Source organism: Amaranthus tricolor, chromosome 9, assembly GCF_026212465.1.
Source record: "Amaranthus tricolor cultivar Red isolate AtriRed21 chromosome 9, ASM2621246v1, whole genome shotgun sequence".
Taxonomy (NCBI): Eukaryota; Viridiplantae; Streptophyta; class Magnoliopsida; order Caryophyllales; family Amaranthaceae; genus Amaranthus; species Amaranthus tricolor.
This window is the reverse complement of record NC_080055.1, coordinates 8,844,310-8,911,809: the sequence shown is the minus strand read 5'-3', so window position 1 is coordinate 8,911,809 and position 67,500 is coordinate 8,844,310. Positions and strand designations below refer to the sequence as shown.

The following is a 67,500-nucleotide window of genomic DNA, read 5'->3' as shown; positions in this document are numbered from 1 at the left end:
TATCTTCTTTGATAGAATTAACCACATCAAGAATTGCAGGATATAAATGAAACACACTCAAAATTGTTACGAAATGAGAACTCCATCTAATAGTAGAAGGCCTACTTAAGTTACACTCTTGATTCAATTTTGTTCCAGACTCAATTTCACCATCATTTAAAGCTTCTAATATATGTTGGGCTTACTTATCTCGAAGAAGAGCCTTACGCTTACAAGAAGCCCCCAACAAATTCAATAAATTACTAAGTGTTTCAAAAAACCAAGCACAATCATTGTTCTTAGTAGCAACAACAACGAGTGTTAGTTGAAGTTGGTGCAAAACAATGAATGTAATATGCACAAGGAGATTCATTCAAAATTAAAGTTCTTTAACCATTAATTGCACCTCGCATGTTGTTTGCACCATCATAAATTTTTCCCTCGAACCAATGACAAAGTCAAAGAGTGTTTCATAAGCAAAGATTCAATAGCACTCTTAAGAGTTAAAGATGTAGTGTTACCCACATTAACCATACCAAGTAATCATTCTTTCAACATTTCTTTCAAATCAACATATCTCAAAAGAACACTCAACTTCTCTTTATCACTAATATCACCAGATTCATTAGCAAGAATAGAAAAAAACTACCATTAAGTTCCTCAATAATCTTCTTGGTCGTCTCTGTTGTACAAGCATTAATAATGTCTTTTTGTATTTTAGGAGATGTCAATTGACAATTTTTTGGAGCATTATCCAACATAACTTTACTTGCATCAGAGTCCCTCTTTCCTATTAATTTTAGAAGCTGGATACAATTGCCTTTCTTCATAGATTTTTCATATTCATCATGTCCACGAAAAACCAATCCTTGAAGCAAAAGAAACCTAACAAATTCTATATGAGCTTCTAATCTAGTATCATAGTCTTTTTTTAACTTGAATTGATTTCTTTTTTAAGATATGTATAATCGAGCTCTTTTTATTCTAAAAATTCATTATAGACTTTAATGCATAATTATGAGCACTCAAATGACCACCAACATGTTTTTGAAATGTATCCCCTTTACACCAAGTTTTAAATCCATGACTAACAAAAGCATTTCCCCCACAATAAACACCGTAATTTCCAAATAAATAGCAAGGAAAACAAAATGCCGCATCCTTTGATTTACTATATTCAAGCCAATGTACAAACTTATCAAACCAATAAGGAACAAACCTTCGTTTTATCTTTCTATAGTATGTGTACGAGAAATTATGATATTTTGGTTGATAAGGACCTCTGAGAATATGCTCACAAATCACTCTCTCCCTATCATCTACATGAAAGTCAGAAATTCGTCTCCTCAATCCTGAATCGTGTTCAAGAGAAAGAATATCACTTTCATTTAGTATCTCCAATGACCTAGAAATTGTGTAAATGTTGGTTCTTTAATAGGTGTGGGAATTGGGGCAGAAGTTGGAATGAATTCTTGATATGAATTTGGTATTTAAGAAGGAGTTCCTGTAGATTCTTCACGCTTCTCTTTGTAAAAAAAAGTTTATAATAACTGAATCTTTTAATAACTTCATCCTAAAATCAATACAACAAAATTATAAAAAAAAACTTGATACTTTATAGGTTAATTAAAGTTATAATTAAAATGATGCTTTTTAATTTTATTCATGAATAACAATTAATACAATCATAAACAAACACAAATACAAATTCTAATTCTAAATTGAATTATCATAAATAATAATTGAAAGTAAATAAAATTTAAATTATCATAATTTAAAGAAAATTGAAATTCTAATTCATAAACAATTACATCAAATAATACCCAAATCATACCTAAATAAAATTGTTTTTATCATTATTAAAAAAAAATTCCAAAACCAAATCAAAGTTACTTTATCATAGTATTATACTCAAAGGCAAAAGCAAATTGAAATTCTAATTCACAGAGCAATTACAACAAACAATACCCAAATGGCCAAATCATAAATTGTTATTTACAGAAAAAAAATTGATTAGTTCATAGAATTATATCCAAAGGATGAAAGGAAGCAGACGTCAGACTCGGGAGTCGGCAAGCGACAGCCAGTCACTGACTCACTGAGTCAGCCACGGTCAGAAACAACAGGCAGCAGTGTCAGCTGTTGGAATTAATATGCGAAAGTTGTAGTGGATTATTGATTTTGATTAATAAATATTGAAGATGCTAGTATGAAAAATAAAGAGGAAAGTTGATGGCTTTTGTGAAAAAAGGTTTTTTGTATTATGTGGCTTGGTTACAAATGAGAGCATGCAACACATATATATAGTGCTTCTATGTTGGTGCTTTCACCATCATTATGTTTCTAGTCTTTTCTACAACTTGTAGATAGTTCTAGACTATTAGCTTTAGGGTGTTAGTCTAGATAGTTTTAGGATATCATAGAATTTTTTTTTTACTTACTTCTTGATACATTACTCCCTAGATTTTTCTAGATTACATTATTTAACACTCCCCCTTAATCTGAAAAATCTTGGACTCCTAGCTGTCTTCTGAATTTGATGAACTTTTCTGTTGGAAGTGCCTTGGTAAATATGTCTGCGAGTTGCTCCTCTGTCTTGCAGAATTTTAGCTTGATCTCTTGTTTCTCGACCAATTCACGAATGAAGTGGTGTCGTATCTCAATATGCTTTGTGCGACTATGGAAGACTGGATTCTTTGTCATGGCTATTGCTGACATATTGTCACAATAGATGGTAGTTGCATCTTCTGTCTTTTGTTGTAGATCTTTTAGGATTCTTCTTAGCCATACTGCTTCACATGCCGCGCTTGTCGCTGATACGTATTCTGCTTCTGATGATGATAGTGCTACCATAGCTTGTTTCTTTGATGACCAAGAGATAGACTTGGACCCTAGCTGGAACACGTATCCACTCGTACTTCTTCGATCGTCGATGCTTCCTCCCCAGTCACTATCTGTGTAGCCTATGAGCTTGTAGTCTGCTTCGGACTCGTACATTATCCCATAGCTTTTTGTTCCTTTGATATACCTGAGTATCCTCTTGGCTGCTGCTAAGTGAGCTTTGCTTGGCTCACTCATAAACCTTGAGATGATGCTGACTGAATGAACGATGTCTGGTCTTGTATTTGTAAGATATATGAGAGATCCGACTAAACTTCAGTAGATTGATGCATCCACCTTTTCTTTTCCATCATTCTTTGAGAGCTTCTCATTTGTAGCCATTGGTGTAGCCATTGGCTTACAATCGCTCATGTTGAATTTTTTGAGCATATCCTCGACATATTTTTCTTGTGAGGGAAATATTTTAGCTGGACTTTGCTTGACTTGCATGCCAAGGAAGTACTTCATAGCTCCGAGGTCTATCATTTCATATTCTGACATCATTGTCTTTTTGAAGTCTTCTATCATCCTCAGATCGGTGCCTGTGTAGATTAGATCATCTACGTATAGGAATAAGATGAGAAACTTTGGCCCTTGGGTCTTGATATAGAGTGATGGCTCATTTGGGCTTTTTACAAAGCCATTTTGGAGAAGATATCCATCGATTTTGCTGTTCCAGGCCCGAGGGGCTTGCTTGAGCCCATAGAGGGCTTTTCGTAGGCGATACACCTTATCTTCTTTTCCTTTGATTATATATCCTTGAGGTTGTTCGACATATACCTCTTCTTCTAGCTCCCCATTGAGAAATGTTGATTTGACATCTAATTGATAAACTTGCAATTTAAATTGAGCTGCTAGAGCTAGGACTGACCTGATTGTCTCCATACGGACAACTGGAGCATATGTCTCATTGAAGTCAATTCCAGGTTGTTGTGAGTATCCTTTTGCAACTAGACGAGCTTTGTACTTTTGAATGGAGCCATCTTCATTGTGCTTGATCTTGTAAACCCATCTGAGACCGATCACGTCCTTGTCTTGAGGTTTGTCAACAAGCTCCCATGTGTCGTTCTTTTCTATCATCTTAATCTCCTCCTTCATGGCTTCGATCCATCTTTCTTCTTGAGCTGCTTCTTCAAAGTTTTGTGGTTCTCCTGCAAAGAGTGCCATGATGGTGTGATTGCATTGATAATCTTCCAAGTAGCTTGGTGGACATCGATCTCGTTGTGATCTTCGAACTTGTTGAGCTGGACTTGAGTGACTTGGCTCCAACCTTGAGCTTTGTGATGTAGATGGACTTCTTGGGCTCCTTGATGGTGTTCTGGATTGGTTGATGGTGATGGACTTGCAGATGATTAAGTTGGTGACTGAATTGGATCTTCTCCTTCATCTGGGCTTGGTGGTGGAATGACTTCTACTGGAACTTCAACATCGTTCTCGTTCCATTGCCATTGCGCCTTTTCATCAAATATGACATCTCTGGAGATGATCAACTTCTTGGATTCGGGCTGATAGAGACGATATCCTTTAGGCTCGTCACTGTATCCAATGAAGATATATTTTTCTCCTTTTCCGTCTAGCTTATCCTTATTCTCCTTCGGGACGTGGGCATATGCAATGCACTCGAAAACTTTGAGGTGCTCAACCCTTGGCTTTCTTTTGTGCCAAGCTTCATATGGCGTCATGCTTCTTACCGCTTTTGTGGGAGACCTGTTAAGTATGTAAATAGCTGTGTGGACAGCTTCTGCCCAAAAATGTTTAGGCAGATTTTTTCCTTGCATCATACTCCGAGCCATTTCAGCAATTGTCCTGTTTCTCCTTTCTGCAACACCATTTTGTTGTGGTGTGCGTCTGACTGTGAGCTCCTTTTTGATGCCGTGCTGTTTACAAAATTTGTTGAATTCATTGCTTGTGAATTCTCCCCTACGATCGGTTCTTAGAACCTTTATTGAATGCCCACTTTGTTTTTCTGTTAGGGCTTTAAATTGCATGAAGTGGGATAATGCTTCTGATTTTTTCTCCAAGAAATACACCCACATCATGCGTGAAAAATCATCCACAATCAACATAAAATATCTTTTTCCGCCAAGAGACGGATTCCTGGTAGGACCCCATATACCAGCATGGACAAGCTCTAATGGAGCTCTAGCCCTCCATGATGAGGTTGGGAATGGTGATCTATGCATTTTGCCATAGATACAACCCTCACAAATTTTCTTTTCATTAGTGATTGGTGGTAGCCCAATCACCATTTCTCTATTTTTTTTAACAGTTTTAAACTGTCAAAATTTAAATGTCCGAATCTCAAATGCCACAATTCGGATTCATTCACCATTGTACTTAGGGCAGTATTAAACTCCAATTGTATTTTAAGTGGAAAAATTTTATTTGCAGCCATTTTAGTGGTAGTGATTAATTGCCCCTTTTTCTTATCATATATGTGGCATTGATTATTATCAAATTTTACCATATAGCCTTTTTGGACTAACTGACCCACACTTAACAAATTTTGTGCTAGCCCAGGGACATAAAAGACATCGGGGATGAATTTAGAGGAGCCGTTTTTTGTTTTAACAACAATTGTTCCTTTTCCGGCAACTACTTGGTTACTCCCATCACCAAGTGTTATTTGTGATTTTATATTTTCATTAACATTAGCAAATGAATTTTTTTTTCCGGTCATGTGGTTGGAGCAACCACTATCGATGTACTATGTGTCAGTTTGCTCTTCTTGAGCATTCAGACATGTGTAAAATAATTGATCATTATTTTCTATGAAATTAGCCTCTTCCTTTTGCCGGAAATAACAATCTTTTTCAAAATGAGAGTGTCAAGTACATCTTTTGCATTTGTACCGACAATCTCTTGTATTATGATTGTTTTTCTTGCATAATATGCAATAAGAGTTGTTATCTCGGCTCCCTTGATTTTTATGATTTCCTCTTCCCCTACTACGGTTGTTAAAATTGCCCTTTTCTGGTTGAAAATACGTGGCCATTTATATTTTTTCCATTATTAGAAAATTTTAATTTAGCCTAAAAAGCTTGTTCAATTGGTTGCTCTTCAAATTTACGCATTCTTTCTTCATGTGCTAATAAAGAGCCCATTAATTCAGTCATGGTGAGTGAACTTAAATCTTTATTAGATTCTTCTATAGCAGCCACAATATGATCAAATTTTTTTGTTAAAGTTCTTAATATTTTTCGAATTATTTTAACATCTTCAATGGTGTCTCCATTGGATCGAATTTGGTTAACAATATTTGAGACTCGGTCGGTATATGATTGAATTGACTCATTATCGGTCATTTGCATACTATCAAATTGACCCCATAAAGATTGTAGTTTGAAGAGTATTACCTTTTCCGAGCCTCGATATTTTGTCTCCAAAGTGCTCCATGCCTCCTTTGCAGTTGTGGCGGTCATGATTGTTGGTAGGATCGTCTCATCTACTCTATGATATATTATAGAGAGGGCATAATGATCCCTTCTTTTGTTTTGCTTGTAATGACACTTTTTAGTGTCATCCCAAGAAGCCTCTTCATTGGCATCTTTGGGTTGTTCATAACCATCTTGAATAATTTCCCATATATCTTGGGTAATGAAAATTGATTTCATTTGCGTACTCCATTGATTAAATTTCTCCCCTTTAAATATAGGTACCCAATTAACTTGGGGATTAAATATGTTTGTGTTTGTGTTTGAATTGGGGTTAGGGGAGGCCATTTATATATATGTGGAGTTGGTATTGATATGAAATTTGGATGATATATGATTGAAAAAAAAAAGCTTTGGATTAGTGGCTCTTGATACCAAATGTTGGAATTAATATGCGGAAGTTGTAGTGGATTATTGATTTTGATTAATAAATATTGAAGATGCTGGTATGAAAAATAAAGAGGAGAGTTGATGGCTTTTGTGAAAAAAGGTTTTTTGTATTATGTGGCTTGGTTACAAATGAAAGCATGCAACACATATATATAGTGCTTCTATGTTGGTGCTTTCACCATCATTATGTTTCTAGTCTTTTCTACAACTTGTAGATAGTTCTAGACTATTAGCTTTAGAGTGTTAGTCTAAATAGTTCTAGGATATCATAGAATTTTTTTTTACTTACTTCTTGATACATTACTCCCTAGATTTTTCTAGATTACATTATTTAACATCAGCCACGGTCTGAAACAACAGGCCGGCAGTGGGTACTGAACAGGCAAACAGAGAGGAAGTCGGAATGTCATCTGTCGAAGGAGGAAGAACAGAATTAGGCAAGATTCAAGAAATAGAAATTAGAGAGCAAAATTTTTTTTCCTTTTAATAGTCATTAAATACTCTCATTAAGTATTAATAAAGTTAAAATTATAAATTATCACATGGTAATGCTATAGCCTAGTGGTATTGAAATATATATATATATATAAACTATGTAATTATTTTACGTGAGTAATCAATATCTTTCTAAACACTTTTTATTTTGAGTCAATATATTTTGTTTAAAGATATATTTATAGTTTATTGTAAGATTTTTAAAACAAAAAGAAATTATTTCTTAAGGAAAAAAATGTAATTATAAGAAATTTTTTTTTTTTTAAAAAGGTTTGACCCATCTAGTTGACATAAACCTTAAAATTGTAAATAACTCAAAATATTTTAATTCAAAGTATTCAACTAAAAATTCGGCAACCCAACCATTTTGACATGTCCAATCACTATATATCAAATGTTGACATGCCATTATTTACAAGAAATTAAATCTATCTAGATATATTTTCTCTACTCATTACTTTTAATTTAAATATTTTTACTTGGTAGATTTCCGTTTATGAAAAGTGACGTTACGAGAATTACTACTTATATATAGTAAAATTCTTATACAATTCTTTTTTGACAATGAATAATGTTGATTTTCATAAAACGTAATAATGTATATAATTTTTAAAGGGTAATGTATGCTTAATTTGTCACTGAAATTTGTAAAGCTCTTAATTATGTAAAATATAAACGTGTAATTTACTAAATAATTTGAAGTATCGCTAATGACGCCAATATAATTATACTATTCTCTTCTATTGTAATTAAACGTCACATTAAATTTCATATTAATTAATTTTAAGGAAAAGAAAAGAGAGACCACATATGAGTGAGTAATTAAAGTGATTTAATTTAATGGCAATTGTGTAAATAGTTGATCTTATAAGGTTATAAGGGAAAAAATAGGCATACGTGCGATATCACGTGTCAATTTCAAGGGCTTTCGTATTTCAAGGGAAAAAAAGAGAGACCACATGAATTTGTTTCTTTTTCTTATGTAGTGCGCGCGATAACAAATTGTCCTTGATTGTGGCTATTACGCGATAAGATTTAACGATGTATCATCTATTCATCTCCTGTCACGGAAATCAGTGATGAGGATGTTGAAAAGATAAATCTAATTTTTATATTTTATTTATTGTGTGATATCTCAGATAGAGCTTTATAAAGGATTGATAGATTATCCATATCAACAAGGTGTATCTTCTTTAAAGGGAGCACATTTGTTAAGAACTCCACAATTAAGCGTGCTTGGTGGAGAGCAATCTTAGGATAGATGACCTCCTAGGAAGTTTTCTTAGGTGCACACGAGCAAGACCAAAGTATACTGAAAGAACTTATGTTGGTTTGTGGGGCCAATTTACACTCTTTATGGGTGGTTACCAGCGGTCCGATAGCCGAGGTGCTTATATTATATGTAATATTATGTAAGGAAATCTAATGTGTTTTGAATTATATGTATGTTTTAGACATACCGAGAAAAGAGTGTCCTTTCACCGAAGGCCATATTGAAGACAAAAAGGATAAAATTACATGGTTTCTTTCCGGTCGCAGCACATGGTAGCTAGTTTTGTACATTATTGTATATATCTTGTAATAATCCGTAATAAAAGACATTAAATTGAAGTTTAGTTAAATTATTATAGATAATTAATAAAACTATAAATTGAGTTGCTATTCGCCTAAAGTATTTATCGTGCGACGTGTTTTATCACGTAATGTTTAATCGTCACGTTGTTATACTGAACAACTAATTAAATTAATTAACTAATTAGAAAAAACATTAATATTGATGGGGGAGTGATGGGTGGCCGGTTGAAGAGGTGAGGAAGTGGAAGGGAATGACCTTGTCATAAACCTTGTGACTTCTAGGATTTATGAACTTGATGAATGCCCTTTATTCCTCTAGCCTTTCGTTTCATCCCTGAATGTTATTGTTTATGTCATTTTTCATGATTATGGTAAAAAATATATAAATGCTTGATGTACGAAGAATTTACATAAGAATTATATGTTAAGATATGGTTCTTGTATAGTAATTTTGAGTCTACTAAAACAAAATAAATCAAATAGACATACCGACAAGACACAAATATACAAACTTTACCTGAAAATCATCATCATCATCATATCTAATAACTCGCTTGAAAGTAGGATTTAGGTGAGGGAATGTGACGAAAAATTCGTAGAGAGGATATGAGTGACAACGTTGTCTCAAGAGTACAACTACTTGCAGAAAAAAAAAACTGCACAAGAAAAACCAGGTCTAAAAAAACGATGAGTATATAAATAAAAAAAACAGAGCGGGTAAGAAACAACTATACACTAGAGCATGAAGGCAACTACAGAAACTATAAGTAGTCTAAAATATGGTTCTGGCTTCTCCAACTATTGATATCCCTAATCAGGTCCGCCGAAAGGCGCAGGTCACTCAAGTCATGCTCTATTTGCTCAACCCACGCTTTCTTAGATCTTCCTCGACTTCTGTTACCTTCCACTATGATGCTTTCTATCCTTCTAACGGGAGAGTCGACTATCTTTCTTTGCACATTTTATAACTACCTATTTTTACTCATTTTAGCAGACAATGGGGCAACACATAACTTCGTTCTAAACTCCTTGTTCTTGATTCTATCTATTATTGTGTTACCGCACATCCACCTCAATATCGCATCTCTGTAATTTCCATCTTTTGTTCAGGAATCTTTTTAACGGGCCAACACTCGGTTCCATGCAACAAAGCTGGTCTAATGGCAACTCTATAGATTTTACCTTTCAGTCAAATCGAAAATTTCCTATCACATAACAATGCGGTAGCCGCTCATTGTTTAAGCCAACCCCCTTGTATACAATGTGTAACATCTCCATTAATCGCCCCATTACTTTGGATAACAGACCCTAGATACTTAAACTTATTCGTATTTACAATTACATCTTCTCCAATTGTTACATCTGGACCATCATCTTGCTCATCACCACTAAAATTGCATCTCAAATATTCAATTTTTGTATGACTTATACGCAACCCTTTGCTTCTTTCTAAAACCGCCTTTTATCCTTCTAATCTTGTATTAACCTTCACTAGAATCTGCAACCAATACTTTATCATCAATGAATAGCATACACCATGGTATAGTTTTAAACTTAACTCTAAAAATAAAATACATTAGACAATATCAATTAAAAAATAGAATGGTTGAGCATGAAATGTTAAAAGACAAGACCATTATTTCTATTCCTAAATGTATTAATGCAAGTATTAAACAAAAAGTCGATATGTCCGAGTGGTTAAGGAGACAGACTTGAAATCTGTTGGGCTTCGCCCGCGCAGGTTCGAACCCTGCTGTCGACGTTTTTGTCAATCTTTTCCTTTTAAATAATTTAACGAAGGATGTCATTTGATTCTCCCGCATTAAACATTAAAAAACGTTTTTACCACTTATTCAAACTTTTAAACACCTTTTTTTTTCCATCTTTTCACCGGCATCAAGACAAACCTAAAACATCTACGGAGTGTTTTATTTGAATCTAATTAAAAAATTAATTGTAAACTCAAAGTGCTAATGATGTTATTATAGTGATACACTTAAATAGATATTATGATTAAATATTTCCAAACTGGATACTAAAATTTAATTTTAGAAAGAAATACTAAAATTAGGGAACTCGAATGTTTTTAATGATCATTGAAACTATTAGTAGTTAAAAAATCTTCAATCGTACCATGATGTTGTTATACACTAACATGTGTTTTTCTTTTTGTGTAATACATATTAAAAATGTATCTTTGATGACTCTTTTGTTGTGAATTTATAATATAAAATAAGATTGCATGAGTTACCTCCAATGTATTACTTTAACTAAATTTCTCAAACTATTCATCTGCTCTAATATATTCTCACTTTATAGTGCATTGCATTGAGAAATATGAAGAGAGGAGTTAGTAATAATTATCTAACATTAATAAGTCTTACATTATTTATGAGTTAGAATACACATTATTAATATTAATATTTCATATTAACATTAATGTGAATTTGTGGAGTTTATTCATCACTAATTATTTTATTACAATTATAATTACAACCATTTCAAATAAAACTCTTCATTGGAAATTTGTAGTGCATTATGGAAAATGAAGGGATGATGACCTAAAAATTGCATTATAAGTGTGACACTTGACACATGTGCTTATAAGATACATTGTAAAGTGACACTTATCACAAAATGTTTATGAATTAGTAGATAACTAGATAGTGTCTGTGCAATGTACGACTTTATGTGATTGTAAAAATTTTGTTAATGACAAATAAATTACAACAAAAGGCAAAAAGATTATTATGTTTTAGCCATCTAAAAATATCTAATATATTAAATAATATCGATAAATAAAGTTGAAAAGATTATATAAATAATTATAAAAATTAAATAAAATATATGATTATTTAATACATTAAATGATATGAGCTAGAAAATAAAAAATCATAATCAAACTATAGTAAAGTCAAAGATATAAGTAAATCATAATAGTAATGACATCATTATTGAATTTGAAAGAGAAAACTTTTATTAAGAAAGTTACACATAAGCAATTTTTTAAAATGATGATATCAACAGTGTTTTATTTTAGTAATAGTTATAAAAGATATGATATTGATGATTGAGACTTGTCCAAGTTTCTCCTAAAAGAAATTCATTTGGAAAATAAATGCATTTAATTGGAGAAAGATGGCTATGAAAGTGAATGAAGTTTGGTAATGCTTATGGATGGTGTGGATTGAATGAGGCCTCCAAATGAAACTACTTTATTGATTAATATTGGTTTACGTGTTAAATAAAATTACCAGTTATTTTTTGACGGATTTATAGACTTTTAAAAAGGAAAAAATTTACGATTTTGCATTAGATTGAGTTACGTAACATAATTCATGATTTAAAATTCATACCAAAAATTACCATTTTAAAAAACTTAATAACATAAATATTTTTAAATAATCAATCAGTCAGCAATTTCTATTGTATAGAATGTGATCCAAATAATTAAGGTAAAAAAAATGACGGATTATACATTTATTTGATTTTACTCAACACAAAAATATATATTTTTTTATTTGATATGTAGGAATCTTTATCAGATAATCATTTCAATTTAAAGGGTCGTTAATTAAGTACTCCCTCCGTTCTTTTAAGTTTTTTCACTTTGGGTTTTTCACACATATTAAGAAAAAGAGAATCTTTAGTTGTAGTGGGTATTATTTTAAGTAAATAGCAGTGTGAAATAATAATTGTATTGAAAGTATGAGAGAGAAAATAATTATAAATAAATGAAAATGGGTACATTAAAAGAAAAGAAGGGGTTTTAAGGGGTAAAAGTGAAATAAAAACTTTCTAAAAATAGAAAGTATTCTAAAGTGAAAGAACTTATGAAACTATCCGTTATAATAAGGTGGAAGAATTTAAAAGAACGGAGGGAGTAAATCTTTATTAATTATTATTTTGGGAAAAAAAATTGATGATTTAATTCCATTATATATAATTTAAAATTATTTCATAATATTCTAATACCAAAAATATTTAAAGTTAATTTTACCATTTTCACGTATAAATTGAACATATTAACTTCTTCAACTTTATCGTTAATTCTCTTCTGAAATATCTCTCTCTCACTCATTCACTCACATACACATATATATATAGATTAATTATCAATTACAGTTTTGAAGTTTAGTCATTTTAGAATAAACAGCCTTAAAGTTTTTTTAACCAACAACAACCTTCAAATTACCTAACACAACATTGATACAGTCATTTCACCGGATGACCTGTGCTAAATGACAGTTGACTAAGATAATTGACCTTTGACTTTCACTTAATTCATTAATCCAACCTAATTTTTCAATTATCCCCAATTAAACCCTTCTTCCCCAACTTCTCTCTAACCTTCCCTAATCACCACCATTCTCCCAATTCAACACCACCACCACATCCACCACCACCACCACCACCACCATTAAACCCCTCTTTTAATAGGTATTTTTCTTAGATTGATGGGTATTTTTTAGGTAATAAATGAGGAATTTTGTAAGTAATAAGTTGTTATTTTACTCTCAAATGCACTAAAATTTCTGAAAATTTTCTCAATCATTATTGAAGAAAGAGGACACAAATCTTTGAGAGTTTTTCAAATCTTTCTTTTTGGCAAAAAGTAATGCCTGAGCAAAAAAGCAAGACTTACATGAAAATTTCAATATCTAAATGCTCAATTTCTGATTCTCTCCTCAATTTCTGATTCTCTCTTATGGTTTGTTCTCTTTGATGGGTTGTTCTAAAACCCCTCATTTAATAAAGCAACTTTCAGATTCTCTTCTCAATTACCTATTTCTAATTCTAAACCCTCTACTCCTAAATTGTTCCTTTTAGGGCATGCTTGGATTTGGATATAAAGAAACAAAGTCAAACTAATAAAATAAAAGCAAATAAAGATGTATTTAAAATAGTTAAGATAATTGTGAAGAAGGTAAAATGAGCATTAAATAAAAATAATAAAGGAAAAAGAAGATAATTTCCCCTATTATGGAGGTAAAAATTCCCCCACTCTCCCCTTTAATGAATATTTACCCCACAAAATTGAGAGCTCCCTTTATTTTTAATTATTCTGCAATTATTCTTCCACCTCTATAACAATCAAATTTCACTAATTTCTCATTTATCAACTTCGTTTTCTTACTTTGACTTTTTTTACACTCTTAAATATTTACATCTAATCCAAGCATGTCCTTAAGGTTAAAGGATTAAGGGAACAAATTTCTCATTTTCTGAAATTCTTAAATCCCTAAAAACCTCTTTTCTTGCAACTAATTATTTGACAGCTAAGAGGAAATACTGTCCAGAGAGAATAAATTGATGGATAAATGTCTTTCTCTGAAGGTCGTTTAATTTCACCGATGATTACTGTTACTGAGTCTTACATGGTTGTAGCCATGGCTTCGCTTGGTGGGATTGGAATTTTACTAAGATAGGTAGCAAAAAGTCTAAAGTATTAGCAAAAAGGAAGAGTTTTAATGGTTGTGGTGCTGGTGGTGAAGTTGGAGTGGGAGAATGGTGGTGATTGGAGAGGGATAAAGAGAAGTTAAAAAAGAAGGGTTTAATTGGAGGTAATTGAATAATTAAGTTAAATTAATAAATTTAATTGAAAGACAATGATATATATATATATATATATATATATATATATATATATATATATATATATATATATATATATATATATATATATATATATATATTATAACGAAAAATTCATGTATTATAAGAGTTACTATACTATTAGTCAATATAATTATGTACTACTTCTAAATTATCAATATCTTTGTCTTTCTGCTGGCTCTATTCAATCACATAGAAAGTACATCATATCATTAAGGAAAATATTATCAACTAGTATACAAATCCGTGCAATGCATAAATTTTTAAATACGTAATATTTTAATGAAATTTTAGATAAATAAAAATAGTAAATGAAGGTGGGTAATAAGTATTTACATATGTATATTGTAATTGAAAAACAATTAAATATAAAGAAACCTAAAATAGGTTGTTAATAAAGAGTTTATAGCTTTTGAAACACCTCTTTATATACTACATTCTCAATACGATGACATATTTCACCATCCTTGTCGCATACGAGAATTCTTAGTCCTTTCCTATTGGTCACTCTAGAAATGGCGACGTAAAATTATCCATGACTAAAAACAGGCTCAAGTAGGAACAAACCAACATGGTATACTGTTTGTCCTTACTTTTATTAATAGTCATTAATTTTTTATGCTCCTTGTCACTCTAAATTTTTTGAATGTAATTTAAACTCAAGGTTATTCTAGAAAATATTATTAAACAGCACTAAAGGTTCCGAGAAGAGAAATGGTATGAGCAAATAATTGGAATGACCATATGGGGCTATTTATATTGTAATTTCTGCCATAAAAGTGTTTATACATTTTTATTTTTATAAAGGAATAATTACATTACAGAAAATCAAATAATATTTTTAATTGATTGATTTTTATTGCACTATATTTGGTAGCTAAGATAGTCTAATTGTCTACACACTAATTAAAGTTAGCTGATTTTTTTATCATTAATTTATTTGTTTACATAATTTTTATCATGTTTAATATTTTTGACATTTTTCCTAAAATTAAAATTGTAATAATAGTAGTCTAATAATGTAAATGACTGATTTTATTGTTTAATTAAATGAATCTTATGTCATTTCAATTTTTAACAATTATTGCTGAAAAAAAGAGTAATGATGTACTTTAGTAATTTAATAAATTGCAGTATAATTAGAATGAATGTAATTTATTTTGCAGTATAATTTTCTACCAGTGTAATTTTAGTATTTCATCTATTTTCCAGTATAATTTTTTAAACTGTATATTTATATGTAACTGTGTAATTAGAATAATTGTGATTTATTGCATCCATTAATGTACAAATATTTCCAAAAATGCAAATATGTAATATGGTAATTCAAAAAATGAAAATTAGTCAAATTCCATTAATATTGTCCAATGAAAAAAAGGCAAATGACATTCTCACAATCAAATTGCTTTTTGCTATTATACAATAAAATTAATAGAATGTATGATTTTACTAGTGCAATGCTCGTGCAATGCACGACATTTTTAAAATTTTCATATATATAGTACTTTAACTGTTTTGATAATTATTCTTATCATAATTATTAATTACTCAGATTAAAAAGGCATTTAATAATCATAATAAAACAAATTTACATACTCGATCAAAGTAAATATTAAATTTATAATTTAAGTAATTGACATGTTATATCTTAATGCAATAATAGCAAAAATAAATTTAATATATATAAAGAAATTACATTTTATAAAAAGTTCACTTAAATTAAGCAAATGAAGATGACAACATTTAATTCATCTGCAAAACAAACAAACAAATAATTAATCTAGTTAGTAAACAAAGAAACATCTAATGCAACAATACCAAAATGTTGTATTTTCCCAGAATTTTTTCAAAAGATAGGAATGTTAAATAACAATATTTTCTTAGTGTAGTTAAGTTTATTAAATAATAGAAAATATTTCAGCAGGAATTTTATGAAGATAATAATTGTGCATCCTTACCTTTTCTTGAAATGCTAAACAACAACATTAACACTCTAGAGTAAATGATAATCTATCTATAAAAACTACAAATGAAGAAATAGGATTGAGACGTATCATATTCTCAGCGAAAATTTTACCGGTTATTTTTATGTTGATGGGCAGGTGAATTTGCAGTGAAAATCATTTACTAATATAGTACAATTTAACATACTAAAGAAGATTTGGTACTTGTACCAAATTGTTTACCTTGGTAAAAGAGAATAACTTGAATTTATTTTAAAATTGTGAATTAGTTGTAATCATTTAATTTTTGTAACGAACTTAAGTTTTTTTTTTTAATTCTTTTTTGAAGATAGCGAACTTAAGTTATTTAAATATATTTTTTTTACCATTTTGATTTTCATAATTTTATTGAAAAGAAATTTTAAATATTCATATATATATATATATATATATATATATATATATATATATATATATATATATATATATATATATATATATATATATATTATACAAGACATAATTTGGGTTCATGCACTTATTTTTGTTTGCTCCTTTTACAATTCTTAAATGAGACAGTCTCAAATAAAAACTATCTCTACTGAGATAACCTTATATACACTTAAATTTTAATTTAGTCACTTATAACTTTAAGTGATCATTTATAATTTCAACGTGACTAATTATAACTTTTAAGTGATCACTTACAATTATAACTTTTATTTAATTAATTTTTATTTTTTTTTTTTGCTTAAGTATTTCAAATTTTCCCCGCTAAATATAACAGCCGCAACTCAATGGGTAAACCCGTCAGATTCACCAGGGTCGAGCTCTCTCTGTTACCCATTTGTTTGTCTTGCTCTTTGACAGTTTAATTTTTATTCATAAACATAAAAACGCAACAGAAAACTTGGAGCTGATTGTCGAAATTTATTTTTTCTGAGATTAATTCTCAAGAAACTAACTTAATTAAACATTTAAATTGATAATTGAGATCCCAAAATATGTTATACTTCTTCCAATTCTTTTAAATTGTCCTATTTAGTATTGGTACACTATATAATGAATTAATTCAATTTTAAATATCTCTAATTAAGCATTATAAAAATTATAAAAATTTGATATTAATAAAATTTACATTGAGACAAATTAAACAAGATTTCACTTGACTATATTTTGACGTCTAGATTAAAAGTAGAATACAAATTAAGAGTGATAGATGAATATTGTCAAAAAACTAAATAGGACAACTTAAAAGAATTGGAGGGAGTATATTGTAACACGCCCCCTCACACAAGAGCCTTTTGGACTAAATATATTCCGCTTTAAAAGAGGGAAGGTTGAAAATTTAACCCGTGACCTCTTGTCATGCTGAATTTTAATACCATATTAAGAAACCAACTCAACTAACAGCTTAAACTGATGGTTGAGACCCTAAAATATGTTATATACTCTTAACATTAATACTGATACCATGGATCATATAAACTGATGACTAATATGTAATAACACAGAATCACACAATATTTTCATATTCTAACTACTATTAACGCCCAATATGAATGGACCATCATGTGATAGTGTTATATTGGTTGGTTTTGAAAGGTAACCACTATAACCGTAGAAAATTTTACAGAAAAACACAGGATCATATTGTTTACTTGAACAAGAAATACAGCAACACAATCCAAATTCAACAAGAAATATTCAGAAAACAAAGCCTCAAATCCTACAAAGAGTTTCACTGAATGATAAAAAGCTTCTATTGAATCAAAAAAATATGCCTTCTTCTTAGGCATAGATATGGATATTAAGAAATACAAGGAATAACATAAGGAGCAAACCATAGATAACAGCATGGAAAAAAATAGACGCTCCACTGGTCTTCATGTTCATGAAACCAACGGGTTGGTTTTTACCCGGTACTTGAATGAGCAAACCGGGTTGGAGAAAAGCAAACAAAGCCGAAGCTATAAGTGGCGAAGCCCAGTCGTTCATCTTAATTTCCTGTATTATACGTTATACGATTTCAATGTTTTGAGATGTGAACTGATGAATACTTTGTGGGGCACCAGAAAAGGGAAAATAAGAGCAAGGCAAGAACTGAGGAAAGAAAAGGCAAGGCAAGCTAAAGATGAGAATATAGAGATGGGGTGTTAGACCTAAATAATTATGAAAGTGTCTTTAGATATATGAAAAGGGAATAAGATACCCACAATGATAAGGCCACAAAGCTAAATAAAAAGGAGCATCAATTACCCAACTTTCCCTCTAAACATTATCTTATGACTTCGACAAGATAAGATAGCATTATTTCTTTAAACTAGTAGTGCTCACATGGAGCTTTTATAGGCATATTTGGTTTGGTTTTTTTGTAGCAAACCGACCCATAATGAAAAAACAAGCCGCATTGTATCAATATTTAGTTTTAATGGTTTTACAAATCTAACGAACCCATATCACCTGCATTGTAAAGGTATAAAAGACCGTATCTTACGCTTATTCAAGGGATATGTATTAATCATTCACATCACTCGTTATCATATCACCTTGACCGTTACCCCAATCGTGATGAAACCAAATTTTGTACTATGACTACCCCTAATCATGTGTACTTATTTATGTGATGATGCAGATAATGATTTCTACCAAGGCTCAATCGGAAATAACATTTTTGTTATCAGGAACAAACACGTAAAGTTACGTACATCTGACCCCTCTCAAAACCCCTATAGGTTTGAGCTAATCAATAACATAGAGGTAAGAAATGTTGTTTTTGAGCTAATCAATAACATAGAGGTAAGAAATGTTGTTTTTGTTGATTGCCCCCGGTCGCAGCTAGAGTCACCTACCAAATTCATCAGCTAGTATAAGTTGCGACTCACGAGTATAGTTTAATGGTTTAAAGGGATACAGAAACCTACTTTATTCTAATTTTACTAGATTAAGGAATACTAGCATGCGCATTCCAGTCAAAAAGAGTCTAAAGGCCTTTCTATTGACAAAAAAGTAGTAAATAAGATTTTCTGGAATTCTCTATTAATGGTTGAGGATTAAGGAAAAAAAAGCTTAGATCCTGCGCGATAATATTAACTACTCAACCAAAAGCTAGTGATTTTATGTCATCTTTTTTGTCTGAATTGGAAACATACATCATAGGTGTTCCAATGCAGGGCTCAAAGGGTACACAAGTTGTTGTTTAGCTGAAATGGTGGGATTAGGTAAGAATTGATCACTGGGACCCAAGCATTGCAGTGGGGTGGACGAAAAAGATTAGAAAATAGCATTTCTCTTATTAGTGGTAATCCATTGACTTATGAGTGATATTCCATTTTCAACAATAGAAGTTCCTATAAGCGATCGTATGAATTGAGTGTAAATATTTAAGGGGCGGATAAAAGTCAAAGTAGGAAAATAAAGTTAATAAGATAGTAAATTAAAAAAATTTGATTGTTAGAAAAGTGAAAGAATTGATTAAAAAGTAATGAAAAATGGATGAATAGCAATAGTTCCTTCATATTGGAGTATAAATTTACTCTAGGCAAGGATGAGGCCATGCGGGAATACTTTCCTCCAAATGATGGAAATCATCCTCCTTTACATTTTTTTTTTAGTTTACCCTCATTCTACCATTTTCACAAGTACATTTGCACCTCTATTTACCTTTATTTTATTAATTTGACTCTTTTTTAACCCTAAAATATTTACATTTAATCCAAGCGAGGCCTAAGAAAAGATTTCCACGTAAAAAACACAAGGCATTCATGGGATATGTATAGATGTCAAATATAATAATCTGAGAAATTGTATCTTACTGTATCGATATCATATACTTGGACCTCCATTCATCAAAATAACGTATTCATTGCCCCAACTACAACAATTCAATTGTTCAGCCTGTCAAATATCCTGTCAAAATTCATGTGTACTATACATATCTTTCTATTTCAAGAAGCCTAGAATCTATTTGCTGCAAGTAAAATCAAATTGTGTTTGAGGATATGTATACGAAGGAACTAGAATGATTTTACCTTTGTTCATCATCGTGAGATTCGTGACATCGTCCATGCTCCAATCCATTTTGGTATTGAGACCTTCGTTTGGATGGAAATATACAGTCCCAGTCCACAAAATCCATGGCTGCAGAAAGCAGACACCAGAGCTTGGTGCCATTTTACTGATTATTGACTTGGAATGACAGAGCGAAAGAAGCACTATACAATATCAGCCGGGTTGTAAAGATCTTCAAATCGACTGATACCCGTTGTCACATTACTGTGAATGGAAACCGCATTGTTGCACATACCGCAATAACTTGCAGCTTGAAATTATATGTATTCTTATTGATATGGTATAAATAAAATACATACCACTCTGTACAATAAACAATGTATCAATGGAACAATTAGACTCTTCAAACTGTAAATTCCTAAAGGTAAAATCTTTCATTGAACAACTCAGTTTGTCTGTTCTGTACAAAACTTCGACTTCCATTCCATTCGGTCTCTGTTTCCTTCCTTGCAAGACCCCATAATTCAAACATACAAACATAATGTTCTAAGACAGGTATAATCCCACACTCCTCAGTCATGAACTTGAAATATCTTAATCCTTCATCCACTTTGCGTGTTTGAACACAAGCACTCAACACCCCAACAAATGTGATCGCGTCTGGCATTACATTCTCTTCCATCATTGACCCGAAAAGAGCCAAAGCTTCTTCTCCACACCCATGCACACCCAAGCTCGAAATCATCGAATTCCAAGTTGCTAAGCTTCGTTTTTCCATTATATCAAACACCTTTTTTGCCTCTTCTAAACTACCACATTTACTATACATATCAAGTAGAGCTGTCCCAAGGAAAACACCCATTTCAAACCCATTTTTTATAGCATAATCATGAACCCAATCCCCTAAAGTTAAACTCCCAAGTTCTGTACAACCTTTCAACAAGCTAACCAAAGTAAACTCATTAGGTCTCACACCTTCTATCTGCATTTCTGAAAACAACTCGAACGCCTCTTGAGGCCTCCCATTTGACACATACCCATTAATCATAACAGTCCAAGAAACCACATTTCTCTGAGGCATTACATCAAACAATCTCCTAGCATTATCCACCTCTCCAAATCCAATTAAACCCGATATCATCGTAGTCCAAGAAACAACATTTCTCACATTCATTTCATCGAACACCTTACGGGCAAACTCTAAACACCTACATTTTAAGTACATATCCAAAAGGGTATTTTTAACAAACATATCTTTACCATAATAACCAGTTTTCACAGCAAACCCATGAATTTCCTTTCCCTTTTCAATCGAAGAAGAAGCAGCACAAGCTTTAATAACAAAAGGAAAGGTAAATTTATCAGGTATTACACCCGTACATATCATGAAATTGTAAAGAATAATAGACTGTGAAGGAGAACCGTTGATGGTGTGACATCTGATGATGAGATTCCAAGTGAAAGTTGATGGGAATTGCAATTGTTGAAAGATTGAAGTGGCGTAATTGAGATTGCCATAGGAAGAATAAAGACGAATTAACTGGGTGTTAAGAAGATTGTTGGAAGAAAGATTAGAGCGAATGATTTTGGCATGAATTTGGGTAAGGTGGTTTGGATTTGTGCAGGTTTGAAGGAGGGGAAAAATGGCGGGAGAAGAAGTGAAGTATGCGGCCATTAAAGAAGGAAATGAAGCTCAAAGGAATTATGAGTGCGTGAGCAAGAAGTGTGTACATGGGTGGATTAGCCGTGCCACCACCTAATCCTCCTCTGTTCACTAGTTCTCGGATAACTATCAAGTTGCTTACGAGTTTGTAGGTGCATCGAGATCTAATCCAAACGATTCCATAGTAAATTTAAGAATTAATAAGAGTATTTATTTGATGTTGTTTTAAAAGTATTCTGATTTTTTACTTCGTTTAAATATTTTTTGCCTAATTTAATGCGTTTAATTAGTAGATAATTTGTATTCATAGGTATACGTAATTAAAAAAGATATTCTAAATGGTAAGTATAAACTTTTGTAAAAGGTCAGTGGTAGCAAATTTTTAAAAATATTCACAAAATAGCATTGTATTTTTGGAATTCAAGTTGTCGTAACATTATGAACTAAAAAATGTTTGATTTTTCGTTATCTTGGAATTTCTTTTTCGCTATTGTGTTACTTTCTGAAAATACAGTAACCCCTTCTTCTTCATCCATCTTCTTCTTGCATTCAAGGCTAGCTATTATGGGGAGCAGTATGAGCTGCCGCTCAAAGCCTCGATTTATAGAGGGCCTCATATTTTTGCTATATGGTTAAAATTAAAATGAGGGTTTTTTGTATATTGTGTAGAAAAATTAAATAGATAAGAAATGTATTAAAATTTAATGTATTCACATTCAATTTAATAAATTTGTATTATAATCTTGTATTGAATGATTAGGATATACGACTATAAATTATTGTAGGTAAGCAATATAATCGCTCTTGATATATTTTAATTTACCATTATTATAGTTCAATTAAGATAAGTGATAATAGTGATTTAAACTTTAAACTTAAAAGGAATGGCTAAATTTGAATTTATGATTAATAGTTGTTGGTTCCATGTAATTATAAAATTTAGCAATATTTTAATATATTGATAAAAAAGTAATTTTACTAATTAAAGTATTGATAAATAAATTTACAAATACAAAAATATAATAGAACGTAATTTTAGATTTTATGGGCTCATAATTTATATTTTGCTCAGGTCCTTTAAAATGTCGAAGACGACCTGCTTGCATTCATCTTCTTTCATCAATCTTCAAATTCTGCAAACTCAAGAAGTTCTTCAAGCTTGCTCTTTTGCTCATTCTTTAGTTGGGTGAAGGAAGAAGATTTGACCAAATATAGAGGACAATGGTTTATATGTGAAGCATATGAAGGACAAATGTCTACTCATATTGAAACAGAATTGATGGTTCAAAGGAAGCAGCTTAAGCAATTACTCCATCTGTTTTCTAATGTTCTTCCCGTTTAGAATATTCTATTTTTAAGATATAAATTTGATTAAGATTTTTAAGACATATAGATCAAAAAAATATATTCATGTGAGATCTCATTAGATTTGTCTTAATATATACTTTTTTACTATATGTTTTTTGTAATTTTCTATGATGCGTATTTAGAGATATTAAGGCTCAAAATTTACTTTGAAAACTGTGCAAAAAGTAAATCGGAAAAACATTTGGAAACAGAGGGAGTACAAAAGATGATGAAAATTATGATTATCGTTGGTATTAATACATGTCTTTCTTATTAAGAATTAGACAATTACAAATGTCTACTTTAATACAACTCTAGAAATCGATCTTGAAAGCATATGTCATCTAATATAATTTTATAAGGACGGTCAGCGGCGGATCCAGGATTTGAAGGGTGGGGTTGCATAACTTAAACTCTCTTTAGATCGATGCAACATTAACAAAATTTTCAAGCATGGTTTTTAATTAACATTTTATAATCCAAAAATAGAGATTGAACATTCAATAACTACAATTTTGACTAGCACAAAAATATTATAAATAAATCAGTCAAACAAACACAAAAACAACGTATCATATTTTCTCAACTTCCAATTATAAGCTTAATGGTCTCCTTTTATGCAATCAAATTATAAACTTATTCATTACTTAATAGCTCAGATTATACATAACGAAAAGTTATAAAACGTGAATATAATAATCATGCATTGAAACGAACTAACAATAACTAATTTGACTATGTTTTAACATTATGAATAATAATAAAATATAAAGTGTTTTCTTTTTTTTTTTTTAATTTTTTTTCCAAATGCAAAGTAAGTTGGTTGTGAGTAGTACATTGAGTTGAGGCTAATATATGAGAAGGTAGTACCATTTAATATAAATTTAAAGAAAATAAAAATTATAAATCTATTGTATAGCAGCTCAGTTAGCCAACAAGATCATTATAATCATCAATTAGTGATTAATGATTCCAACTAGTAAATTGCCATGAGTTCCATTCTACAAAGGTAAAATACAGTAATTTTTATGGGGGATGGGGTTGCAGCAACCCCAGGTTACAATTTAGGTCCGCCAAAGAGGATGGTGAGGTAGAAGATGAAGTATTCCAAAAAAGCAACACAAAGCAAGTAGCTTGTCAGATTAGGAATGGAAGATTAAGGGGATCTACGATTGATCAGCAAGTGTAAACCATTTAAACATTAGTATCCTCATAAGTTTGGTTGAACTTTTGAATTAGTATCCTCTTAATCATCTATGTTGATTATGATATACTATGATGAAAGAAGGAAATTTGTGGGAAGAAGAGGATGGATGAAGAAGAATACAAGGGTAAAAAGGAAAATTTCTAAGATAACAAAAAATCAACGTTTTTTGGTTTATAATATTACGGTAGCTTGAATTTTAAAAATACAATGTTATTTTGTGAAATTCTGTTTAAGATTTGCTACTACTGGGATTTTGCAAAAGTTCGTGTCTATCACGTAGAATATCCCTAATTAAAATTATAAAATTTTGTTACTCTTTTTGTTCTTCTCATTTTGTAACTAGTCTAAAATAAGTGAAATTTAGTAGAAAAGAAAATTAGGTTGGAGAACGAAACAAATAACAAGTAGATGATAAAAAATAGTGGCTAAGATGGAGAGATAGTATAAGTTAGTGGATGAGATAAAAAGAATGAGAATCTAACCATTGTCAAAAAAGGTGTAAAATCAGTGGAACAAATTAAAATGAAAAATAGTGCAAATGAAAGGGACATAAGAAGTATTATAAAATACACGGCGAGACGAATATAAAAGTCCAACATAACTATTTTTTTCTCCTACAATAGACAAAATATGTAAAGTACCATATAATGATGAATCTTGCAAGATTAATCTATGGTGCATCTAAAAAGATGAAGGACATATGTCTAGATTTGATTTGAACCAACTTGACTTCATTGGTTTATAATATACTACCTCCCTTTTTATATGTTTTTCTCAAATAGAATATACGAATTTTAGTGTCAAATTTTGACTATGATTTCACATCGATATATATGAAAAAACATATTTATATAGAATCTTATATATTCGTCTTAATATATATTTTCTAAATATCAACTTTTTAGAATTTATAAAAACTCATAATAAATTTTTTTTGATTTTTAAGTTTGCATTGGAATCTGTGAAAAAGTGAATGTGAAGAACAAATAGAAACAAAGAGAGTACGATACATCAAGATATAAGAGATCAAAAGTGTTTGAAAAAAAACTTATTGAACTAATTACACCTCTAAAACTTAATATGATCCATCACATGTTGAATCTTTTTGACCCATTTTCCACATCATTATTTTTAACCGAGGCCGTCTATAATTTTAGTCAATTTTTATAACTTAAAATCAACATTTCTTTGTTTTAGCCCTGGTAATCCGTAAATTGGTGTTGTAGCCCAAACAACTGAAAAGTTTAAATGAGTAAATGATATAAAGATGAGTTTTTATTTTGTTAATCAAAAGATGAGATTTTTATCATCAAACAAAGTAAATGTGTGCTTCTTAAATTTTAATTTGTCTTATTATTTTTGAATAAGATAACTAAAACAGAAAAGTTCTTATCTCATTAAATTGATCCAAATCCAACTTAATCAGATCTAAAATTAACTTAATCGAAAATAACCTGACTCAATTGAAAATAACCCGACTCAAATCTCACTCGACCCATCCAAAATTCCCAATTTTAGTCTTTAAAAAGTTCCCAATAATCTAATTTACACTCACATCTTGATTTTATTACACTCAATTAATTTACAACCTACTCCATTAATCCAAAATTATCATTTGTCCCTTTTTCTAGTTCTTTATCCTTTCTAAATCCCACTTTGGCACTTCCAAAGCAAATGTGCCTTAGACTTTCCTCTCTCTTCTCTCTTGCCACACTTAGTTCTTTCACTCACCGATTATTCCAGAAACACCCCCAACTCTAAAAAGGTCTAATCTTTCTCACCATTTTCATTCATTCAATAAAAGCTGATAAAAATGGCAGATTGGGCACCAGTTCTTGTAGGGGTGGTACTATTTGTGTTGTTATCTCCTGGGCTTTTACTTCAGATCCCAGGCTATAATCGTTCTATTGAGTTTGGAGGTATGAAGACTAATGGAAAAGCCATTTTTATTCATACTCTTATTTTCTTTGCTCTTTATACTATTCTCATCCTTGCGGTTCATATTCACATCTTCACTGGTTGATCCAACGCTTCAAATTAATTACTTCCATGAACAATAAATACTTGTTGTATTATGGGGATTGTGTATTAAGATCCCTGATTTTAGTGGGTTAATTTCATGATTTTAGTTTTTAATTTGGGTTTTGTTGATTTATTTGTACTAAGAACAATTGCTAGTATAATGGGTAAAGCTTGCTTCTTTTTTATGGTTACTTTTCTTTTCTTTTTGGGTTCTTTTTCTATGAAACTTTTTTTGGTATTTTTGTGTTGGAATTTGTGCATATTGATTCCATTGTATCTGTAGGAGTGAATTTGTATACTTTGAGTATAATTTAGTACAAGACTTTTCATTTGAATGTTTGCTCTTGACCCATTTAGTTATTGGTAATAAATTGTGAATGATAATAAAAATCGGTTTAATTTTGTTTAGAAAATCTCTTACGGCCAGTTTGGTAAATATTATTAAACGTGGAAATGAGAATATCATTAAAAGTTTCATGTAATTTTCATAGTGACGAGAAAGTTTGTTTTGTTTACAAATTTTCATTACTACATCTCATAGTATTATACTAGTTTTCATTTCTATTACTACGTTTATTATCACCTACCAAACAGATCGTTAATTCTTTTCTATTTTAAAAGTGGGATTGAGTGGTAATGAAAAGGCGGCATTTGTGATGTAATTTGTGTATATTGAGTCCATTGTATTTGTAGGAGCTGATCTAGTAGCTCTGTTTGAGAGATAAGATTTGGACTCAAGCTTACTGTTTGTAATTAGTGTTGAAGATGCCTTTTGGCTATGAGAATAACTAATAACCATGTGTTTTTGGGAAGAATACACATAGTCATTATATTCCATCTTTGACCTCCATGGTTGATTAGAATCTAGAATAAAACATATAAAAAGACCTCCTTATGTTATAAAGTAATAATGGAAAATTGATTGACTTCTAAAGCTAGATTATGTAGTAGAATGAATGGAATAGAAAGAATGTCATAGATGTATTTGAGAGTAATACATGTTTAATTTTGAGAACTTTACACTTGAGATTTCTAATATGGAAGTATGCTTGTGATCTACTATTACCATTTACAATATGGAGAAGTGTTGGTAACAATAAAAACATTAAAATAGTGAGTTGTGGATTTGTATATAATGCTTGGTGGGTGATCGTTCTATATCATATGCTTTTGGGAAAGTGTGAACCTTGTCAAGTGTTTATGCAAGTCAACACTCTATTACTTGTGGGTTTGTAGGCTTGAACCTATGGGTGCCCTGTTAGTGTGTCCACATGAGTGGGCCCACGAGGTGGTTATGTGTCGAATTGTCATGGCCTGTTGTGCATGAAATTTGGGATTTCTGGTGTTGTTTATGCACTTACTAGGATAGTTTGGTTCAAAGAAGAGAGGCCAATAGCATTGAATTTCGTCTTGAGAACTCTAAAGTATTTGCACTGCCCGAATTATGATCAGTTGTTGGCGCAGAATAAAGATTCTCGTTTATTGTATCAGTTGCCTAACTTGTAGTTGTAGTCTTGTCTTGCCGAGCAATTTTGATTCTGCTTCCTTGGTTTTCTCATTCAATAGTAATGCCCTTCATAGTGTTAGTAGGTCTATCTCCTCGCTCAACCTTAAGGCTTTCTTTTATAGGCAAAGCCATTGCTACCAGTTGCTCTTCATTTGTTTCTTTTTACCAATTGAGAGTTGAGATTTCCATACTGATCGTCTTTTAGAGTGTGTTTAGATAGAAAAAATAGAAGGAAAAGAAGGAAAGGGATTTGGAGGAATGAGAGATCTTTTGTTTGGATAATAAAATAGGAGGGAAGAATTTGGAGAGGAGGAATTTGGAGAGGAGGAATTTGAAGGGATTGGATGAATGTTATTTGTTGAGCTATCAATCTTTTCAATATTGGAAAAATTTGAAGGCAAACCTCTCTTTTCCCTTTCTTTTCTTAATAAATAAGAGTTATTTTTCTTCATTTCTCTTCTCTTTCTTTCCTTCCCTCTCTTCCCCTTCATTTCCTTTCTTTTCACTTTAAAATTGTTATCCAAACATAGTGTTGTGCCCTGAACTAATGTTGTCACTCGAGTTTGAGCGATTGCAATTGCAACCATCTTTGAAGCTCTGAAATCGGATATATTTGCGTTTAATTGAATAAAATGCTGGAACTGAGCTTCATTTTAAGTATTGTTTTAATGAGCACATAGAAGCCTCTACGTCGCTCGCGCATGAGTTGTAAAAATGCAGGATTGTAGTAATGGTTACGATGTGCAGTGAGGAAGATAATGTTGTTGTGACGTCTATATCAGTTCGGTTCATTAGATTTAAATACTTAAAATTAAGTCAATAAACTGTAATTCAATACAGTCTTGTGTTTTGCATTGTGATGGTTATGACTAATGACTGTTATCTGTTTTGATGTGTATCATATAAGCATAACCCCTTGCGAACTTTTGAAATAAGTTAACTATTTTAATAAAAACTAAAAAATAAGCTTGGAAAAAAAGTTTTTTCTAAGATAAGCTTATTCTGCCCGAGTCTAAGTTAAGGATTTGTTCGTTTTTAGTAACAATGGACAAAAAAACCGGATTAAAAAATCAGGTAAAGCTTTGTTCGCGGTTGTTAACAGCGAACAAGTGTTCATTATAGTTTTTTGTTTTCAAAAATAGTATTAGTCGTATTAATGTAGTATTAGACATATCAATATAATATTAGTCGTATTAATATAGTTTTAGTCATACTTGTTTAGTATTACTCATATTATTATAATGTCATTTTCATTAGTAAAATATTAGTCATATTATTAGAGTATTAGTGGTATTAGTGTAGTATTAATCATAATAGAGTAATTATAGGCGTATTAGTAAATTATTAGTTATATTTTTATTATAGTATAAGGTATATCAATATAATAATATTAATATGGTTTTAGTCATATTTGTTTAGTATTAGTCAAATTAGTTTAGCATGTATTAGTCGTATTTATTTGGTATCAGGTGTATAATATTAGTCATATTAGTTTAATATTTGCATAGTTTTTGAAACATTCGTATTATTAATGAGATTTCATTAGTCGTTTTTAGCGCCTAATTATTTTTTTATATTTGTTCATTACTAATTAAAATTTAATTAGTGATGGTGGTAATTTGAAAATTTTCTACGATGATTAGAAATTTGTCAACTCGTAACGTAGTTATGAAGTGTAACAAGTAACGTAAACTTTGGAGGTAAAACATAAAGTTGAGCAACTACCCATAACGTTTCGGGTAGAGGTGTTCATTCGGTTGATCGGGTCGGTTTCGGACGGGTGTTATTCGGTTCGGTTGCATTTCGGATCGGTTATTTTTCGGCTGTGTGTTACAACGGGTCACACTCGGGTCGAGTCGGTTAGTCACGGTTCGGTTAGAGATCGGTTATTCAAACTATCGGGTTAGCATCAGTTCGGTGTCGGTTGAAGTTCGTGTCGAGTGTCAATCGGTCTCGGGTTGTCATCGATTACTAATTGGTTCGGTTTTTTCGGGTACAGATCGGGTTCGAGCTTTATTTTTCGAGTAGTTATCGGTTACGTATAACTATTGATCGGGTCAATATCGAAATAAGTTAATAGTCAGGTTTTTAATTGATATATGCTCATTTACTTACAAAAAATAATTACCGATTGTTTTATCAGATATAGCAGATAGGGGTGTCAAACAGGTCGGGTTGGGTTATTTTCAGGTTTGGATCATATATAAATGGGTCAATAAACCCTTAACCTGAACCTAACCCATTTAATTAATGGGTCAAAAATTGAAATCCCGACCTGATCTGTAGCAAATCGGATCAACCTGCTAGTGACCCATTTAACCTACTTTTTTTTAGGTCATTAAATTCATATATTTCAGGTCATTTGACCCATTTAACCTTAATTAAAAGCTTCCTCCAAAAATAAACGTATGCCACTTAATGCAGCGAGCACACGGTATTCTTTAGTAAAAGATGAAAGTATAGTTCGCTTTGTGCTCACGGCGTGGCTGCGTAAGTTGGTATGAGATCTGTGGAAGTGATTTAAAGGATTTTTCTTTTATCAGTATCTTTCATAGCCGATGTGGGACAACTTCTTTTGTTATTGAAGTCATCTTCAGCTGACAAATCCTTTAGCCGATGTGGGACAACTTCCTTTCTTATTGAAAGCCATCTTCAGCTGACAAATCCCTCAATACATGGTAATTGGTATTATCTTAGTTTTACGAAGTATTTGGCAAATGTTGATCCGTCTTAAATTTAATAAATGGGTTAAACAGGTTTTTTTCGGGTTTAAATATTCAACCTGAACCTAACCCATTTAGTAAACAGATCAGGTCAGGTTGACCCATTTAATTAATTGGGTTAAAAATCTAAACCCAAACCCGCTAATTTTGAGTCGGTTTCAGATCAGGTTAGTAGGTCGGATCAGCTTTTGCCAGCCCTAATAGGCAGATCAATTTATTTCAATTAGTTTATATATATATATATATATATATATATATATATATATATATATATATATATATATATGTATATATATATATATATATATATATATATATATATATATATATATATATATATATACATATATATACATATATATACATATATATATATATATACATATATATATATATATATACATATATATATATATATACATATATATATATATATATATATATATATATATATATATATATATATATATATATATATATATTCTGTATGCAATCTCTTTTGTATAGAACTTGTGTTCTTTCTTTTTCTGTATTATTAGAAAACTGAAATTGGATTTAATTTTCTAAATTTAGGTGAAAATTTGATTCGGATTTATTCGATTTACAATCGATTCGGGTTTGTATCAGTTCGGGTTAAAAACAGTTCGATTAATAATCGATCGGGTTAAAACCAGTTCGATCTTAATCGGTTTTAGTCAGGTTACATTCGGTTACGTACATAATTCGGGTCGGATTTGACTCGGGTCGATCACTTTTCAGTTCGGGTAACATCGGTTAAGGTTTATATGTCGGTTATAAAATTCGGTTGCAGTTCGAGTTCGATTTTGCCCTTTTCGGTTATCAAACGGTTCGAGTGAAGTATCGGTTCGGGTAATTGCGGTTCGGTAAACCTAAAAAACTTACATTTTTTCGGGTCGGATAATTTTCGATTTCGGGTCGGATTTTCGGGCCGTATTTGTTTTGAACAGCTCTAGTTTCGGGATAATTATAATACTTATCCGAAAACTTTATTTACCCATGTTGAGAATAAATTAAATATTTCATAAACATATACAAGTGATTTTTAAAATTAAGTACATATTATATAACTTGTTACATGTACAACATTTTTTACCCAAACCTGAAACTATCTTAGTTAAACCTTTCCTACGCTATAATAGATTAATTTGGGGACAAAGATCACCTCCCAACAACTAAAATTAACCAGCTATATCTACCCCATTCTCTTCCATTGCAAGCTCTTCATTCACTTACATACATAAGCTAAATGTTCTACCTAAGATCCCCTCTTGTTCTAGTCAATGTTGGGCATAGGGATGCAAAAGGGGCGGGACGGGGCGGGGCGGGGATTGAAATTCCCATCCCCATCCCCATTTGTTAATGCAATAACCATCCTCGTCCTCATCCCCGCGGCGGGTATAATTTTTTTTCCCGTCTCCTCCTGATCCAAATATGGACCATGAAATCAACACACAAGTCAAGACAAGTCAAGACATCAAAGGCAACCAAGAAAGGACTAACCAAGAAGGATACATATCCAATCCTTTAGCCACTGACTTGGAGGCTGCATATACTGACTTGGACTTGGCAACCATGGATGGCCAACTTCAATCCAGATCAAACATGAGCATCAAGGGAAAACAAGGGCAAGAAGAAATCATGATGAATCATACAGAAGCTTGCAAGCAGATCAGAAACCCACATTCTGACCAACTAGTTCATCATACAGCGACTGCCTACCAGCCCACCTTGCACAACGTGGGGAGCCCAACCTACTGTATGGATGAACCTGAAACTTGGGGGAACAACATCTCTATACATGGACCAAGAAGCCAAGGCCCAAGGACCCTGCTGGTTGTCATCACAAAAGCCACAACGTGAGCTGCAAGGTGCCCTGTTCGCTAGTATTAGAAGAACTGCTGATATTGTAATACTTAGAATATTTTTTAGCTTTCTGTTTTAATTTGCATTTGTAAGCGCACGTGATATTAAGTGTGGAGTTAGTTATGATCGTTAGAGGTCTAAGTAGCCATCAAAGCCTTATAAATAAGGGCTAACCTCATTGTATCCATTCATTCCAGATTAATCAAAGTATTTTCATCAAAGCAATTGCGTTCAATTGTTTGTTTCTGTGAGGGCCCCTTTGTGAGTGAAAGCAAGGTGTTCTTTCAGGTTTAATTCCACAAGAATTGAAAGAAAACCTTTCAATTCAAGTGTGAGGAAGAGGCCAATCAATCCTTAGGGGATTATTTGTCTCTATCCACGGTTCAAAGACCACTCTTTAGAGTTGTCTTGGCCAAGCCCTCCTGTTTGTTGTGTTAAACAGAGGGAGTGTTCTGTGTTTGGTATTGCGTGTGCATTGATCACATTGTTGGTTCTTGATCGAGTTTTCCATGTTCTTGAAGCAATCATCCCATATACGCATCAACTTGGTATCAGAGCTTAAGTTCTGAGAAGGGACAAGGATAAAGGGGTCGCCATAAAGCAAGGTAAAACGCCATTTTCACATTCTGACAAGAGGAGATCAGAGAGAAAGGTATTGTGCGATTTTTGTTCAATTTTCGCCAGAACAGGTATGCATTCTATTTCTTCTTGTTAGCAATTCATTTGTGGAAAAGAATTACTGAATACATTAGGTTGGTCATCAATCTTGATTGTATTACAAAATTTTCTGGGAAATTTGAATATCGAATGTTTGATTGCGCAGAAAAAAAAAAAAAAAATTTTTTTTTCTGATAATCTTTGGAATTGTTAAACGTCACACTTGACCAAATTAAAGTCATATACACAATCATATCATATTCTGAATGTAATGAGTAACGTAAAACTGATAATGCTTGTATGTGGATGATCGAACAATACGTTTTCGCCCAAAAAACAAATTGTTCATTACAATCTGATTCTGTGATTCAATCGTCATTAAAATTGATAGCATTCCTGCTTGTGATACATATGATTGTTAATAATAGCTGATCAATACGATTGCATTTGTTGTTCATCCTGGAAAATTTGGTATATATAATTCGATTTGCAAATTTTGTTCTGAAAATTAGGGTTTACAATAACACATTTGGAAATATCATTCTTGGTCCTTTTACATCTGTTCCTGTGCACTTTCTTGAACATAATAGATCATCTAATCACTGTTTACACATTGAATTTGCATTGCATTAACCACATTTTGCATTTAAAAGCATTCATCACATTGAGCACATTAGGAAACCTCATTACTAAGAACTCATTATTGCATTTTCTGTGGTAGTTTTCTTTGTGCATCATCAATTGCTGTGCAGTGCTAGGAATATAGCTGTTTGACCATAGTTCTAGTTAGTGACCTTTAAGAACACCATGAACAATCAGGATAGATTAGAAGAGATAGCCCTGACTGTTCAGCAGCTCTCCCAAACTGTAGCTAGACTCGTTTTGAACCAACCAGGAGGAGTTATGCCTATGCCCCAACATGATAGAAACACTGAGGATAGAACCATAAGGATTGATGTACCTGACTTTGGAGGGATGCACCATAGCCCTGAGGAGTACCTAGATTGGGAGGCTGAGTTGGAGAGGTATTTTGAATTTAAAGAAACACCTGTTGAACAGAGGTATAAATTGGCTAAAATCAAATTAAACAAGCTGGCAGCAAACTGGTTTGAGGGAATACAAAAACAGAGGAGAAGGGAAGGCAGAGAGGGAATCCATACTTGGGACAAACTAAAGAAATACTTAAGAAGAAAATATGTACCTTCATCCTACAAACAACAGTTATTTGTGCAATGGAGCACCCTTAGACAGGGCACCAGGTCTGTAACAGATTATATACAAGAGTGGGAAAGGCTTGTTATTTTGTGTGACATTACTGACTCTGAAGAGATGAAGATAGGAAAATTCATAGGGGGCCTTAGGGAAGATTTGAAGGAGAAACTTGAAGTTATGCAGCATTTAAACTTTGACACTGTATGCAACAATGCCCTTATACATGAAAAATATGCTAGGAAGAAAACCAACTACACATAGCCCTTCAAACTCTCTGCACCTAGACCCAATACCAGTAGCAACAGTGTAGGGAGTATGGGGATAAGCACTAGTTTTGTAAACAGAAACACCACCACAACAGCACCTGACAAGTTTAAGGATAGACCTAATGCACCCTTGAAGGACATTATATGTTTTAAATGCCATGGTCATGGGCACATAAAGAAAGAATGCCCTAACTCAAGAGCCTTTACCAACATAGAATGGACTGAGATTAATGGGAGGGAAAGGAAACCTAGGGCTATGCTTGTTGCGAAGGATGGGAAGGAAGAACTCATACTACCCACTGCACCAGCTGATGACCCAGAAGGCTCTTACATATTAACCAACCTGGGCACATTACGAAGAACAGAACCTGGAGAGACAGAGAGTGATTCAGAGGAGGAAGTCAGAGAGAAGCTGTATCCTGAGGAAGGGACATACCATTTACTAATAAGGAGAAATTTTCATGCCACACCAAAAGGAAGAAAATCAGACCAAAGAGAGAGTATTTTCCAAACAAAATGCAGGATCAAAGACAAGGTTTGTGATCTGATAATCGATGGAGGGAGTGAGACTAATTGTGTGAGTGCACAGTTGGTTCAAGACCTAAATCTACACACACAAAACCACCTTAATCCATACAAATTGAGGTGGCTAGATAGTAAAGTTGAAGGATTTGTGAAGAAACAGTGCTTGATCAATTTTTCCATAGGTTCATATAGTGATGAGATTCTATGTGATGTCTTAGATATGAGTGCATGCCACATATTGTTGGGAAGACCTTGGCAACACGATAGGCACTCAATACACAATGGTTTCACCAACATCTACACTATTAGACATGAAGGAAAATTAAAAGACCTCATACCTTTGCCACCACATAGGATTAGCCCTACACCAGTTAAGCAGAAGAAAGTTAGTTTCATCATAAGCAAAGGGGAGTGCCACAGAGAAGTTAAAGAAGGAGGGGAGTTGTTGTTCCTGTTTACCAAGGAAATTAATGAGAGCACAGACCCACAACATCCCAAGGTTAAAGAGTTGTTGAAGGAGTTTAGTGATGTTTTCCCACATGAGCTACCTGAGGGACTACCACCAGTGAGGGGAATAGAACATCAAATAGACTTGATACCTGGATCACAAATCCCAAATAAACCAGTATATAGAACCAATCCACAGGAAGCCTTAGAATTGCAAAAACAAGTGGAGGAACTATTGGCCAAAGGATATGTGAGGGAGAGTATCAGTCCTTGTGCTGTACCCACATTGTTAGTACCCAAGAAGGATGGGACCTGGCGTATGTGCATTGACAGTAGAAGTGTGAATAATATAACAATCAAATATAGGTTTCCCATCCCCCGCATAGATGATATGCTAGATGAGCTGACAGGAGCACAATGGTTTAGTAAGATTGATTTGAGAAGTGGATATCATCAAATACAAATGAAAGAGGGGGATGAATGGAAAACGGCATTCAAGACAAAATATGGGTTGTATGAATGGCTTGTCATGCCATTTGGACTTACTGGTGCCCCAAGTACCTTCATGAGACTAATGAATGAGATTCTTAGACCATTCCTAGGAAAATTTGTGGTAGTATACTTAGATGATATTTTAATATATAGCAAAGAATTAGAAGACCACTTTAGGCACTTGAGATCAGTCTTCCAGGTCCTTAGGAAACAAAAGTTGTATGGGAAACTAGAAAAATGTCAATTTCTGAGCTAAGAGATTAGTTTCTTAGGATTCATTATCAATAGAGAGGGGGTGAAAGCAGATCCTAAGAAGGTAGAGGCAATCAAAGAATGGCCAATACCTACTAGTGTTACCCAAGTAAGATCATTCCATGGCCTAGCTTCTTTCTACCGTAGATTCATTCATAATTTTAGTTCCATAATGGCCCCAATAACTGAATGCACAAAACAAGGGGAATTTCAATGGACACAAGGGGCACAAAGGGCATTTGAACAAATTAAGGAAGCAATGTGTAGAGCACCTGTCCTAAAACTACCTGACTTCACACAACCTTTTGAGGTTGAATGTGACGCTAGTGGCAAAGGCATTGGAGCTGTCCTTACACAAGGGGGGAGGCCTGTTGCATTTTTTAGTGAGAAATTAAATCAAAGCAGGTTAAATTACTCCACATACGATAAAGAATTCTATGCCATGATTAGAGCGCTTGAACATTGGATGCATTACTTAAAAATTCAACCTTTTGTGTTGCACTCCGATCATGAATCACTTCAATACATAAATGGACAAAAGAAATTGAGTCCAAGGCATGCTAAATGGGTTGAATTTATGCAAACATTCAATTTTGTGGCTAAATATAAAACAGGAAAAACCAACATTGTTGCAGATGCCTTAAGTAGAAAACATCACCTGTTGTCCATACTAGAAACAAAAATATTAGGCTTTGAAATGATCAAACCTCTTTATTTAGAAGATGATGACCTTAAGGAGTTATACTTAGAATGTCAGTCTGCACCTAAGGGACTTTTTCATGTTGACCATGGTTTTATGTTTAAAGGAAATAGACTTTGTATTCCTAAATCACCTATAAGATTGCTTTTGGTAAAAGAAGTACATGAAGGTTCTCTAGGGGGTCACTTTGGTATCCAAAAGACTCTTGACATGATTGCACAACACTTTTATTGGCCTAAGATGTTAGGAACCATAGAAAAATATATTTTAAAATGTGAAACGTGTGTCAAGGCCAAGTTGACTTTTCATAGGGGGGAATACAAACCATTACCTGTTGCAGATAGACCATAGGAACACATTAGCATGGACTTTATAGTAGCCCTACCTCGAACACAAAGGGGAAAGGATGCTATCATGGTAGTTGTAGACCGGTTTTCGAAAATGGCTCACTTCATTGCCTGTCATAAAGTAGATGATGCTAATCAAGTGGCAAAATTGTACTTTGCAGAGATTATACGGTTGCATGGGGTCCCTAGAACAATTGTATCAGACAGGGATAGCAAATTTTTAAGTTCCTTTTGGAACACCCTATGGAGACTGCTTGGTACTAAGTTGCTATTTAGCACCTCACACCATCCGGAGACAGATGGTCAAACAGAGGTCACAAATAGAACATTAGGCACCCTCCTTAGAACACTTGTCAAAACAAACACTAAGGATTGGGACCTAAAATTGTGCCATGCAGAGTTTGCCTATAATATAAGTCCAAGTTTGACCACTAAGCATTCCCCTTTTGAGAGTGTATATGGAGTAAACCCACTAATACCTATATCACTAATTGATCTTCCATCTCATTGTAGGTACCATCATGATGCTGAACAACAAGCAAAAAGGATGTTGAAACTCCATGAACAAATCAAAGCAAACATAATCAAGGCCAATGACATGTACAGCAGGAAAGCAAATAAGAAGATCAAGCAAAAAGAGCTTTAAGAAGGAGACTTAGTGTGGATACATTTGAGGAAGGATAGATTTCCTAAGTATAGGCAAAACAAACTATTCCCACGAGCTGATGGCCCTTACAAAGTCCTTCAAAAGATTGGAGACAACGCCTACAAAATAGACCTCCCTCCCACCTATGGCATTTCAAACACATTCAACATAGGTGACTTAAGCAAATACGAAGGCAACAACGAATTGGGGACAATTCTGCTTGAAGAAGGAGGGAATGATCCAAATATGGACCATGAAATCAACACACAAGTCAAGACAAGTCAAGACATCAAAGGCAACCACGAAAGGACTAACCAAGAAGGATACATATCCAATCCTTCAGCCACTGACTTGGAGGCTGCATATACTGACTTGGACTTGGCAACCATGGATGGCCAACTTCAATCCAGATCAAACATGAGCATCAAGGGAAAACAAGGGCAAAAAGAAATCATGATGAATCATACAGATGCTTGCAAGCAGATCAGAAACCCACATTTTGACCAACTAGTTCATCATACAGCGACTACCTACCAACCCACCTTGCACAACGTGGGGAGCCCAACCTACTGTATGGATGAACCTGAAACTTGGGGGAACAACATCTCTATACATGGACCAAGAAGCCAAGGCCCAAGGACCCTGCTGGTTGTCATCACAAAAGCCACAACGTGAGCTGTAAGGTGCCCTGTTCGCTAGTATTAGAAGAACTGCTGATATTGTAATACTTAGAATATTTTTTAGCTTTCTGTTTTAATTTGCATTTGTAAGCGCACGTGATATTAAGTGTGGAGTTAGTTGTGACCGTTAGAGGTCTAAGTAGCCATCAAAGCCTTATAAATAAGGGCTAACCTCATTGTATCCATTCATTCCAGATTAATCAAAGTATTTTCATCAAAGCAATTGCGTTCAATTGTTTGTTTCTGTGAGGGCCCCTTTGTGAGTGAAAGCAAGGTGTTCTTTCAGGTTTAATTCCACAAGAATTGAAAGAAAACCTTTCAATTCAAGTGTGAGGAAGAGGCCAATCAATCCTTAGGGGATTATTTGTCTCTATCCACGGTTCAAAGACCACTCTTTAGAGTTGTCTTGGCCAAGCCCTCCTGTTTGTTGTGTTAAACAGAGGGAGTGTTCTGTGTTTGGTATTGCGTGTGCATTGATCACATTGTTGGTTCTTGATCGAGTTTTCCATGTTCTTGAAGCAATCATCCCATATACGCATCACCTCCCCGATGGGTTTGTACCTAAAATCATCCCCGCCCCACCACCCATCTGGGTATCCATCCCCGTCTAATACCCATTTTTTCCGCCCCACCACCCGTCAAATCCCCGCTTAATACCCATCTGTGCCACATATTTATATTCAATCATTTGGGCCTTAAAACCCATAATACACTTCCAAACTCCAAAGTCTCAAACAAACACACATCCAAAGTCTCAAACAATTACATATCCAAAGTCTCAAATAAACACATATCCTAAAATTTGTACATATCTTAAGGCGAGGCGGGGCGGGAATGGGGCGGGTATCACCTAAAACCCATCCCCATCCCCATCCCCGTGGTGGGTATGAATTTTATACCCGTACCCGCCCCATGACCCATCAAAACGGAACCCATCCCCGCCCCCCCCCCCCCCCCCCCCCGGCATCTCTAGTTGGGCATCATTACATGCAAAGATCAAAATACAAGGGTCAAAAAATATGATTTTTTCTGTAGAAAATCAGCCCCTCCATCATCTTTATTTCACTCACAAACTCATTCAAACAACTTCCCTCAAATACCTCTACAAGTCCTACATGTTTTCTACTTCAAAATCTCACTAAAATCACTTGAAAACACCCATTTTAGAGCATAATAGCTACGGTCCAGATTAATAAAATCATCATATACTCCTCAAGGTATTCATAAAAAATATACAAGGCCATCTCTAATTACCTCCAACAAAAATACTTTCATTTTTTTACAAAAACACTTACAAAAAGACTATTTACATGAAGTGTATGAACATAAAAACTTCATAAAAACATTATCATTTTATTATACTTCATCCATATCACTTTGGAGCATTCTTACAAGGTATTATAAATACAAGTTTACAAACTTTGTTTTTACAACTTATACTAGAACAAGTACATATAAAAATGATTTTTGTATGAAATCTTTCTCATAAATCAAGTATGTTATAAAGATATATTTTATGACTAAAAAGAGGAAAAATCATCACTTGTATAAATCTATAAAAGTTGAAAACTAAGAAAATGTATTTCCGCAAACTTATAAATTTTCTTAATTTAAGGATTTAAGTAAAATTATGAGACTTAAGTAAGTATATTGCTCAACATAATAAGTATACTCCAAATATGTCAAAATCATCACAAGTATTAGTCTAACAACTCTAACTAAGGAAAGTTAAGTGCATGTTAGAAATCCAAAATTATTATTGATTTTTTGATGAATGCAATATGTTTAGTTGAAGAGTTGGAGTTCAGACTTGAAAAGCAAGGACCCGAAATTAGAACCACTTCTAAGAACGCATAAGAGCTTACGTAGGAGCTTGCGGAATATTTGTATAGGCTTGGGGTCGAGGTATGTCACATGGGTTAATTTTTAAAGGATTTAAGAACAAGTGGGGAAAGTTTGTGTATAAACTTGTTTTTAAAAATAAAATTCCCAAAGAGAAGTTCTTAAATCTTGAAAAATGATAATTTTGAGAATGAAATAATTTATTACATGTATTATTATTGTGGGCATCATGCATGTTGATTTTATAAATTGTTGTATGTTTAAAGACATATTTAACACTAATTTGTAAAAGTTATTGTGATGGAAATGTTATGTGAACTTTGAAAATATTTGAAATTCATTTTAAAAGAAATTTTCAGTAGCTATATGTTAAGAAAATCTTTTGGATACTTTTTGTTGAGATTATTCGTTAAATTGATATTTTAATGGATTTTAAGGTGTTAAATACTCTTATTATAAGACATGTTATTAGATGAACTCTTCATCATCAAAAATAATTAATAAAACATATTATAATATCTCCAATAAAATTTGGCTAGAATATATTTAGTTTGGAATTCTTTCATGATTTTTGAGTAATCGTTAAATTGTTTAACGATAAATTGTAAAATGGTAAAATATAAAATAATTACCAAACAAAGACATATGGACTTGAAATTTTTATCACATACTCATATGGACAGTAAGTAAAATTGGTAAACGTTTGGGAAGGTTTCGTTGACATTTAAGGACCTTAATAATTTTTACTCGGCTATTAATAATCGGTAAGTTAGAAAACGGTAAAATATAAAATAAATATTAAATGATGTCTATTGGACATGAGAGTTTTATGAGACACTTATATAAATAGTAGATACATGTTAAAAAATTTATATGGCTTTTCGTGATCATATATGGACTTGAATAGATTTTATTTGGTTTATCTGTAAAATAACGATATTAATTATTAAAAATATGCCACATGATTTTTAATGGTTATTTAAAATTATATACCCCTTAAAATAACTTCTGAAACATCATAAAGTTTTTATATTATTTTATTCGGACTCAAATAATTTTAAACCTATTTTATTCTATTTATCGATAAAATGTTTATACAAAATAATAAAACATCATACATAACTTTTCAAAGTTCAAATGGCCTATTAAACATGTTATATGACTTCTGAAACTTTGGTATAATTTTATATAATAAATTATTAATTATTTACTAATTTATTAAATTAATAGAAAATATTTATTTATTAAAAGATGTAATGTTGTTAATTTAATTTGGGTAAAAATAGACCTATATAAAAAATTTATAATTATATTAATAACCTACTACCTCATAGTATAAAATAAGTTTAACTTAGATAGTTTATAAATTTTACGGATTTAAGACACCATTTAAATAACGGTAAATACCTAAATTGTCGAAAATAATCATAAGATCGTTGTAAATGCGCAAAACCAATTATAATCTGATAGGACAACCTTAAATTCATTTTAAATAAGTTATTATAATGACTTGATTAATTTGGGCCTTGTTGAAGAAATAATATGTATTTTGTAAATCAATTATCGATTTTATTATCGGCAAAACTATCTCATATTTAAGAAAATAGTGTTTTATGAAATCTTCTGTCATAATAATTTTATAGACTTATGAATCGTATTCTAGTTGTTTTGAATGAATTTCAAAACTCTTTTAAGTTATATTTACTTTAAGAAGGATTGAAACGAAACATTTTAGTGGTTTCCTTGAAAAATCGTATTAACTTTAATCACTTTTTGTTACGATGCATCTTCATACATGCTAGTGAGCCCCAATATAATACAAAGGTTTTATTTGATGATATGATTATGCTAAGCATGTTTTACCCATGTGGAAAATATTATCATTTGGTTTTGCTAAGTTGCAAATAAAATATGTTTTGCTATGTTGCAAATAAAAGATGTTTATCATATGACAAAAGTTAATATTTTTGATTTTCAAATGCCATTGAAATTATAAGATATATATTATATACAAAAATGTTTTAGCCTAAATGGCGGGTACATATGCCACAGCAAATGTTGTGTGCATGATTAAACGGCTCATCAATGTTGAGCGCGTATTGTTCACAATACCATTGTGTTACACTTGCTGGACATGTCGGAGATGGTAGACTGACTACCAAACGAGTCACAGGATGACTCATAGAGTACCCATGTAAACTTATGATATAAGTTTGAAATTGATTTAGATCCATTGAAATCTTATGATTTATGATGAAAAATGAGAATTTGAAATGACTATAGAGCCATTGAATTGGGTTTGAATGATAATATGATTTATCAAATGAAAAAGCATATTTCAAAATGAATTTACTCAAATAAAAAAGGTTTTAATAACTTGTTTGATGGACACTAGTATGTTTATACTCAGCCTTTTTGCTGATAATATGGTTTGTATGTTTTTCCAATGGTTTTGTTTTTAGAGTAAACCCCTATGGCACCTCGACGGAGAATGGATATGCGAGCGGAAGAAGAACCCGAGTTGGAGTATGACTCCCTTTTTGTTTAGATCTCTTTATTGTATTTAAGAGACTATTAATTTAGTTGTTTAGATATAGACTATTTTAAGGATGTAATTTGAACTTTGAACTTATTTCGATTTGATTGTAATTTTCCTATATTTTAGACAGTTAAGACTTCCGTTATATTGCTTTGGTTTGGTTCAAGTATTTTACTTGGATATTGGTTTGACCTTTAAGTAACCCCTTAATTGTGTTGGCAAAAGTAACCTTCCGTTTGATTAATACTAAATTCCAATGAGTGTTTGTCTTTAGACAGTTTAATATATTATTTAGTTGTATATGTATTAGTTTAGTCATATAAATATTAGTTTAATATTAGTTGTATTTATATAATATTAGTTGCATCAGTGAAGACACTTATAGTAAAATTCATAGCAAAGTAAAGACATGATTTATCATTGGGATGGAGACTGTATGTAAGCATCATAGCAAAGTGAAGACACGCATATTACGTAAATTCTGTTACAAGCAAATAGTATTTGATATAATACAAAGAGAAATACAAACAAGAAGTACCAATATTACATAATTTTATCAATTTTCAATGTAAATAAGTTTGATAATTGCATTTGAGATTTGTAGAGTGTTAAACTAACGAGGGTGATTCATATCAGAAATTAGACTAACTTCCATTGAATATTGTCGAGAGTACTCCATTGTATTACGTGAAGGAATAATGTAAAGATCTTGCTCATCCTTGAAGTTGATTGCCTCCTCATTGTTTTGGTTGGACCATGGATGTCTATTGTGGGTCTTGAATCGCTCTAGTTCAAGCGCAACTTCCTTCATGGTAGGTCTATCTTCACCCTTGACATTAAGACACACCTTTACGAGTTTAGCCATTGTAATTAGTTGATCCTTGCGTGCTTCTCTCACTAATTGAGGATCAAGAATTTCCATCAACCGATCTTCCTTCAATGCTGTTAAAAAGTATGTTGCCAAATTTTTTTCTTTAAATTTTCTTGTAGGCGACATAGGTTTTTCTCTAGTGAGGAGCTCTGTTAGAACAATTCCGAAGCTATAAACATCACTCTTCTCTGTTAGCTGACTTGTATGCAAATACTCCGGATCCAAATAACCCAAAGTCCCTTGGACTAATGTTGTCACTTGAGTTTGATCTATTGGTACTAACCTTGAGGCACCGAAATCAGATATTTTTGTTGTGTAGCTTTCATTCAATAATATGTTAGTTGATTTAATATCTCTATGGATTATAGGAATTGAAGCAGCTGAATGGAGATACATTAGTGCATTAGCAGCCTCTGTAGCAATCCTAATGCAGTTTTCCCATGTCAGCCAAGATGTGGCTCCTTTATTTGTATGGATATGATCAAAGAGAGTGCCGTTGGAGATATATTCATATACCAACAAAGGAACTTCTGTTTCGAGACAACATCCTAAGAGTTTTACTACGTTTCGATGGTTAATTTGTGTCAAAATAACAACTTCGTTGATGAATTGCTCGATCTGAGTCTGATCTGCCTGTTTAGATTTCTTAATTGCAACTTCACGACCATCCTTTAATATCCCTTTGTACACAGTTCCGTAACCACCTTTACCTAAAATACGATGTTCACTATAATTATTTGTTGAAACTTTAAGTTCATCTTCTGAAAATATTTTTGATGATTCAGTCCTTCCTCCAATCTGAAGAAGTTGTTGTTTTAATAAAATTCCTCCATTTTGCTCAAAGAATTTCTCTTTTATTTTGATAAGTTGGTTTCTTCTATGGGTGGAAAAGACTATCCAACTTAGTACTACCAAGGATATCAATCCCAAGATCAAGCCTGCAATGAAGCTCATTAACAAATTAATTGTCAAAGATGGAAAATGTTCGTTTGATATATTATTTGAAGGTTTTTTCTTTCTCCCATGTGATAAGGGTATGATTTTCCCGCCTTACCACGATATAAAGAAAAACAATTGAAACTTTTAGCTTTCTACTTTAATTATTTAGGCTAATGTATATATGATTTTATTAATTATGCTTAATAGTCGATTACGCCTATGGTGTGGTCTTGGTGTTTTGATTTTTTTAGGTCTTGGTGCTTACATGAGCTTGGCCCTATGGTGTGGTGTTGGCGTATTTGTGGCTTTGTCCACTTCTATGGTGTATTGATTTTGTTAAAGGGAGCCCTCCATCTTATGTTTATCAATGGCTTTTTCCCCTCGAGGTTTTTTATGCCGGTGATTTCATATGATGTCCCTTTAAATTTCTTTGAATAAAATTCTCCAATTTTCAAAAAAAAAAGAAAAATTGATTATTAATCATATTTGTTTATTTTAGTTAATTTTTAAAGTTTTTAGCTGCAATTAACAATTTATTTAACTTCATCTTTTAATCGATTAAGGGAATACTTTTAATAATCATTTGTAAACTGTGGATTCGTAAGTACATAAATTTTCCTAACCGTAATAATGACTATATTTTTAACTTAATTATACATGTATGTAAGTCGAAGCTAGAATAAAAGTATTTTTATATGATTGCGACTATCCTTATAGGATTGAATCATTGGATAATGTGATCATAAAATCGTATTATGATCCTATTATCCAAATTCTTGATTTTGGTAGGATCGTATGATCCCCTATTATTAAGATCCTACTTAAGATCTGGATCGCTCACTTATTTTTAGATTGTAGAATCGCAGATCCAAAATTGAGATTCTCAAGGTAAAAATGATTGAACATATTAAATTTTAAAATAATAATATTAAAAGTAAATATAAGTAATGTGAGGGAGGGTGTGATTACTAATTACCTAAAATTAACCTTGTAGCTAATTGTGAAGAATGTTTAACACAACCAGTTCCAACTTTTGAACCATCACCATGATATCCATGAGGACATGAGCAGTTGTAGTTACCAGGATTGTTGGTGCAAATATGAGAGCAACTATTGCTTGAGTTCGCACATTCATCAATATCTGTGATAAGACATTTATACCAAAAAATATTAAGAAAAGTGTTTCAAAATAATGTTACATTTCTATAATTTTCCTATAATAAATCTGACTTGAATAATAATAAACGAAACTAAAAGTATTTAACATATACATAAACACATTCCAATTTTTTTTTTATATTCATTACCGAAATATAAGAGAAGCCCATTAAAATTTTATTTATTTATTTATTTATTTTTATTTTCTGTTTTTTTTGGCAAAGTGACTTAATATTGTAGGTTGCCAAAGCCCAAAAGGCGAGGGATACTAGTGGAAAAATACAATATTTAGTTAATGTTATTCATTATTAATTCAAAAGTTGGTATTATTATAGGAATAAGGATGATAAAATGTTGTATTCTTCACAATAATTTTTTCTTTAGTTTTTGCATTTGATTCTTACTATTTTCTCTCCTAACCCTCTATCTTTCTCAGTCTACAGTTTATTGGAAAATTTTAAAACATTAAGATAAAAAATCAAAAAAATGAATGAAATAATACGACTTTCAAACTTATTCCAAAAATAAGCGTGAAAATCCTAAACCTGAGGTATGGAGCTGTTCGTAGTTACTAACTGTAAACAGATCAAAACAGACAAAATAGTTGTTCGCAGTTACTAACTGCGAACAGCCCTTTGACTTTGTTTGACCTGTTCACAGTTAGTAATTGCGAACATATAGCTGCACAAATACGTAACAGCTTCCTTTCCTTCTCATTTTCCTATATCTCAAAACCCTAGCATAATACTACTCGACACTCTCCACAAATACACTAGCTTAAATCCATCAATTGTTGCGTGCCTCTTTCAATTTGGCACTTCAAAATTAGTTTGGGATACTCTAGATCGAACAAAGGTATATTTTTATGTGTTTTTTTAGTATATATATAATCTATTTTTAGGGTTTTAATGAAGTTTGGTTGTTTTGGCAAATGTAGGTTACTAGTTCTTTAAATCAACACTCTTTTTAATCATCCATAACTATTCAAGGTAAAGTGTAATTGTTTTCATAGCTTTATGTTGTTTTTTGAAGTATTGTTGTTGATGAGCATATTAAATTAGTTAAATTTGATGTACATTATGTGTTATTAGGAATGTTGATGTTTGTATTAGCAATTTCATTTATGAACTTATTAATTGATTTATTATTTGGATTTTATGTGCATTATATATGTATGAACTTAGTTACATTATGGACTTTATTAAGTTGTAGACCAAAAAAGATTATAATCAAATGACTATAATGTACTTGTATGGGCATGAAGTTTTTGATGATGTTGGTTTTGTTTGTATTAATGTAGAAAATGACATCATTTCGCGTCACTATGTATGAACTTAGTTTTTGGAATGGTTTGTATTCGAGAAAGTAGTGGCAAAGTTCATTATGTTGGGGGAAGAGGTAGGTTGTTTGCATGCAACTCGAATATGGATTTGAACCAATTTAAACGTTTCATATGTTCTAAGATTGGATTGGACCCCACTTGAAGTACCATAAATATAAGCTTTAAATATGACATGAGTAGAGAATTGCTTGCCTTTCCTGTTGAGGATGATGAGGCTATAGATGCTATGTGAGAGCATTCAAAGCTATATATATATATATATATATATATATATATATATATATATATATATATATATATATATATATATATATATATATATATATATATATATATATATATATATATATATATATATATATATATATATATATATATATATATATATATATATGTGTGTGTGTGTGTGTGCGTGTGTGTGTGTGTGTGTGTGTGTGTGTGTGTGTGTTTATTTAGTTGTATATTTCAAACATTTGTATTTATTTAGTTGTATATATATGTTTATTTACTTTATCATAGTCTCCAAGCTTTGACTTACGAATGTTCGGAGTTTTGGCGATGAATCATCCCGGCTGAAACATACATTGAGTTGTAATTACTTATTCTAATGTCTCTAATGCAAATACAACAAATAACAACTCAAAAATTAGGAAAAAAAAAATATGTAACGTAGCTGTTCGCAGTTACTAATTGCGAACAACTCCATACCTCAGGTTTGGGATTTTCACGCTTACTGTTGGAATAAGTTTGAAAGTTGTATTATTTCGTTCATTTTTTTTTGATTTTTTATCTTAATGTTTTCAAATTTTCTAGTTTAGTGTATATTTTTAAAGGTAGCTAGTATGCTGATCAAAAATTTGGGTCTTATCTTAATTAAAGCACGTATATACTACTTCGAGGTGTTAAAAAAAAATCCGATGAACCGAAATTTAACTGATCTCGTAAGTAGGGGTGTCAAACAGGTCGGGTTGGGTCATATTCAGGTTCGGGTCATATATAAATGGGTCAATAGACCCTTGACCTGAACCTAACCCATTTAATTAAATGGGTCAAAAATTGAAACCCCGACCTGATCTGTAGCAGGTCGGGTCAACCTGCTAATGACCCAAACAGAAAAATCAAAAAAATCAAAAAAAACGATAAAAGTGAAACAGAAAAATGAAAAAATAAAAAACAATGAACATCAGTTCCAGGCTTCCAGAAAACACGAAGAAGGAACACAAACAGATTAACCTCCACCAGAAGAAATACAAAAAACATAAAGAAAAATGGAGTAAACTGTTTACACAAACAGAAAAATCAAAAAAATAAAAAAAAAAAAAACGATAAAAATGAAACAGAAAAATGAAAAAAAAAACAATGAACATCAGTTCCAGGCTTCCAGCAAACACGAAGAAGGAACACAAACAGATTAACCTCTACCAGAAGAAATACAAAAAACATAAAGAAAAATGGAGCAAACTGTTTACACAAACAGAAAAATCAAAAAAATCAAAAAAATCGATAAAAATGAAACAGAAAAATGAAAAAAAAAACAATGAACATCAGTTCCAGCAAACACAAACACGAACACGAACCAAGAATTAAAGAGAGAAAATCAGTTCCAGCAATGAACATCAAAATCAAACACAAAAAAATCGAACACAATCCAAATCTAAAAACAATAAAATCGATAAAAAAAAACAGAAAAATCGGACTTTTATGTGTTAATAATACTTACCTTGGTGCCGCAGAGAAGATGAAGGAGAACAGAAGAAGCTGCCGGAGAGAAGAGGAAGGAGAAGGTCTGAATCGCACAAAAGAGAGAAGAGGAAGGAGAAGAGGAAGTGACGAATGGAGGCGGAAATCGGGAAAATGGGAAATGTTTAGCAATTAGGGTTTTTTTTCGCTTTATTTAATCTTTGGTCTTTGGTCTCTTTGCCGCTTTGATTTTCAATTTCAGTCAATGAGTTACTCTTTAGTCTTTATTTAAGAAAATAAATGGGTTATTAAATGGGCTAATATGGGTCGACCTGACCTGATTGACCCATTTAATAAATGGGTTAAACATGTTTTTTTCGGGTTTAAATATTCAACCTGAACCTAACCCATTTAATAAACAGATCAGGTCGGGTTGACCCATTTAATTAATTGGGTCAAAAATCTAAACCCAAACCCGCTAATTTCGGGTCGGTTTCAGATCAGGTTAGCAGGTCGGGTCAGCTTTTGCCAGCCCTACTCGTAAGCGAACCTGATTTGATTCAACTTCAAAAATTATTTACAATTATGTAAAAAATAATGTGGACACAAAATTCGATTTTAACTGATCCAAAACATCTAATCCGAAATCAACCCGATGATCCAATTGAAATCCTCTATTACTACTTTATCAGGCGAGATTCTGCATATGATTCTTACTATCGCCTCTCTTAGCCCTCTGTTTTTCTCAGCCTATCGTATATTTATAAAAGGTAGCTAGTATGCAGATCAGAAAATTGGATCTTACCTTATTTAGAGCATGTATATACTACTTTTATCAGATAAGATTCTGCATATCATTCTTAAAAAGAAATGGTAGGATGTACGAACTAACCTGTGCATCCGGGGCTAAGATAAGGGTTACCCTCATAACCTTGAAGACAACTGCAACGATATCCACCGTTAAAATCGTTGCACTTGGTGTTAGTTTGACAAGCATAAGATGACTTGTTTTCTTTAGCTTGAACACAGTTTTGTCTCATCCCAACAAACCAATCAATCACTACAGGAACATTTTTCTTTGTTTTGTTCCGAAAGTTTGGGTCCTTGAGATCATTAGCATTGAATATGAACTTATCTTGCTCAGCTAAAAAAGCATAGCTATTAAAGTGAGACACATGGGTGTGATTGCTTAGACTTCTCAAATTTATTTTGAAGCTTTTCAACCCCTTTGGAATCGATATTTGGCAACAACCCATCCCTGAACATGAACCGTCTATCACATCCGATAGATTAGAACACCCCGCAACACAACCCGTTGTGAACGTTCGTTCATGTAACCCGTAGACAAGTGCATAATCATCACAACCAACAACAATTAGTTTATTTTCTGTGTCCGAAAACACGATTGGAAATGCGGCGAGATCTACCGATGCATCAAAAGATTGCGAGACTACTTCGTTCCCTTGAGTTTGTTGGACGTAGCTACTTGCTACGAAATTGGAAATACGTAACTGGCCGTTTATCGATATATCTAGCACTTCAAGGTTACCTTTTCTTCCTAAGAAGGGTTTTGGAGGGTCATAGTACGAACTGTTGCAATTTATGATGTAATACTTGTTAAGAGAACATTTTCCGTCTAGGCTAATGCCAAACGGGTAGGGAACCTTTAAGTTTCCACATGTTGTATTGCAACCATCTTTTGATAATTGTATAGTCTGCTGTCTTCTATTTCTCTTCAAATATTGATTATAATTTCTACGAGCAGGATATAGTGAATATGATATTGATGTAGTATTGCAACTAAAACTGGAAAATTTAAGGATGATTAAATTCAACCAAAGCCATAACAAGAAGAAATTATATAAAGCTCTAAACATATTTTAAATTTATTGTTCAAGGTACATGTAAAATGTTGCAACTAAGATTATATGAACTCCCAAGAAAGACCAACTCTCTATGGAGTCAACCTTCAATAAACTTAAGACTTCCACTAACAAGTCATATATTTATTTCTCCATCTACCTTCTCTTTTGTTTTAGCATGGGTGGCGTGTTGTTCAAAGCCTTAACATCATTAGCAAAGATCTAATTTTAGTTTTTTAGGCCACTACTAATATTATTTATTTAATTTTTTGTGTATAAACGTTGTTTTCAAACTATTTATAACTAGCTATTTGGTTGGTTTTTGATTGTTACGTAATAACAAGAACTTTATTTTTTTGAAAATTGTTAAAATAAAGGTTGTTTTTTACAAAGAAAATATTAGTTAAGGAGTCATTTACAAATAGTTTTTAAAAGATAGTTTTTGGCAATTTATAACCAGTACCAGATATTTTACAAACAAAACTTTTAGGTAAATATTTTTGACAATTTTTTTCAAACAAAAATAAAATTTTATTGCTGAAAAAGAACATGTTACAAGATACAACACCCAAAAGTGAGGGAGAAAAGGCATCTGAACATGAAGAGGTTATCCTTAGACCAGCACCAACTTTGAGAATTACTAAAATCCTCTTGTATTTTTAGAGTATGTTAGGATATACATAAAGTCCTATGAATATAATTTCAATACTATCGAAGTTGTTTTTGGGTGTATTTATGCTGGTTTGATTTTTTGGTTGTTAATCTTAGGTTTAGTGATTGGTTAAACAGTTAAAAAATATGTTTAGAAAATGGCTTTAAGTCAGTTGAAAATTTGGCTTTTAAACAAAACTAAAGAGCTACTCTAGTTAGCTTCTTTGTTGATTTTTGGCTTGTTGACTCACTTTTTATCTAAAAAAACTCTGAACAACTGATACCTAAATTTACCAAACATGTCCACAAAAAACTAGTTTTTTCAGCAATCTGAAAAGCCAACAAAAATAGTCAACATATTTAGCTGTTCAACCAAGCCAACTTATAAACCAACAGTCAACAATCAACAACTATCAGATAATTGCCAAACACCCCTTTGTTGGACCAACTACAGGTAGCAGGGGGAGTCATATCCAACTAATTATTACTCTTAATATAATCACTAATTCTTGTGAGAGACGGTCTCTTTGAGAGACCATCTCTAATTGGGTCTGTTTACTATATATTTTTTAAAATATTGTAAGTAAGCATTAAAAATAATATAAGTAGATATTTAAGATATTGTAAGTAGGCATTAAAAATATGATAAATAAGTATTAATAATAATATAAGTAAATATTAAAAATATAATAATTAAGTATTATGTTTAAATGGATTGGATCTAAAAGACATCTCTCAAAAAGACCGTCTCTCAAGAGACTAGCTGCAATATAATTTCAATGAATCAATTTGATCGATAGCGATTGCTTAGTAAAAGCAATGCGCGCACTGACTAGCTCTTAAGATGATTCAAGATAATTTCCTAATTTTGCTAAACCAATAGATTAGCATGAAGTGAGAAATCATTGAACAGAGCATGCTAAGTTCTGTCTCTAGACATATGTGGCATTTTCATATTTATTATGAAATGTGGTGTTGAAATAACACAATAAGGAATATATAGATTGTGACGGATTTATTTTGTCAACATAAGTTCTTTGGTCAAGGAAGTTGCAATCTTGTTCATACAAATCCAATTCTCAAATAGTTAGGCTTAAAAAATAGAAATATCAAATTACTTATTAAGTAGCCATTTTAAGGGATTTTTATGCGTCAAATATGCAAAACTTAACCTAAATTATATTTGTTTGACATGAAGTTATGCATGCAACACTAAGTTGTAACTATTGTAATTCTGAAATAGTTAGGCTTGAAAATATGTGCATAGGTGTGAAATTACGTGTTAAGTAATTGTTTTAAGAGATTTTTAAACTACTTACCTGCATAAATTAAGTCAAACTTGATTTGTTTCACATGAAATTTAGCATGATCATTAGTTAGTACCTATCATTATTTGAAATGGTTAAATTTGAAAAAAATAAATATATTTGTAAATTTATGTATGAAGTAGCCTTTATTAGGCCTATTATACTTCAAACGGGCATACCAAGGAATTTTGATATTAATTTTTTTGATTTCTTTACTATGTAATGTGCAAAAAATTGACTATATTATACTCCCTTCTATTCATCTTAAGAGTCCCATTTGACGTTTTACGGATTTTAAGTAGAGTCAAAAGTGGGACCCTAAGGGTAGGAAAGAGAGTGGTATTATGGGTTTTTAATGTAAGGGAGGAAAATTAGTATGGGTAATGGAGGGTATAATTGAAAATAGGATAAAGCTACTAAGGACATAAAAGTCAAAAATCCATTATCCATACATAAAATAAAAATGGGACAATTAAAGTGACTTAACCATAAAAAGAAATGGGACACATAAGCTGAATTGGAGGGAGTATGATGATATTTAAAAAGGTAGATTTAATTCTTCTATTATATTTTTAGTATGTAATCTAATTTATAGAAATTTAGCTTTTGTTTCATTTTATTTTTTGAACTTCTAAACACATCGAATGAGGAGCGTCCTTTCCCTTATGGCCAATTCCACGCAATAAAAAACAAAATAGCACAACATCTTTCTAATAACTGCAGATTGCCATAAAGCTAGTTTGTATTATATACTCTTTTCTATTCATAGATAAAGGGATATTTGAGTTTTGTACCCAAATCAAAAAGGGGTGGGGGGACCACTTAAAAGTGGATGAAAAACTCTCTTTTTCCATAAAGAGCATTGATATTTATGTGTTGTGTTGTGTTGTTATAGTAAGGGTAAAGGGGTAAAAAAGAATGACAAAAATAAAAATTGGACATAATCAATAAATTGATCCAATAAAAAAATGTGCTCGAATCAATGAATAGGAGGGAGTACATTATATCTGATCTATGTAGTTTGTATTATACATCGCAATATAACTTAGTTTTATAACTTATATTGTAATATAATTTATTTATTTTATAATAATGTAATTTTACAATTATTATAATATATGATACTTAAATGTTTGTCACCCTCTTTGTATTATTTGGTGATAATTAGGCTGCTTTGATCGATTCACAATCATGAATATGATAGATTGGTGTAATAATAATAATAATAATAATAATAATAATAATAATAATAATAATAATAATAACAATAATAATAATAATAATAATAATAATAATAATTGTTATTATTATTATTATTATTATTATTATTTTTTTTTTTTTATTATAAGGTAATTTCATATCATAGAAAGAAACTTTACAAGAAGTTGATGGGGGAGTCGAGCAATAAGCTGACCTCCCACACCTTTTTTAATACAAAAGGCTAATCTGTAGAAAATGTAGGCCATAGACTTGGTGATACTTGAGTAGCTCATAACAATGGATGCGATCCTTGATAGCAGGTCGAGGGCGTCTTCACCTAGCTCTCCAAAGGTGGAGAAGGCAAAAGGGATGAATTTATAATCGTTCTTCTCGCACTTAGTTGTGTATTTCTTCCTCTTTCTTTTTGCAGCATTGGCTAAAGAAACACCAAGGGCCCATGAGGAGACTCCTGTACCAGCAACGGGTAAACTTCCAGTTACATCCATACACGCATCTTTACCCTAAACCCAATCAAATAGTAGGAGATCCACTGACTTAAGATATTTCCCCGCCTCCGAAGAGAACCCCAACGACGTCTCCTTACGAATAGAGATCCCAGCTTTGCAACAGATATCTACAAGCGTGTCCCGAACCAAATTCTGTCGAAACTTCACACCAACATCACTGGAGCAATGAACTGCATGATCCTCCCATATTTCCATCCTGGCCGTGTTGCAGCTCGGGCATAAACTACCTTCGGTGAACAAGGTAATAGTGAGCCGATAACATAAAACAGATCGACATTGTCGAGGATTCATTTTCTATCCCAGCCCATCGATTGGAATTGTTAGCAGATTATGTTGTGCATGTGATTCCCTGGTAGAACTAAGGATGGTAATTTGTCTTGGTGTAAGCATGTAGCTAGACACAAGGTTGTTCTCAACAACATCAAAATAGGCCCTTGCCAACTTTTTCATCATATGGGGGGCAGCGAATTCATCATTGAGAGAAATTATTATTATTATTATTATTATTATTATTATTATTATTATTATTATTATTATTATTATTATTATTATTGTTATTATTATTATTATTATTATTATTATTATTATTATTATTATCAAATTTTATATAATAATTACACCAATCTATCATAGTCATTGGCATCAATCGATCAAAGCAGCCAAATCTTCACCAATCTATCTAGTGCGGCTTGTGCATTAGTGTCTCATCAGGAGATGACAAGAATTTGCCACATGAGGCTTGGTCATATAGATGAGAAGGGAATGCCGCTATTGTCCAAGAGGGGTCTTTTATCTGGTGTCAAAGTTATCAACCTTGAATTTAGTGAGCATTGTGTGTTTGAAAAGAAATACTAGTCAAAGTTCAGTTGGAGTGCTCACATTACAGATTCAATGATTGATAAGATCCACTCAAATTGCTGGGGTCCATCTAGAGTTGAAGGTGTTGGAGGTTGCCGCTACTTTGTGTCATTTGCTGATAACAAGTCTCGATACACTTGGCTTAGGTTTCTTACTGTTGTTTTTATCTTTTAGATTGCTCGCATATCGATAGCTTGTGGGAAGGAAGGGGCGATTGTTGCGATTATATTTCAACTATTTTGATTTTTTGGTTTATTTGAATAGTTGTTGTAGAGACGGTGTGGTCTATAGTAGAATTATATAATAGTTTGCTTTTGTGGACTAATCTTAGATGTTTGTAGTTTAGGTTATATTTTGGACTGTGGTTTAGCTGTTTTGGACTCAAGATCAGTTATTATAGTTAGGTTTAGATTTTATGACCTCTTTTTAGAGGTTATGGGTTGAGATATGATTCCTTTGTGTTAAGTACACCCCGTGATGACCTAACTTACTTTACTAATAAGTAAACCGGATTGTTATAGTACCCAAGAACAAACAACTGTAATAAGCAATAATTAAGAAAAAAAAGAAGAAGAAATCACCCAAAAACAATAGTTTTTGTCTAGAAGTTGTTACAAATAAACCAAAGCTCAAAACAATGATCTAACTGCCAAAATGCGGTCCTATGTAACCCCAACAAGGTTTTAAAGTTACACAACGATCCAACGGTTAAAACTCGAGGGAACGATTTTTTTCTTGGGGAGGGAATGCTGAAAAACGAGTTACAGTTTTTGTAGAATTTGTTTCTCACTTTCTTACTCTAAAAAATGCATCATTTGATGAAAGGGGCAACATCACATTTACACCCTAAGCTTCCCAAAAAAGATAAAATAATATCCCCACACGGGCTACAAAAATGGACATTTGAATTCACTTTAAATAGCTTTCTCCACATAAGAAGGGACACAAAAAAAGCCCAATAAAATTAACAATCCATTCATATTTACTAAAATTCAACATCAAATTAGGAATTTATTCATTATTTTTAAAATTAATTTACTATTTTTTGAAACAAGATCTGCATTACACATTTTGTTAAGATGAAGCGATGATTAATATTGCATAAAAATTGATTAATGTTTTGAGACATTATCAATGGTACCCATGTACTATAGCAAAATAACAATGGTACCCCAGTGTATTTCAATGATGCCCCCAAGGGGCACTATTAATGATTTTTCCGTTAAATGTCCGTTAAATTTTGAATTTAACCTAACCATGGTTAGTTTCTTCTTCTTCCCTTTTTCCTTTCCTCTTCCTGCTCCCCTTCCATAGTTAGTTGCAGAACCGTTAGTTTTTCTAATTTCTTTTATTAGTAATTTCGCCATCTACCATTTTTGGGGTATTAAGTAATGGTCAGATTTTCTTATGATTCTGACAATCATTTTTGTTCATTTTTTTTGGGTTTTAATTTTAAATCATCTTTGTTTGTTTCTTTTATTTGAGTTGCTTTGGGCTTTTGGGTTTCTTTATTTGTGGATTCTGAAGGTTTTAGTTATGGTTTCTTGAATTGGGATTTTAATTTACTATTTGTTTGATATTTTTTTGATTTGATTTGATATGGATTTCTGATTCAATATGTTTCCATTTTTTAAAATTGCATTATTTCCAGTATTGAGAATATCCGAGATAAGAGCATGTATAATTGATTAGATTTTAATGATAGAGTTATCTCAAGAAAGGTAAGATCTTTTCTTGTGACAAGTTTGATTTTCATTTTAGTTTTGATATTTCTGATTGTCATTCGATTTTCATTGTAGTTTTTCATTTGGTTTTCACTTTATTGCATTTTAATTTTAAATTTTGTTTTGATTTTCATTTTGATTTTCATTTTATTTTTCAATTGAGTTTTCATGTTTACTTAGATTGTCATTGCTTTTCATTGTGATGCATTTAGATTGTCATTCGCTTATCATTGTAGTTATTGATTTGATAATCAATAATCGATTCCAGTTTTTTGTTCAAGGGAAAGGTAGTGACAAAAATTCTGATTCTTGCATTTGTGTTTGTCGCTAGTTTTAGTTTTTTGTTTGATTTCTCAGTCGTTTCTTGCGGGTTTGGTGTCAAAATGCAGTTGTTAATTTGGTTATTGCGGGTTTGGTGTCAAAATACAGTAGGACCAGTAGTACTTCACCCACCAACCAAATTTTGAAAATCAACTAAATGTAGGATCATTGTCGAGCTTGAGATGAAGCAGCCATGGAAGGATAGCAGGAAGAGGAAAGGGAAAAGGGAAGAAGAAGAAACTAACCATGGTTAGGTTAAATTCAAAATTTAACGGACATTTAACGAAAATATCATTAATAGTGTCACAGTTGTAATTAGCATATACTTGGAGGGTACCATTGAAATACACTGGGGTACCATTGTTATTTTGCTATAGTACAGGGTTACCATTGATAATATCCCTTAATGTTTTTAATATGATAATACTGGTGATTGGCTTAAATATCCAATCATTTTAGAATTCCTTTCAACGAACCATATCTCTTTGAAAGCCTTTATATCCAATCATTTTGCATCTTATTTACTTATTTAGGGTGAAGAGACGGTTTTAGAATAAAGTTATAACTAAAGTTGAAGGAAGTAGGTAAGGAGGTCAAAGCCCCTTTTAACATCCAGTCAAGTTTCAACACTAAACACATTATTTAAGAAAGTCATTTTTGCTAACAAAAAAAAAAAAAAGTGTGCATATTACTTTTTTAGCAAAGAGAGGCCACTCATATAAGTTTTACTATATGGTACCAAGAAAAGTAGGATAAAAAAGAAAGTATAAATATTACATAATTTATCAATTCTCAATAAAAATAAGTTTAATCATTGCTTGCAATTGAGATTAGTAGATTGTCGAGTGGTTGAATCACTAACGAGGATGATTCATATCAGATTTTAGACTAACTTCCATTGAATATGATCGAGAGTACTCCATTGTATTACGTGAAGGAATACTATAAAGATCTTTGTCACAAATAAGGATGTTTTCATCTTCATTGTTTTGGTTGGACCAAGGATGCCTATTTTTCTTCTTGAAACCCTCTAATTCAAGCGCAACTTCCTTCATGGTAGGCCTATCTTCACCCCTAATATTAAGGCATTCCTTTATGAGTTTAGCCATTTTAACTAGTTGCTCCTCACTTGCTTCCCTCACCAGTTGAAGATCAAGAATTTCCATTAAGCGATCTTCCTTTAGTGCCATCAAAAAGTATGTTGCTAGATTTCGTTCTTCAATTTTCCTTTCGGAAGACAAAGGTTTTTCTCTAGTGAGAAGCTCTGCAAGAACAACTCCAAAGCTATAAACATCACTTTTCTCTGTTAGCTGGCTTGTACGGAAATACTCCGGATCCAAATAACCCAAAGTTCCTTGGACTAATGTTGTGACATGAATTTGATCAATTGGTACTAACCTTGACGCACCAAAGTCAGACACCTTTGCAGTGTTGCTTTCATTTAATAATATGTTAGCTGATTTAATATCTCGATGGATTATAGGAATTAAAGCAGATGAATGGAGATACATCAGTGCATCAGCTGTTTCAGTTGCAAGCCTTATGCAGTTGGCCCAAGTAAGCCAAGATGTCATGCCCTTATTTTTATGGATATGTTCATAGGGAGTGCCGTTTGAGATGAATTCATATACTAGCAAAGGAACCTCAGTTTCAAGACAACATCCCAACAGTTTCACTACGTTTCTATGATTAATTTGTGTTAAAATATCAACTTCATTTATGAATTGTTCGACTTGAATATGATCTATCACTTTAGATTTCTTAATGGCAACTTCACGACCATCTGGTAATATACCCTTGTACACAGTTCCATAGCCTCCTCTTCCTAAAATACGATCATCTCTATAATTTTTAGTTGAGGCTTTTAGTTCGTTCTCTGAAAATATTTTTGATGATTCCGTACTTCTTCCATACCGAATAAGATGTTGTTTTAGTAATAATCCTCCATTTTGCTCAAAGAATTTCTTTTTCATTTTAATCTGCTTATTTCTTCTAATTGTGCTAAAACATATGCAACTCATTACCAACAACAATAAAAATCCTAAGCTCAAGCCTGCAATATTTTATGAAGATCATCAACACATTTCATTAGATGCGACATATAGATATAGATAATATTAAAATAACCAATGATATTTTATGATATGGGAGCTATCAATAGTAATAAATGACCATAACTTTCTTAATTTTATTTATTTACTTTTTTCTAATGAACATACGCCTAATGAAATATAAGAAATATGTATATTTATTCATTTATTAATGTACGATTAGTCTTTAGGAAAATAAAAAATAAAAAATGAGAAATTTCGACGCATTAAAATCAAAATTTTTGCGTTCGTGTCTAGCTAGACACAACACAATTCTAGGCAAACTAACTTAATTGTAGGGACAAAAATGTCATTCCAACCATAATTAAAGATAACGTTTTATCAATTATATAATATCACAGATATTTTTATCAAACATGAGTTATGTTAAGGTGTATTACCTAAACTTAACATTGTAGCTAACTTGGAAGTATTCCTTACACAACCGGTTCCATGTTTTTGACCATCACCATGATATCCTTTCGGACAAGAGCAGTTGTAGCTACTTGGTGTGTTGGTGCAAATATGAGAGCAATTAGTATTGCTTGCATCTCTACACTCGTCGATATCTGTGCACAAAAAGTTTATATAAATGAAAATAAAATAAAAGCCTCAAAGAGGTTCAACAATGAAAAAAAAAATGAAAATTATGCGAAAATGAACACAAGTGTTTATGAAGTATTTTGGATACCTGCCCCTCAAATGTTGTTTATTATATTGAATCTTGAGAACAATCTCTTAAGATCACAATACTTATTCTATGAAGAAGACTCTCAAGTTTCTTACAAAGAAATAGCCCTTTCAACAATATGTGTTTGTGGTGTATGTTTCTATGAGTGATGAATCCTATTTATAGGCAAGGTATTCATCACTCTTAGAATTCCCTCATAAATTACCATAAACTCACATGTAACACCCTAATTACTATGGTAATAAACATAACAAGAAACATTACGATAAACAACACATTAAACAAGGAATAATGTTCCAACATCAATGCCAAATGTTCACATTTTGACCAAGAAACAAAGTCCTATGTCCATGCTCGAACGAGCCCAACATTGCCTCGAACGAGCCATCAAAATATTAGCCACTCATAGCCCACTGCATAGTTGATCGAACGACCAGCCTTGCTGCTGCCTTCTGATCATTATTTTTCCGGTTCTTTGATCGAGCAACCTTCTTGACATGCCTTGACTCGTTCAAGGCATGGTTTCCTCCCTCCTTTATTGAAGCATTATTTTCTCCACGTTAAGCACCTCGTGTATCGTTTCAAACCTTACACCAACGCAGCTCGACACATCCTTACCATCCTCCTCCAATGTACATGATAACGCATGTTCGATAATATGTTTAAAGTTACATCATTGTCACTAATATTGGTACTTGCATTAACAGGAAATTTGAAAATGTGTCAAACAATTTCAAATAAATTAAAAATTAGCTTTCAAATAAAACACTAGTACACAATAAAATAAATTTAATTATTGGAATAAAACGTGTAATGCACTACATTTATACTATTTTTATGCAATAAAATAAAATTTAATTGATGGAATCAATTGCGTAATGCACTATATTTACTTAAAAATTTGATTCCATATTTCAGATAAATTAACTTTAAAAAATCAACCTTAAATTTATCTTTTAAAGATTTGACCTTTATATTTCATTTTCTTTTGAAGGTCTACCTTTTCTCTCTTCCTTCATTAGAAAATCAAATATAAACAAAGCCACACGTCTTCTTTCATTAAAACTTGATCAATTACTTTACTCAAATTTATAAAATTTTTCCCAAAATTAAATCTAATTTGATTAAATTTACCCTATATGTTGTTAATGGTGACTCAAACTAGCAAGCACCATTGAAGAAGATGAGTATGGGTAAAAGAGGAGGTCCAAGGGGCATGGAGAAGCTGCTGCCTCAGTCCCCTGGGCACGGAGTGCGTTCTGTCTTCATTTCGCGGCTCGCGTAGTTGTACACGGCTCGCAAAATGGCGGTTTCTTTTCACGGGAGGTGTCTTTTGGGACGGTTACTTTGTGTTTATTATGTAATAACTTCCTTTTATTGAGCATTAGTATATACACTCCCATTTTAGGATTAGTATAATGATTCACAAAATTGAGAGAGATCACAAGAGAGCCATTAATTTGTGAGTGTCATTGAGATTCATCTTGTAATTCTTTGCCTTCATAGTAAAATTATTTGATCTTGGTGCTGGTGGATGTAAGTATCACATTGATAGTGAACCACATTAAATCTCTCATGTCAATTACTTATTTTGCATTGAATTTTCTTATTGCTTCATTATTGTTCGACGAACTAGCTTCCGCTGTCGTACAACAATTGGCATCAAGGCCTTAGGTTTAAGTCCTTGGAGAGTTTTTGAGTGGAACAATGGCTGGAGATTCTACAATAAGAATCGAGAAATTTACCGGGAAAAATAGCTTCGGGCTATGGCAAATAAAGATGAAGGCTCTGTTGAAACAACAGCAAATGTGGCGTCCGTTGGCTTCAAAGAGTACTACTGCGGGGTCAGAAGACGGGTTAACTAACGGGCAATTAGCAGTAATGGAGGAAAAGGGTCATTCTACCATTTTTCTAAGTTTGGATGATCATATCATCACGGAGGTCGCTGATCAGGCTACAACGGCGGAACTATGGATGAAATTGGAGTCATTGTATATGACTAAGTCGCTGACGAACAAATTATTGCTGAAGCAGCGGTTGTTCAGCTTTCGAATGCAGTCAGGTACTCTCTTATGGGAACATCTTGAAAAACTTAACTCTATTTTACTAGATTTGCGTAACTTAAATGTTAAAATAGATGATGAGGATGTTGCATTGATTTTACTTGTGTCTCTACCGTTTAGCTATGAGAATTTTATTGAGTCTTTTGTTGTTGGAAAAGACTCACTGACCTTAGAAGAAGTGAAGAGAACACTTCATACTAGGGAACTTCGTTAAAAAGTTATAGGTGATAACGGAGAGAGTGGCAGTGGGTTGTTTGTTAAGTCCGGGAAGTCTAAAAAAAAAGGGATTAACAAGGGCAACAATACCGAGTGGGGTGCTGGAAATGGCAATGAGGGACTTGGTAAGACTGCGGGGAAGACCTGTTTTTACTGCAAGGAACCGGGTCACTTTAGGGCTAATTGTCCGGTGAGGAAGGGCAAGTCCCAAGCTGCTGTAGTTGAGGAAAAATCGAAGGAGAACTATAATTCGGAGGAGGCGTTAGTAAGTTCTGCTAAGTCTGGGGATCTTTCTGATGATTGGGTTCTAGATTCGGGGTATTCGTTCCATATGAGTCAGCGTCGAGATTGGTTTGACACATATGAGTCTTGCAATGGGGGTAAAGTTATTGTAGGTAACAATGCACCTTGTAAGATTACGGGTATTGGGTCCATGAGATTGGGGACTAGTGATGGGCGAAAGATGACATTGACTAGAGTTCGACATTTCCCTGCGTTGGGGAAGAATCTGATTTCATTAGGTACCTTGGATGATTTGGGGTACAATGGAGTTTTTTCGGATGGGGAGTTTTCCATTTACCGAGGTTCGGAGTTGGTACTTAAGGGTATCAAGAGTAACACCCTCTATGTCTTTGAGGGTGTTACACTGTCTAGTTCTGCGGTTTGCGTATCGTCGTCTCACCAGGAGATGACCAAGATTTGGCACATGAGGCTTGGTTGTATAGGGGAGAAGGGGAAGCAGCTATTGTCTAAGAGGGGCCTACTATCCGGAATCAAAGTTGCCAAACTTGAATTTTGTGAGAACTGTGTGTTTGGGAAGAAACACAGGTCAAAGTTCAGCAAGGGTGCTCACGTTACTGATGAAGTGCTCGATTATATCTAATTAGATGGCTTGGGTCCATCTAAGGTTGAAGATATGGGAGGTTTTCGCTATTTTGTGTCATTTGTAGATGACAAATCTCGATACACATGGCTTAGGTTGCTTAAGTCAAAGGATGATGCCTTTAAAGCTTTTAAGCAATGGAAAGCTTTGGTGGAGAATTGACAGGGTAGGAAGATCAAGAAGCTACGAACAGACAATGAGCTAGAGTTTTGCAAAGAAGAGTTTAATCAGTTCTGTGCAGATGAGGGTATTGGTCGGCATCATACCGTTAGGATGACACCACAGCAGAACGGTGTTGTAGAGCGGGTTAATCAGATACTACTTGAGAGAGTTCGATGCATGCTCTCTAATGCAGGGCTTGGGAGGAGGTATTGGAGTGAAGTTGTGATGACAGCTTGTTATATCATCAATAGGGGTCCGCATTTGGGAATTGATTTCGGAATTCCGTTTGAGATTTGGAGTGGTAAGTTCCCTAGTGTCTCTAACTTGAAGATCTTTGGTTGTGTTGCTTATTATCATGTTAGTGAGGGTAAGCTGGATCCACGAGCGAAGAAAGGGTGTTTTGTTGGGTACGGTGATGGTGTGAAGGGGTCTAGAATCTATTCACCTTCGGAGGGTCGTGTCATTCTTATTAGGGATGTCATTTTTGATGAGAGCACCATTTATTCCAAGAAGAGCTCGGGAGTCTTCTAATTTGGGAAAGGAAGGGAAGAACTTGTTGCAGACAGATGGAGTACTTGAGGTACATCAGTCATCCATTGCTGATTTACCTCGAGTGCAATTCATTGATGATGATGTTGAGGCTCCAGTGCCGAGTACTCCTGAACCTGAGGTTATTACATCCTCTCCTAACTCTAGGGAGGAGGTGGAGCAGTATAATCAGGGGTCATCTAGTCAATCTGACACCATTTTTGAGAGACCTAGACGAGTTATCAAGAAGCCTGTTAGGTTGATTGAAGAGATGGAAGGAAGAAATTACTTTGTTGAGAATTTGACAGGTTATGCATTGAGTGTAGCTGATGATGTAGAGTCATATGAACCTGCCATGTATAAACAAGCAATTAGTTGTAGTGAGTCGGCGCAATGGCTTGCTGCAATGGGTGAAGAGATTTAACTCTTTACAAGAACAGAGTGTGGGAACTTGTGAAGGTACCAGAGGGGAGAAAGCTTGTAGGGTGCAAGTGGATTTTTAAGAAGAAAGAAGGATCATCTAAATCTGAGAATGTTCGTTTTAAGGCTAGGCTAGTTGCAAAAGGGTTCAATCAGGTAGAAGGGGTTGACTTCGTGGAAATATTCTCACAAGTGGTTCGACATACTTCTATTCGTGTGCTCTTGTCGATTGTAGCACATTTTGACCTTGAACTGGATTAGTTGGATGTTAAGACGGCTTTCCTTCATGGCGATTTGGAGGAGGAGATTTTGATGAAGCAACCTGAGGGATTCGAGATCCTAGGGAAAGAGCACTATGCATGCAGATTGCTAAAGTCGTTGTATGGACTTAAGCAATCGCCTCGGCAGTGGTACAAGAGGTTTGATTTTTTTATGGTTTCGCATGGTTTTGATAGGAACGCGTATGATTGCTGTGTGTATCATAGTAAGTTGGATGATGGTTCCATGATTTATTTATTGTTATATGTTGATGACATCCTTGTTGCCACAAAGAATAAATCGGATGCTGCTAGACTTAAAGAGTTGCTTAGCTCGGAATTTGACATGAAAGATTTAGGTCCAACTAAGAAGATTTTGGGTATGGAGATCTAAAGGGATCGGGCTAGAGGTAAGCTTTTCTTGACTCTGAAAAGTTACATCGAAAAGATTTCGTCTCGTTTTGGGATGGAGAAGTCGAAGCCTATAAGTACACCAACATCTGTGAGCTGCAAATTGTCTTTCTCTATGTCACCTCAAACTGAGGAGGAGTTAGCGTATATGTCTAAAGTCCCTTATGCCAATGTTGTTGGTTATTTGATGTATGCTATGGTCTGTACTAGGCCGGATATTGCGCACGCTGTTAGTGTTGTGAGTAGGTTCATGGCTCAACCTAGGAGAGAGCATTGGCAGGGGGTGAAAAGGACATGCTTGTTTAATATTTTTTTGTTTTTTTTATGTTATTTCAAAAAATAACAAACAATTATAAAAAGACACGTGATAATATTTTTTAGAATAACTTATTACGATAGATGAAGGAAACTATTAAGGTCTTTTAGTAGAAAATAACATGCAAAGATTGGACAATTATAAGATAAATAAAAGTCAGATTATTTAAAGATAATTACCTACAAGTTGAACCTATAGAATCAAATTTTCAATATTCTTAATGATTACCTACCCAATTAAGCTTTGAAGAATATGTTCCTAGCTAAATTTTTGAAAAAAATAAATTATTTTCTGCTTTTTTTATTTAAATAAGAAAAGAATTAACATAGTTGCAACACATGATAATTGAAGGTTTCAATTTTGTATGTTAGTATTGATATCTACTTAAAGGTATCTGCCAACTTTTTTAATTCAATTAAATTGACTCATAATTTTAATGAAAATTAGATATGTTCTAACTTGAAAATTTTAACTTATTAAATAAAAATGATCTAACATGAAAAAATTGGATTAAACTATACGCATAAAACTCAGTCGTTTTTACTTTTCACCAAAAAATTCAACTTTTTAGTTTCATTTCATTTTGAGTAGGGATCCACTATATTTCTAGTTAATTTTATATTTTGAGTATTTATTTCATTGTTGATGCCTTCAAAGTGGTTTATTGATCACTTAATATAAAAAAGGTTTTATAAAGATAAAATAAATATCTTTTGTGAAAAATTTAGTGATATGAACTTTTTTAAAATTAAGATTAAGATTCACTGGGTCGATCAAAACCGAGCAATTAAGGAGACCCAACCCAATCCGAATATGACATGTCCCAAAGTAGACACAACAAAAATGATCCAACCCAAACTATTTTAACTAAGTCTAAATCTAACCAATGTAATATAACCACTAAAAAAAGATAGGAGGATATACTTACTAACCTGTGCATCCCGGGTTAAGGTAAGGATTACCTTCATAACCTGTAAGACAACTGCAACGATATCCTTGATAACCACTCTCAAAATCGATGCAATTAGTATTACTTTGGCAAGCATAAGAAGACATATTCGCTTTAGCTTGCATACATGTTTTGCCTTGGCCAATAAACCAATCAATAACTATCGGAATTTTTTTTAGTGTTTGGTTGTTAAAGTTACTACTAAGATAAGAAATATCAAAGCTGAACTTATCATCCTCACCTAAGAATGCATAGCCATTAGGGTTTAATGTACTAACATTACCACTATACAATCTATGTACTTCTATTTCATAATATTTTAAGCCCTTAGGGATGGAGGTTTGGCAACAACCAATCCCTGAACATGATCCATTCATCACATCCGAGAGATTGAAGCATCCAACGGTACACCCAGTTGCAAAGTTGGGACCCACAATATAAGCATAATTATCGCAACCAATGACAGTTAATTTGTTGGCTGTGTATGACAATACAATTGGATCATTGGCAACTAGTTTTACCGACCATTCGTTAGAAATGCGCAACTGACCATCAATGGATATATCTAGCACTTCCAGGTTACCACTTCTTATGAAGGGTTTTGGAGGGTCATAGAAAAAATTGTTGCATTCTATGTCGTAAAAGTAATCAAGTGAACATTTTCCATCTAAACCAATGCCAAACGGGTAGGGAACTGTTACGTTCCCACATTTAGTTTGGCAACCAGGTTTAACTATTGAGTTGGCGGGCAGCTCGCAAATAATCAGCTCTATAAAAAAGGTTGAATTCAAAC

The 67,500-nt window shown here is 32.7% G+C and overlaps 5 protein-coding genes and 2 non-coding genes across 7 annotated transcripts in view; 2 read left to right on the top strand and 5 right to left on the bottom strand.

The window, feature by feature from the left end:
* The first annotated feature begins 10,433 nt into the window (after positions 1–10,433).
* On the top strand, positions 10,434–10,515 carry TRNAS-UGA (transfer RNA serine (anticodon UGA)). Its single transcript has one exon. It is a non-coding gene; the product is annotated as a tRNA-Ser (tRNA).
* A 7,470-nt stretch (positions 10,516–17,985) lies between these two features.
* On the bottom strand, positions 17,986–18,468 carry LOC130823648 (uncharacterized). Its single transcript, XM_057688358.1, has one exon. It carries the CDS (start codon positions 18,308–18,310, stop codon positions 18,104–18,106), a length of 207 nt encoding a protein of 68 aa, XP_057544341.1. The 5' UTR covers positions 18,311–18,468; the 3' UTR covers positions 17,986–18,103.
* Positions 18,469–19,241: 773 nt separating this feature from the next.
* Positions 19,242–22,182, bottom strand: LOC130823647 (pentatricopeptide repeat-containing protein At3g26630, chloroplastic). The gene is made up of 2 exons (XM_057688357.1): positions 20,344–22,182; positions 19,242–20,209 (listed from the first exon to the last, which is right to left on the bottom strand). Exon 1 carries the CDS (start codon positions 21,996–21,998, stop codon positions 20,742–20,744), a length of 1,257 nt encoding a protein of 418 aa, XP_057544340.1. The 5' UTR covers positions 21,999–22,182; the 3' UTR covers positions 19,242–20,209; positions 20,344–20,741.
* Positions 22,183–30,442: 8,260 nt separating this feature from the next.
* LOC130824687 (U5 spliceosomal RNA) lies at positions 30,443–30,557 on the bottom strand. Its single transcript, XR_009046779.1, has one exon. It is a non-coding gene; the product is annotated as a U5 spliceosomal RNA (small nuclear RNA).
* A 4,303-nt stretch (positions 30,558–34,860) lies between these two features.
* On the top strand, positions 34,861–36,531 carry LOC130823211 (uncharacterized). The gene has a single exon (XM_057687843.1). It carries the CDS (start codon positions 34,861–34,863, stop codon positions 36,529–36,531), a length of 1,671 nt encoding a protein of 556 aa, XP_057543826.1.
* A 7,232-nt stretch (positions 36,532–43,763) lies between these two features.
* Positions 43,764–51,171, bottom strand: LOC130823646 (wall-associated receptor kinase 2-like). Its single transcript, XM_057688356.1, has 3 exons — positions 50,164–51,171; positions 46,068–46,232; positions 43,764–45,090 (listed from the first exon to the last, which is right to left on the bottom strand). The coding sequence occupies exons 1-3, from the start codon at positions 51,146–51,148 to the stop codon at positions 43,895–43,897; spliced, it is 2,346 nt and encodes a 781-aa protein (XP_057544339.1). The 5' UTR covers positions 51,149–51,171; the 3' UTR covers positions 43,764–43,894.
* Positions 51,172–58,420: 7,249 nt separating this feature from the next.
* The window catches only part of LOC130823645 (putative wall-associated receptor kinase-like 16), a 9,858-nt gene continuing 778 nt past the window's right edge, over positions 58,421–67,500 (bottom strand). Inside the window, exons 1-3 of the mRNA XM_057688355.1 lie at positions 66,691–67,500; positions 60,213–60,380; positions 58,421–59,774 (exon numbers count right to left, since the gene is read on the bottom strand). The exon at positions 66,691–67,500 is cut by the window's right edge and continues 778 nt beyond it. Of these exons, the coding sequence (XP_057544338.1) occupies positions 58,579–59,774; positions 60,213–60,380; positions 66,691–67,500 (2,174 nt within the window). The 3' untranslated portion in view covers positions 58,421–58,578. The remainder of the gene's footprint in view (positions 59,775–60,212; positions 60,381–66,690) is intronic.

What these genes read in the sequence shown, in the direction of transcription:
- LOC130823648 (XM_057688358.1), bottom strand. Translation starts at nt 18,310, where the DNA reads ATGAACGACTGGGCTTCGCCACTTATAGCTTCGGCTTTGTTTGCTTTT.
- LOC130823647 (XM_057688357.1), bottom strand. Translation starts at nt 21,998, where the DNA reads ATGGCCGCATACTTCACTTCTTCTCCCGCCATTTTTCCCCTCCTTCAA.
- LOC130823646 (XM_057688356.1), bottom strand. Translation starts at nt 51,148, where the DNA reads ATGTTTAGAGCTTTATATAATTTCTTCTTGTTATGGCTTTGGTTGAAT. An exon ending in TCTTAGCCCCGGATGCACAG is followed by an intron (nt 46,233 to 50,163) that starts GTTAGTTCGTAC and finishes GTCTTATCACAG; the next exon opens with ATATTGATGAATGTGCGAAC. An exon ending in AGCTACAAGGTTAATTTTAG is followed by an intron (nt 45,091 to 46,067) that starts GTAATTAGTAAT and finishes GCTTCATTGCAG; the next exon opens with GCTTGATCTTGGGATTGATA.
- LOC130823211 (XM_057687843.1), top strand. Translation starts at nt 34,861, where the DNA reads ATGGGGATAAGCACTAGTTTTGTAAACAGAAACACCACCACAACAGCA.